Raw genomic sequence first — 72,089 nt, 5'->3', positions numbered from 1 at the left:
AAACATTGTCAAATAATTCCCCCAAATTAATTGAAATATCTATCACCTCACATAGTTATCTTTTTTTTTTTTTGCAGTGAGAATATTTAAGATCTACCCTCTTAGCAAATTTAAAAGTAGGAAATAAATTATTAGCTATAGTGATATTGGTGCACATTAGATCTCCAGGACTTATTCATCTTGCATAAAGGAAACTTTGTATATCTCAACCAACACTGTACACGGATTCCCTTTTCTTCACAAACTCACCAATGCTTATCTATTGTCTTTTTGATACTAGCCTTTAAACAGATGTGAGGTGGTATCTCACTGTGGTTTTCATTTGCATTTCTCTGGCAATCAGTGATGTTGAGCATCTTTTAATATACTTTTTGGCCACTTGTATGTTTTCTTTTTAGAAATGTGTATTCGGGTCCATTGCCCATGTTTTTTTAGCAGACTCTTTTTTGTGTGGTTGCTGTTACTTTTGAGTTTTAGGTGTTCCTTACACATTTTGGATAACTTTTTATCAGATGCATGGTTTACAAACATTTTCTCCCATTCCATAGGTTGTCTTTTCATTTTGCTGATTGCTTCCTTTGCTCTGCAGAAGCTTTTTATTTGATGTAATCCCATTTATCTATCTTTGCTTTGGTTGCCTTTGCTTTTGGTGTCATATCCAAGAAAATCTTCCTTTTATGCAAAATTTTGTATCTGAGTTTTTGTATTTATTCCATTGGTCTTTCTGTTTATCTTTATGCCAAACCCACACTCTCTTGGTTACTATAGCTTTGTAGTAAGTTTTGCAATCAGGAAGTGTGAGTCTTGCTGCTTTACTCTTTTTCAAGAGTGTTTTGGCTATTAGGGCCCTTTGTGTTTCCATATGAATTTTGGATGGGCTTTTCTATTTCTGCAAAAAAGGGCATTGGAATTTGTGTTGAATCTGTAAATCACTTTGGGTAGTATTAATATCTGTTTATTTATTTATTTTTTTAATAGAGAGAAAGTGAGTGAGTCTAAGTGAGGGGAAGAAGGAGAGAGAGAGAAAATCATAGGCAGGCTCCAGTGTGGAGCCTGACTTGGGGCTCAATCCCATGATCCTGGGATCATGACCTGAAATCAAGAGTCAGATGCTCAAACAACTGAGCCACTCAGGCGCACCTTGGTAGTATTTATGTTAACAATATTAAGTTTTTTGGGGCGCCTGGGTGGCTCAGTTGATTAAGCGTCTGACTTCAGCTCAGGTCATGATCTCACAGCCTGTGAGTTCGAGCCCCGCGTCGGGCTCTGTGCTGACAGCTCGGAGCCTGGAGCGTGCTTCAGATTCTGTGTCTCCCTCTCTCTCTGCCCCTCCCCTGCTCATTCTCTGTCTCAAAACAAAACAAAACAAAACAAAACAACAATATTAAGTTTTTCAATCCATGAACGTGGAGTATGTTTCCATTTATTTATGTCTTCTCTATTTTCTTTCATCAATATTTTTTAGTTTTCATTTTACAAGTCTATATCTCCTTGGTTAAGTATTTGATTCTATTTGATGCTGCTTTAAATGGAACTGTTTTCTTAATTGCACTTAAGGATTATTCGTTGCTATTATATATAAAGGCAACTGATTTTTGTATGCTAACTTTGCATCCTGCTACTTTCCTAAGTTCACTTGTGGTTTTATTTATTTATTTATTTATTTATTCATTCATTCATTCATTCATTCATTCATTTATTTTTATGGACTCTTTAGAATGTTTTACATATAAGATCCTAACATTCATGAAGAGAGATAATTTTACTGCTTTTCAATTTGGATACTTTTCATTTCTATTTCTTGCCTAATATCCTGCCTAGAAATTCCAGTGCTGTGTTGCATCGAAACTGTGAGACTTAAGTGCCCTTCCCTTGACCCTGAACTTCAAGGAAAATCTCCCAGATTTCACCATTGAGTATAATGTACCCTGGGTTTTTTAAATACAGCTTTTGTTCTGTTGAGATAGTTTCCTTCTAGTCTTAGTTTGTTTGAAAATTTTTATCATGAAAGAATGCTGATTTGGTCCAATGCTTTTTCTGAATCAATTGGCATGATTGTGTGTGTGTGTGTGTGTGTGTGTGTGTGTGTGTATTTCTTTCATTTTATTAATGTGGTATATTACTTTGATTAGTTTCCATATGATGAACCACCTTCGCATTCCAGGAATAATCCTACTTTGTCATGGTATGTAATCCTTTAAACATGCTGCTGAATTTGATTTGCTAGTATTTTGTTGAGGATATTTGCATTAATGTTCATTAAGGTTATTAGTCCATAGATTTCTTTTCCTGTAGTGTGTATATCTGCCTTTGGCATTGGGGTAATGGTGGCCTCAAAGACTGAGCTGGAAAATGTGCCATTCTCTTCAATTTTTGAAAAAGCTTCAAAAGGACTGGTGGTAGTTCTTCCATAAATGTTTGGTAGAATTGACCAGGAAAGCTATGAAGTCCAGGACTTTTCTTTAGTGGGAGATTTTTATCTACTGATTCAATATTCTTACTAGTTATAGGTTTATTAAGATTTTCTGTTTCTTCATGATTACATCATGGTAGGCTTTGAATTTTCAGGAATTTTTCCATTTCATCTATGTTATTCAATTTGTTGGCATATAATGGCTCATAGTTCTCGCTTATAATGCTTTTTATTTCAATAGAAGTGGTAGAATATCTAGATCATCATTTCTGATCTTTTCTTTGACATTTTTAAAAATTTTAAATTCTATGAAAAATGTCACACATATACAAGAGTTGAGAGCAAATTACAGTTTACTATCCTGAACCCATTAATAAATGAAAAAAACATCAACTCATAGTCAATCCTATTTATCTCTACCATGATTATTGAACCCCCGCCTCAACTGAGCTATTTTGGAGAAAATCCCAGGTATCATATTTTAGTGTGCATTTCCAAAAGATAAATATTTATTAAAAGTATAATAACACTATTTTACACTTAAATTAAAATAAAGATGCCTTATACTATCAAATGTCCAATCAGTATCTGAATTTCCCTGAGTGTGGGTGAGGATTTTAACACAGATCTACACTAAAAGTGTAAGGTGTAACTGGGTGATAAAGTTAGTGGATATAGTTGGTCCATTCTGAAAAACTTGCCCTGTAACATCCTTTCATCATAAATTATTTACATAGTTCCATTGGATATTCTATAAGCAAGCAACTGTGGTAGTTCCATTCTGCATTTAACATGCTTTATAGATATAAAATGTAAAGGAAATGAGGAAAAAGTATAGTGCAACTCCTTATTTCAGTCCCTACAACAAATTATAGGTATCTATTATGGGACAAGGGGAAAGTGATAGAGAGAAGAAAGCTGAGAAGGAGTGGAAAATCTTTTCTCAGCAGAAATAAGGTAGACATTTTATTATTTTTATTTAATTTTATTCATTTTATTTATTGAGCCAGGAAATATTGTTCATGATCATTTTGTTCTTGTCAACAATATATTGTTCTGATATGATTTATTTGACTCTACTATCTTTTTGCTTAGTCTAACTAGCTACAGTTTTGTCAGTTTTCTATTCTGTTTGTGATACCTCCAGATTTGTTTTTCTTTTTCAAGATTGTCTTGGCTTTTTGGGGTCTTTTGAGGTTCCATGCAAATTTTAAGATATTTGCCCCAGTTCTGTGATAAATGCTGTTGGTATTTTGATAGGATTGCATTAAATGTGTAGATTTTTTTTGGTAGAATAGACATTTTAAGAATATTTTTCTTCTAATCCGTGAGTATGGAGTATCTTTCTATTTATTTGTGTCATCTTCAATTTCTTTCATTGATGTTTCATTGATGTTTTATAGTTCTCAGAGTATAGGCCTTTCACCTCCTTTGCTTTTCTATTCTGTTTTATTTATATCTGCTCTAATCTTTATTTCCTTTCTCCTGCTAGATTTGTGTTTAGTTTTCTCTTGTTTTCCTACTTCCTTAAGTTGTAAAGTTAGGTCATTGATTTGAGATCTTTCTTGATTTTTAACGTAAGCTTGCATAGCTACAAATGTCCCCCTAACCACTGCTTTTGTTGCATCCCATAAGTTTGGTATGTTGTGGCTTTGTTTTCACTCATATTTAAAGAGAAGAGAAGGAAAGAAACCACAAGAGACTCTTAATGATAGAAAACAAACTGAAGGTTGATGGAGGGAGGTGGGTAGGGGGATGTGCTAGATGGGTGATGAGTATTAAGGAAGGCACTTGTGATGAGCACTAGGTGTTGTATGTAAGTGATGAATCACTGAATTCTACTCTTCAAACCAATATTGTACAGTATGTTAACTGAAATTTAAATTAAATAAACAAACATTTCAAATTCCATGTGATTTCTTCTCTGATCCATTGGTTTCTTTAAGGGAGTGTTGTTTAATTTCCACAAGTTTGTGCATTTTCCTGTTTTCCTTATGTTATTGATTTCTAACTTTATTCCATGTAGTCAGAGGAGACACCTTCTATGACATTTCTCTTTTATACTGAAATTCAATTCGTAGCTTAACTTATGGCTATTCTGGAAAATATCCCGTGTGCATTTGAGGAATGTGTATTCTGCTGTTGTTGGGTCTATGTTTTATATATGTCTGATAAGTTTACTCAGTTTATTATGTTATTTAAGGCCTCCATTTCCTTCCTTATCTTATGTCTGGTTGTGCTATCTATTATTGAGGATGAGACACTGAACTCTTCAACTATTACTAAAACTGTCTATTTTAGAGGCCAGTTCTGCCAGTGTGTATTGCATATGTTTTCACGGTCCATTATTACGTTTGTAAATGTTTATAACCATTATATCTTCTTGCTCTATTGAATCTTCCATTAAGTATGGTTTCTTTGTCTCTGTAAAGCTTTTTTATTAAGTTTAAAATTTTAATTCTAGTATAGTTAACATACAATGGTACACTAGTTTCAGGTGTACAATACAGCGATTCAACACGTCTGTACATTACTCAGTGCTCATCATGATAAATGTACTCTTTAATCTCCTTCACCTATTTCACCCATCCTCCACCCCATCTCCCTTCTGGCAACCATCAATTTGTTCTCTATAATTAAGAGTCTGTTTCTTGATTTCTCTCTCTCTTTCTTTGTTTCTTAAATTCCACATTTGAATGAAACCATATGGCATTTGTCTTTCTCTGACTGACTTATTTTGCTTAATATCATAATCACTCTCTCCATCCATGTTGCTACAAATGGCAGGATTTCATTTTTTTAGGGCTGAGTAACATTCTATTATATATATACACCACATCTTCTTTAACCATTCATCTGCTGATAGACACTGGGCTGCTTCCATAATTTGGCTATTTTAAATGATGCTGCAATAAGCATAGGGATGTATATATCTTTCAAATTAGTGTTTTTGTATTTTTTGAGTAAATACCCAGTAGTGGAATTGCTGGATCATATGATAGCTCTATTTTTTTTTCTTTTTTAAAAAAAAATTTTTTTTTAATGTTTGTTTATTTTTGAGACAGAGAGAGACAGAGCATGAATGGGGGAGGGGCAGAGAGAGAGGGAGACACAAAATGGGAAGCAGGCTCCAGGCTCTGAGCCATCAGCCCGGAGCCCGATGCGGGGCTCGAACTCACGGACCACGAGATCGTGACCTGAGCTGAAGTCCGACGCTCAACCGACTGAGCCACCCAGGCGCCCCTGATAGCTCTATTTTTAACTTTCTGAGGAACTTCCGTGTTGTTTTTCACAGTGGCGGCACTAGTTTGCATTCCTACCAACAGCAAGAGGGTTCCTTTTCTCCACATCCTTGCCAACACTTGCTCTTTATTATTATCATTATTTTTTAGTTTTAGCTATTCTGACAGGTGTGAGGTGATATCTCATTGTGATTTTGATTTGCATTTCCCTGATGATGAGTGATGGTGAGCATCTTTTCATCTGTCTGTTGGCCATCTGTATTTCTTCTTTGGAGAAATGTCTGTTCATGTCTTCTGACCATTTTTTAACTGGGTTATTTGGTTTTTGAGTGTTTTCCCAACACCATTTGTTGAAGACTATCTTTTTCTCATTGCATATTCTTGCCTTTTTTGTCAAAGATTAATTGGCCATACCATCATTGGTTTGTTTCTGAGTTTTAGATCCTCTTCAGTTGATCTACATGTCTATTTTTGTACCAGTACCATCCTGTTTTGATTACTATAACGTTGTAGTATAATTTGAAATCTGGAATTGTGACCCCTCCAGATTTGTTTTTCTTTTTCAAGATTAGCTGTTTGGGGTCTTTCTTTTGCGGTTCCATGCAAATTTTAAGATTATTTGCCCTAGTCCTGTGAAAAATGCTGTTGGTATTTTGATATGATTGCATTAAATGTGTAGATTTTTTTTGGTAGAATGGACATTTTAAGAATATTTTTCCTCTAATCCATGAGTATGGAATATCTTTCTATTTATTTGTGTTATCTTCAATTTCTTTCATTGATGTTTTATAGTTCTCAGAGTATAGGCCTTTCACCTCCTTTGTTAAGTTGATTCCTAGATACTTTATTATTTTTGATAATTGTAAATGGTATTGCTTTCTTAATTTCCCTTTCTGTTGCTTCACTAGTAGTGTATAGAAATGCAACAGATTTCTGTACATTGATTCTGTATCCTGCAACCTTACTGAATTCATTTATCAGTTCTAGTAGTTTCTCAGTGGAGTCTTTTGGGTTTTCTACATAGAGTATCATGTCATCTGCAAATAGTGAAAGTTTTGCTTCATCCTTACCAATTTGGATGCCTTTATATTCCTTTTTCTTGTCTGATTGCCATTGCTAGGACTTCCAGTACTATGTTGAATAAAAGTGGTATGAAGGGGCATCTTTATCTTGTTCCCAATCTTATCTTGTTCTTCATCTTATGGTGAAAGCTCTTAAGTTTTTCACCATTGAGTATGATTTTAGCTGTGTTGTGTCTAGGTGTGAGCCCAATGCAGGGCTTGATCCCATGAACCATGAGATCATGACCTAAGCCAAAATCAAGAGTCAGACACATCTCTACCTAACTTTTCATTGCAGTTATTGCAATTTTCAGCTTCAGAATTTCTTTTTTGACTTATTTTTAGATTTTCTATTTCTTTACTGATATTTCCATTATGTTTATAAATTGTTTAATTGACTCTCTACACATCTTCCTATAGATATTTCAGCCTCTTTAAAGTTATTTTAAAGTCTTTGTCTAGTAGATCTGCCATGAAATTTTGTTCAGAGACAGTTTCTACTGATTTATTTTGTCCTTTGAAGGGTCCATACTTTCTGTTTCATTGTATATCTTGTGATTTCTTGTTGAAAACTGAACATATGAATCTAATAATATGGTAACTCTAGAAATCAAAGCTTCTCCCTTCACCAGGGTTTACTTGTTTGTTTGTTTGTTTGTTTGCTTGCTTGCTTGTTTTAATTGCTGTAGAGTATATCTGTCCCAAGGATCAGCCTGAGGTGTTAAGGGCTTTTCAGGATTTTCAGACCTTGCACTTCTGCCTGTACATGTGCAGTGACTTTCTAATTTCTCTTGCGTATACAATTGCTTTTGAAAGTCCTAGGTTTTACGGGAATCTACCCCAAAAACCAAGAGCACACTTTACACACTGTATGTTAGCCAATTTGACAATAAATTATATTAAAAAAAAAGAAAGAAAGTTCTAGGGTTTTTTTAAGACCTAGTTTTTAATGCCTGGCTCCCAAAGGGTGAAAAAAGAAAAACAAAAAGGGAAAATAAAGTACTGGCCTTTAAATGTACTGGAAGTCAATTCAGCAAGAGGAGAAGGGGCTTGTCACAGTGGGGCAGTGCAACAATAAATACTGCTCACTTTTTTATCTGCACTTCGGAAATCTGAAGCAGCAATCATCAATCAGAGCATGATTCCCCATTATTTGGAGCACACTGTCTTATTTACCTACTCTGGCTCACCTAAGTTATAAGCAAGCTGATTCTGGAGACATGAATGGCTGCCTGCCACAAGGCTGAAAAGTAAAGGATGTCAGCTTCTACTGTACTAAGTGCTGAAATTGATCAAATTTAACTGGAATTTACCATCCAAGCCTTTCCTGGCTATTGTAAGCCTTCTATAGACTCCAGAGTTCCAAGACAAATCAGACAAATTCTGTAAGTGCAACTTTTGTGCAGGTGAGGAGACAGATTCCTGACATACTACTGTAATGTGCCATTTCCCAAGATTCCTCTTTTCTTTTTCTCAGCACTCCCTTCCATGTACAGCTCTCCTGAACTCATCACTGACATTTGTTCAGCACATCCCCTCCCACTGTTCTCTACCTGCTCATACATTCAAATGCATTCATAAGAGCTATGTCCTGTATTTACAAAGAAATATTTTGTTGACCTATTGCTTTTGCCATTTGAAAATATTTCATTGAGGGGTGCCTGGGTGGCATCCGACTTCGGCGCAGGTCATGATCTCACAGTCTGTGAGTTCAAGCCACGCGTTGGGCTCTGTGCTGACAGCTCAGAGCCTGGAGCCTGCTTCAGATTCTGTGTCTCCCTCTCTTTGACCCTCCCCCATTCATGTTCTGTCTTTCTCTGTCTCAAAAATAAACATTAAAAAATATTTCATTGGAATCACTTTAATGTTGTATGCTGTAGATCTATCAAAACTCATCCACCCACTCCATACTGATGGAAATTCACTATCTTCCAGTTTCTTACAATAAAATCAATGTTATCACTATTATGCAAAAATATTTATATGACAGTAACTGTATTTCAGTGAGATAAGTTCCCAGAATATTGTCTTTCATTTTAATATGTATGTTTATATATTGGATTTCTCAAAGACTATTGCAATTCATATTCCCACAGGTAATTTATGAAACTATATTTATTCTCCTAGCATTCTAAATTGTATTCCACTAAATATTAATGGGGTTGAACGTTCATTCATAAATTTGTAAACCTTTCCAATTTGCTTTCCTGTGATTTGCCTACTTATGTCTTTTCTTCATTTTCTCTATGCCTAAATATTTCCATATCTATATTCCCAAATTCTTTTCATCACGGAGCTATTAAAAACAATGCCTGAAGAACTTCTTTAAAAATAAAAAGACTATATGAAGAAACTAGAAAAGGTTAAGAAAATGAAATCATATAATATGGAATGAGAACTATACCCTCATTACCATTACCCTAAATATAATGACAAATAACTTTCTACAAATCTATACAATGGGTTTGTACATTGATCTTCCTCTTCCCTCAGACACTAGTGAAAATTCTTCAAGTGTGGTAAAGAGATTGTCTCTGCCCTGGACTGGTCTGGATTACTTTGTAAGTGTTATTTGGCCTCTGTTGGTTTCTTCTGTGTGAACCAATCTGTATTGTCAATGAAATGTGAAAGACACTTTCTGGATATTTTCTCCTTTGAGTACTTGGCTGTTATTTGTGTTCTGAAACATTTTAGTTAACTAAAACCACTGTTCATGTTTTCATGGCTTTAAAAGAATGGTAAATTTTACATGATTTTAAAAAAGCTGATAGATTTAGAATCAAAACATCTAGGTCCTCGACTCAGCTTCTACCATTTATAAATTGTGATTCAGAACAAGCCATGAAATCTCTGAGAATCAGTTCCATCATCAATGAGATGGAAACTGGATCCCCTTCCCTACTGACCTCCCAGCACTTCCCTGAGGAGCACATGGACACACAGATGTAACAGCATGGAGAAAACAGTAACACTACTTCCAGAACAATCATAACACCCTGCACATTCTCTATATTAATAAAGTGTGTCTATTCAACTTTATGTCATAGGGAGACTTTAAGCAGCCCACTGGATTCCACCAGCCATCCCCCTCACTGAAGATAGGAGTCTCTGTCTTAGAATGTAAAACTTCCCCACAGTGAAAGTGATTTTAATGTTCAAATATACATTTTTTTTTTTACCACAGAGCCCTGGTGTTTCATTTACTACTTCATCTGGTGCTCAGCTGAATATACACAGAAATATCCCAATGCTAGAGAGAAAAACCAACTGCATCAGACTTCCAGAAAAATACCATGACTGTCCCCAACACAGACACGGATTCACCACAATCAATTTTCAATAATATTTTTGACTATATAAGACTGATTTTAGATTCTATCCATGTGTAGCATGTAACCCTACTGTGCTGTTATATGAAAAATCTATCTATCTTTCTACCTTATTTACAGTTGTGACATATTGCATATTGCACACATTGCCAGACACTTAGCAGGTATAAACGTGTTTGCTGTTGTTGCTTTTACATAATTAAATGAATAATTGAAGCAATAATCATTTCCTTTTGCAGGATTCAATAGTATTTCCTACTCAGCCCTGCCTCACTGGAGCCAGAAACAGGAACCACGTACCTGAATGTTCTTGCAAAGATTCAAAGTGGGTCACATGCCATGCAATAGATGTTAGGCAGAAATCTCATAAACTATAAGGTTTGAATACACTGAGTGCATGTGTGAGTGTGTGTGTGTGTGTGTGTGTAGGGAGGCATTATAAAGAAGAGTGGGTTCAACAAAGCTGGGGTTCAGGAATTAAAGGGATATAGAACTCAAAACCCCTTTTACTTCTGGTTTTCATTAATTCTTAACCACAGCACACCCTAGTCATGCTCATTCCAAACCTAATCCTGAGTAACAACAGTAGGTCACTTACAGAAAATTTACATGAAACAAATTTAGCATGTAATCTGAAAATTTTCCTTATGATTTAACTAAGAGGACCATTTTTATATGTTATAACTCAGAAACTCCAAACTTGCACACAAATTAGGAAAAAAAAATCTCCTTCCTAATACACACGCAGAGGTGAATCCTATGGCTTACTTATTTGACTCTCAGCTGTAACAACTTCAATAGAATTGTTCTGTCTCTCAAAACTTCTTTTATCACATTTCATGTAACACACAGAATAAAAAAACTACAAAGGATAATCCTATGCTGTGCATGTAAAACACCTGACTTGTTTCCTCTGACATATTCCTCTCTTTGAAAGAGGTCCAAATAGTTTCATAGTACTTATAAATGCATTAACTAAAAAACCAATTTGCCTCTTAAAACTTTAGCACCTTAAATTTTACAATGTCTTTTTATCTGATTTTTATTAATAATTTCCAAAATAATCTGAAAGAATGGGATCTAATTTTATTTTATTTTATTTTATTTCTAATGTATGAAATTTATTGTCAAATTGGTTTCCATACAACGCCCAGTGCTCATCCCAAATGGGATCTAATTTTAAATAAAGGATTTTCTTTTCCTGAAATTGGAACAGAAGTCATTTGTATTTGAATCTCATCATATGAAAGATCAATGACTTTTAAATCCACTCTTTGGTCCACCTCAAAAGAGCAATAAAATACATGAAGAGTGAATGCAGTCTACAATGTCTTCAAAGTATCCCAAATACCACAGCCATAAACTTTTCTTCCAGTATGGAAAACAATTTTATCAACACAGTAAAACAAAAGCAAAATGAAAACTCCACTCACGACCCCCTTTTTTATATAAATAGTGAAAATCAAGCATATTAATATTGGGATCAGAACATGGGAAATGAGTGGTCATTTAAAACCACAGGTCATGGATTTAGCAATGCCAAATGCCTCAAAAACAATCAAGCCAACGATCTAGCTATGCTAACTTTCAAAATACCTAAATAGTGAGTAGAGATTGGAAAAAGAGTAAAATAGTGAATGTTTTTAAAGTTATCTTAGAAAATGTTTAAGTTGTCACTCCATGCAACACATTAAGGATTTTTGAGTGTTCATCAATTTGCCGTTTTCTCAAAAGAAAAACAATCCAACATTCCACTACAGAAAAGACACTGTCACCATTTCATTTATTCACCAAATAGCGCATTCAGACAAGATTGGGCGCAGTCAGGGTGTTATGGCCATAGACCAAATAGTTCTTTCAAATTGCCATTGTTCTAGCTGCGGTTTGAGATTTCCATACTTCAAAATCCATACGGGAGTAACATATGAAAGCCACCAAAAAGCAGAGGTGATTTTATTGTTCCCAGGTCTACCAGTCCTGTGAATTTAACTTTTTAAATATCAAATAACTTAAGATTTTATTCTATCAAGAGAAATCCTGTCATCCACATACTATTTCTAGGGCCTTCCCAAAAGAATGGAGTCACAGAAAACTTTCCTTTCTCATCATTTTACACTCTATTCCTTCTTCCTAACTTGATTACAACTCATTATTTTATCTCTACTTACCCTACCTGGTTCCCTACAAATTTGAGCATAGCTATTGGTCTTCATTCCCAAGACCACTATTAATATGGGTATATTATAAGTTTTAATGAAAACTTCATGGAAAGTGAAGGATAATTACAGTATTCTATGGAGCAGGTTATAAATTCAGAATGAAATATGGTTTCTAAAATTTTATTGTCCATTCCCTACTGAGGGACCTCTGATTTATTGGCCATATATCTCTTTGGGCCATAGAATAATGGCATGTTCCTGGAAAATCTTTCTTCCTGTGTCTTGTTTTAATTAGAAGACTCTGAAAACATTTCACATTTTTCTTTTCTTGCAAAAATGTCAGCATTCAAAATAGAAAAGTTTTCTTATATTTCATGTTTACTAAAATAAAAATAAAGTGAATTAGAAAGTATACTAGAAAAAGTAGTTGACTTGAAATCAAGTAGCTAATAGTCTATTCTAGACTTCTCTATGAAGAAGCTGTGTGACTTTAATTAATCATTAACCCCAATAAATATTAACAATCTATTATGTGTGACTTTGAGTGGTAAAAATGAAATCTCTGCTAAAAGAAGTTTAATGTGTAGGGTTTGCAGCTGCAAAGTGGAGTAAAATTGATAGTTGTTATGGAATCTTTTATAATTGTGAAACATTGGCATTTGAAGGAGTCATAATCCTGCCCACAGTACAATGGAAAGAAAGGAATAGAGACAGATCGTCTAGTTCATGGTTCCAACTGCACATTACAAGTGTCAGTTAAGAAACCCCCCAATGCACAAGTTAACACTTGTATTATTTTATTGATCATTTGTTAAATCATTCATCTTTTTCCAGGAAAAAAGTCCATTAATGACATTTTAAAAAACAGATAAATATGTTTCTTTTTTTTTTTTTATGCTCTGATGGTAGTTGCCACATTATTTTATTTGTTGCTTCCAATAGACCTGTGAAAAAGATACTATTATTCTCCTTTTCTACATCAAGTCTTTCACTTTTGGTGAGCAGCATATTAACCCATGAAGTTTTAAAACATGCATATATATCCTGTTTTCCATATCATAAGCTCTGGATTTGAGGCTCAGTATCTCCATCTTTGTTTAAGTTCAACAAGTGATTCTAAAGTATAATTAGGCTTAAAATATCCTTCCATATATAAAAAAGAGAAGCTATTAGAGGTTAAATAATCTAATCTTAGAATATGTTTCTTAATGTTATTCTGAAATAGGAAAAATGAGGAAAAGGAGCAAAAGTTGTAAAAATGGTAATCAAAGGAATCAGATCAAACCTAAAAAAAAAAAAACAGAAACAGATTGAGAGAAGACTCATATTTCCTTCACCACAGTGAGAAACAGGATAGGAAGACTTCCACTAAAAATACTATAAATAAACACACGAAATATCCCTACCCTATGACCACTTGCACAGACACTGTTTCTGATCAAAACACTCTCCTACCGAGGGTTCTTCTCAGAGCAATTTTAACATCTTTGTTCCTCAAACTATAGATTAAGGGGTTCATCATGGGAACCACATTGGTATAAAAGACAGAAGAGATTTTACCCTCATCCATAGACCCAACAGAAGATGGTTTAAGATACATAATTGCACCTGACCCAAAGAACAAGGAAACAGCAATTATGTGGGAACTGCAGGTGCTGAACGCTTTGGACCTGCCCTCAGTGGAGCTGATGCGGAGGATGCTGGAGAGGATGCAACTATAAGACACAAAGATGGTGACACTGGGCACAATGATGTTGATGCCCACCACGATGAAAACCACCAGCTCATTCACGTAGGTGCTTGTGCAGGAAAGCTGGAATACAGGGAGGATGTCACACAAATAATGGTTGATGGTGTTTGCATCACAGAAGGTCAGTCTCAGCATGCATCCTGTGTGGGCCATAGCACCCGAAAATGCCATCAAATATGAACCAAGCATAAGGCTGGAACACACTTTAGGGGACATGACAACATTATACAAAAGTGGGTTACAGATGGCCACATAGCGATCATAGGCCATTGATGTCAGCACATAGCATTCAGAAATTACAAAAAAACAGAAAAAGTAAAGCTGGGTCATGCATCCCATATAAGAGATAATATTTTTCTTTGATAGGAAATTCATCAGCATTTTTGGTGTAAATACTGAAGAATAGCAGAGGTCTATGAAGGACAAATTGAAGAGGAAAAAGTACATGGGGGTGTGTAGGTATGAATTCAGCCCAATTAAAATGATCAAGCCCATATTTCCCAACACAGTGACCACATACATGACTAGAAATAGGCAGAACAGGGGAAGCTGGAGTTCTGATATGTCTGTTAATCCCACCAGAATGAATTCAGTCACAGAAGAGGCATTTCCAGGAGTCATTCTTTTCTAAGGGGATCTGTGGACACACAAGAAAACTCAGAAAAACTCAGCTCTTCCTGCAATATCTCATCCCACAAGAGAGTGTGTACACTGGCAATGTCTAAGACTAGCCCAACCCGGACCCATTGAATCTGCCTTTTCCATCAACATGAGACTAAGTGACAGGGACTTTCCCCTACTAGAGTCTTAATAAGCTAAATGTAGCAAAGTGCATCACAAACTTTGCCTTAAGAGGGAAAGCCAGTGCTGCCACATGCCAACGTGACTGCTGGAAAACCAAGGTGAGTAAGAAGAAGCATGGCCCACGACAGAATCATCCTTCTCCCATCTCACTATTTCTTCATTCACTTGAACCTTCTCATCACCAGAAAAGTTGGAGGCAGAGACCCTAACAAGCTGAAGCTGGCCTCTAACGGGCCAGATTAGACTTAGTGGATTGGGAACCATGAATATTGTTCCTGATCCAACACTAAAGGACCAGAGTCTAGGTGAGGTTGAGTTACTATCCCATGTCACAGAGAAAACGTCATAAATCTAGAACATTGAGGGTTCCACCCATGGAGAGGGAACTGACTGAGATACTACATCCCCTGAACCCTCTGATCTCTGGACATTCTTTTATCCCCTGAAATATATTCTCCTGTCAATTTTACTTGAGTCTTAGGACTACACAAAATGGCGGGGGGGAGGGAAGTGGCTTACCTTACATTTTTGGACTTCCATGTCAAATCAATAAGGACATTGATATAAACAGAATTCAGAAACTCACCCTCCTTAGGCCAGAAAACCTCAGTGCGTCCTTATCTTTGGTATTTACCCCTGTAGTCTTGGAAAGGAAATGTCAGGCTCTTGAGGCCTTGGTTTCTTTAATTCTGAAAGGATTTAGCCCATACTTAATTTCAGATATGCCCTTCAAATATTTCTGGACTATATATCATAATTTCTGATTATAACTTTCAGTCCTCTCAAGCAGCAGAGACCAAAGTCTTTATTATCATCACATTTGCTACTTAAGACACAGAAGACTGAATGTGAGTTTAATGATAAAGTGCACTTGATTATAAACAGGGTAGATGTTTGCTCAGTCTCCATCCCAAGGAATAAAGTCTATGTACAAAAGAGAAATAAAGGGATTGATTGTGTTTACACTCGGGACCACAATCTCTCTTTAGTTCTTTAGGGACTCAATAGCTAATCAAGTTTACATTTCACTCTAAGGATTGTACATTCCCCAAGGCAGAGGCAAAACTAAACTCCCATCTTTCTATCATCTTCATCTCTTAATGAAAATCTATTGCGTAAGTTCTTTCTCCCTTTCTTCCCATATCCTAAATGAAAACTTTCCATAGAGTTTGCCTACAGCCTTATTTCTTTTTCTTAAATATTTCAAATATTGCAGTAATTCAATTCAGTTGTTATCTCTCCTGGGTCACCTCCAAAAAGAAAGGTTAACACCTTTCTCACTTTTAAAGGTGTTTTTTTAATTTTTTAAATTCCAGTATAATTAAGGTACAATTTTATTAGTTTCAGGTATACTGATTCAACAACTCTATATCTTATTCAGTGTTCATCACAATAAGTGTACTTTTTAATGTTTATTTATTTATTATGTGTGTGTGTGAGAGAGAGAGAGGGAGAGAGAGAGGGAGGGAGGGAGAGAGAGAGAGAGAGAGAGAGAGAGAAGGGGAAATGAAGAGAGAGGGAGAGAGAGAGAGAATCCCAAGCAGGATTGGTGCTGTCAGTGAATAGCCCAATGCAGGGCTTGAACCCATGAACTGCAAGATCATGACCTGAGCCAAAACCAAGAGTCAGACACTTAACCGACTGAGCCATCCAGGCACCCATGATAAATGTACTCTTAATCCCCTTAATTTATTTCACTCTTACTCCCACCCACCTCCCCCCTGGTAAGATTATCAATTTGTTCTCTATAGTTAAGAGTCTGTTTTTTTGGTCTCTTTTTTTCTTTATTGTTTCTTAAATTCCACATATGAGTGAAATCTTCTGGTATTCATCTTTCTCTGACTGACATTTAACTTAGCATTATACAATCTATATCCATCAATGTTGTTGTAAATAGCAAGATTTCATTCCTTTTTTATGACTGAGTAAAATTCTATTGTATATACATATCGCCTCTTCTTTCATCTATCAATAGACACTTGGGTTGCTTTCATATTTTACCTATTATAAATAATAGGGGTTCATAGAGCTTTTCAAATTAGTGTTTTTGTATTCTTTGGGTAAATACACCATAGTGGAATTACTGGATCATATAGTAATTCTATTTTTAACTTTTTGAGGAACCTCCATACTGTTTTCCACAGTGGCTGCACCAGTTTGCATTCCCACCAACAATGCATGAGAGTCACCCTTTCTCCACATCCTCACCAACACCTGTTGTTTCTTGTGCTGTTCATTTTAGCCATTCTGATAGGTATGAATGATATTTCATTGTGATTTTGATTTGCATTTCCCTGGTGATGAGTGATGTTGAGCATCCTTTCATTTGTCCATTGACCATCTGTATGTCTTCTTTGGAGAAATGTCTATTCATGTCTTCTCCCATTTTTTAATTGGGTTATTTGTTTTTTTGTGTTGAATTGTATAAGTCCTTTATATTTTGGATACTTACCCCTTATTGGATATATCATTTGTAAATGTCTTCTTGAATTCAATAGGTTGGGCTTTTTATTTTGTTGATTGTTTCCTTTGCTGTGCAGAATCTTTTTATTTTTATGTAGTCCCAATAGTTTATGTTTACTTTTGTTCCCCTTGCCTCAGGAGACATATCTAGAAAGATGCTGTTACAGCCAATGTTAGAGAAATTATTGTCTGTACTCTCTTCTAGTATTTTTATGGTTTCAGGTTTCACATTTAGGTCTTTAATCTATTTTGAGTGTATTTTTGTATATGGTGTAAGAAAGGTTTTTTTTTTTTTTTTTTTTGCTATAACTGTCCAATTTTCCCAACCCCATTTGTTAAAAAGACTGTTTTTCCATTGCATATTATTGCATCCTTTATCATAGATTAATTGATCATATAATCATGGAACTATTTCTGGGATCTTTATTCTACTCTATTGATCTATGTTTCTATTCTTGTGCCAGTACCATACTATTTTGATTACTATAGATATGTAGTATATTTGAGTCTAGGCCATACCACCCTGAACGCACCCGATCTCGTCTGATTACTACAGTAGTATTTGATTTGTAGTATTTGATTACTACAGATTTGTAGTTAGCTGTTACTTTATTGAGGGTGTTTATCATGAATTTATGTTGTACTTTGTGAAATGCTTTTTCTCCATATTGAAATGGTAATATGATTTTTATTCTTTCTCTAATTGATATGATGTATCATGACGGTTGATTTGTGAATTCTGAACCACCTTGCATCCCAGGAATAAGTCCCACTTGATCATAGTGAATGATTTTTTAAATGTATTGTTGGATTCAGTTTGCTAATATCTTGTTGAGGACTTATGCATCTATGCTCACCAGAGATATTAACCTATAGTTCTCTTTTTCTGTACTATCATTATCTGGCTTAGATATCAGTGTTATGCTGGACTTGTAGAATGAATTTGGAAGTGTTTCTTCTTCTATTTCTTGGAGTAGTTTGAGAAGAAAAGGTACTAACTCTTCTTTAAATGTTTAGTAGAATATGCCTGTGAAGCCAGATATCTGGTTCTGGACTTTTGTTTTGGGAAGGTTTTTATTATTATTATTGATTATTTTTCATTGCTGGTAATTGGTCTCTTCAAATCTTCTATTCTTTCCAGCTTCAGTTTCTAGGAATTTTTTCCATTTCTTCTACTTTGTCCAATTTGTTGGCATATAATTTTTCATAATACTTTCTTATAATCTTTTGTATTTCTGTGGTGTTGGTCATTATTTCTCTTCTTTCATTTCTGATTTTGTTTGAGTCCTTTCTCTCCTTTTTAAAAAATGATTCTGGCTACCGTTTATCATTTTTGTTGATCTTTTCAAAGAATCAGCTCATGGTTTCATTGATCTGTTCTATTTTTTTTTTAATTTCTATTTCATTTATCTCTGCTATAATCTTTATTTCAACCTGGTACTGGGTTAGGGTTGTGTTTGTTCTTCTTTTTCTAGCTCCTTTAGTTGTAAGGTTGGGTTTTTTATTTGAGATTTTTCTTGCTTCTTGAGGTAGACCTGTATTACTATAAACTTCACTCTTAGGGGTGCTTGGGTGGCTCAGTTGGTTAAGTGTCCAACTTCGGCTCAAGTCATGATCTCGCAGTTCACAAGTTCAAGCCCTGCGTCGGGCTCTGTGCTGACAGCTCAGAGCCTGGAGTCTGCTTCAGAGTCTGTGTGTGTGTCTCTCTCTCTGCCCCTCCCCTGCTCATGCTCTGTCTCTCTCTCTCTCAAAAATAAACAAAAACACTTAAAAATTTAAAAAATTCACTCTTAGAACAAAGATTTTTGACCATTGTGTTTTCATTTTCATTTGTCTTCATGTATTATTTTATTTCCTCTTGACTCATTCATTCTTTCTTTTTAAATGTTTATTTATTTATTGAGAGAGAGAAAAAAAACGAGTGGGAAAGAGGCAAAGAGAGAGAGAGAGGGAGAATCCCAAGCAGGCATCATGCTGTCAGCATGGAGCCCCACACAGGGCTCGATTTCACGAACTGTGAGATCATGACCTGAGCCGAAATGAAGAGTTGGATGCTTAACCAACTGAGCCACCCAGGTGTCCCAACTTATTCACTCTTTTATAGTATGTTATTTAATCTCCATGTATTTGTGGTATTTCCAGATTTTTTCTTGTGATTGATTTCTAGTTTCATAGTGATGTGATCAGAAAAGATACTTGGTATGACTTCAATCTTTTTGAATCTGTTGGGACTTGTTTTGTGGATTAACATATGATCTATTCTGGAGTGTCCCATGTACACTTGAAAAGAATGTGTATTCCACTCTTTTAGGACAGAATGTTCTGAATATATCTGTTATATCCATCTGGTCCAATACGTCATTCAAAGCCACTGTTTCCTTATTGATTTTGTTTGGATGATCTATCCATTGATGTAGTGGGGTGTTAAAATCCTTTATTATTATTGTATCACTATCAACTACTTCCTTTATGTTTATTAATAGCTGCTTTATGTATTTGGGTGCTCCCACATTGGTTTCATAAATATTTACAATTGTTGTACCTTCTTGTTGGATTGTTCCCTTTATGATTATGTAGTATCCCTCTTTGTCTCTTGTTACAGTCTTTGTATTAATGTCTGTCTTGTCCAATATAAATATTGCTGCCCAGGCTTTTGTTTCACTTCCATTTGCACAATAAATGCCTCTCCCTCCCTTCACTTTCAATCTGTATGCATCTTTAGGTCTGAAATGAGTCTTTTGTAGGCAGTATACAGATGGATCTTTTTTTTTTATCCATTTCATCACCTCTGTCTTTTGATTGAAGAATTTAGTCCATTTACATTCAGAGTAATTATCGACATGTATGTACTTATCATCATTTTATTACTTGTTTTATGGTTGTTTTTGTAGGTCTTCTCTATCCCTTTCTTCTCTTACTCTGTTTTCTCATGGCTTGCTGGCTTTCTGTAGTGATACAGTTGGATTCCTTTCTTTTATTTTTTACATATCTATTACTAGTTTTTGATTTGTGGTTCCAATCAGGTTTGAATATAACATCTTATGCATATAGCAGTCTATATTGAGTCAATGGATGAGTAATTTTGAACCCATTCTAAAAGCATTAAGTTTTTACTTCCTTCTGCCATCATGTTTTAAGTATATGGTGTCATACTTCACATCCTTTTATCATGTGAATACCTTGACTGATTTTTAGATATACATTTACTTTTATTGCTTTTGTGCTTCCCACTTTTCTTACTCCTGCTTATGGTCTTTACACTCAACAAGTCCCCTTTAGTATTTAATATTTCTTGGAGGGCTGGTTTAGTGGTCATGAATTCCTTTAGGTTTTGCTTGTTTGGGAAACTATCTCTCCTTCTATTCTGAATGATAGCCTTGCTGGATACAGTATTCTTGGCTGCAGGTTGTTTTCTTTCAGCACTTTGAATATATCATGCCACGCCCGTCTAGCCTTTAGAATGTTTCTACTGGAAAATTAGCTAATTTCCTTATGGGGAAAAGTAGTATATAACTACTTTTATTTTCTCTTTCTTCTTTTAAAATTCTCTTTAGCACAACTTTTTTGCCATTTTATTTACAATGTATTTTGGTGTGGACCTCCTTGGGTTGATTTGGGTGAGGGGGAGGGTCTCTGTGCCCCCTTGGATCTGTATATCTGTTTCATTCCCCATATTCAGGAACTTTTCAGCTATTATTTATTCAAATAAATTTTCTGTTCCTTATCTTTCTTCACCTTTTGGGATCCCTATAATGCAAATGTTATATGCTTGATGGTGTCGCTGAATTCCCTTAATCTATTCTCATTCTTTATTATCCTTTTTTCTTTCTCCTGTTCAGCTTGATTGCTTTCCATTATTCTGTCATTCAGGTCACTGACCCATTCTTCTGCTTTCTCTGTTTTTAATTTCAGTTATTGGGTTATTCATCTCTGATTGGTTCTTTTTTAGGTTTTCTATTGCTTTGCTGTGGGACTCACTGAGATTCTCCACTCTTCTCAAGTCCAGTGAGTATCTTTATGATCATTACTTGAAATTCTCTATCAGGCTTATTACTTATCTCCATTTTGTTTAGCTCTTCTACTGTGATTTTGTCCTGTTCTTACATTTGGGACATATTCCTTGTCCACTCATTTGTCTAGCTTTCTGTATCTGTTTCTATGTGTTAGGAAAGTCAGCTATGGCTCCTGCTGGAAAGTAGTGGCCTGCAGTGCAGTGTCCCCTGTTCACCAGAACTTGGCACTTTAGGAGTGTCTTCTCCATGTTACATGCACCCTACTGTTGTGGCTGAGTCACATTTGCCTTTAGTCCAGTCATCTGCAATGGCTCTCTTTTCCAGCTGTGGAAAGGATTTTGTCCCTCTGTTGTTCATGGACCATTCTGGGGCCATCTTGGGCATGAATAGGGTCAGACCTTGAGCTCTGGTTACATGGAAATGCAGGGCACTCTCCCAGTGTTGTGCTCTAAGAAGCTTTCATTGGTGGGCAGGGCCACAGCCAGACCAGATATCTGCCCCCAACTCACTTATGGGTCCACCACTAAACTGGTATGTATAGTTATCTTCCCTTCTACCCAAGGCAGGAGTCACTTTAGAGTGGTACTGCCCTCTTTCAGGGATATTTGCACACTTCCATGCTTGTGGCATTGCTGTGGATGGACTCCTACCAAGGGCATGGTGGATAGGGAGGGCCCATAAGAGAATGCAGAGGCAGGGCACATTGTATTAGCAAGGTGTGCACAGGTCTGCTGTGGAAGGAGACCTGATCAGCTTTGGAGAATGGTCAAGCCGGGGGGTGTCAGCAGGGGCACACAAGGATGGCACAGGCTGATAGCGAAGCTGGGTGAGAGTGTTTGCACTGTGCTGATTCTCAAAGGTGTCTGGGTATCTAGGCTGGGACACAGGGGAGAAATGTTGCCCACCAGCTCCTTTGTTCTTGGAGAAGTCTCCCAAAGATACCTGCCCCTCCAGCACATGTTCTAAGATTAGTAAATAAATCTACTTCCCATATATCCTGGACATTTTTCAAACTTCTGCTTCTATGCTGTATCTCAGAGGGGTTATTTGTTATGCTATCTCTTTAAGGGCAGAGACTCAGTATCTTATCACCCTCTGGCTCTGGGAAGCCTGCTGATTTTTAAAGTTCCAGGGGTCAAGCCACACTAATTATAAGAACTCATGAAGTTAGGTCTCTCTGGCTTTCAAAGCCAAATGTGGTGGGCATTCATCTTCCCAGTGTGGGTCCCCCATGCCTGGGATGCCTAGTGTGGCACCTGCCTTTCTCCCTTCTCTGTACCTGTGGTGTCCCTCCAGCCTGGGGACAGTCAGTCAGGTTGCAGCCCAATCTCTCCCCTTCCTACTGTTTTTGATGTAGCTTCTTCTCTACATTTAGCTGTGGAAAACCTGTTCTGCCAGGCTTCACATCATTTTCTGGGTTGTTTACACCAATATGGGTGTTATCCAGGTGTATCTGTGGGATGAGGGAAGCTTAGGATCCTCCTACCTGAGCATCTTCCTCAGAAGTCCCAATTTTAAAGTTTTTATTTCCAAATACCTTCCGTAATTTGTCCCTGAAAGTCCTACTGGGTCCTTAAATGTAAGAGGCCATATATTTAATGATTTAATGAAGAAATGATGCCATATTCTTTTCCTCATAGAAAAGAGTGGGGGCTAAGGAGTTAGTGGGCATGTGTTCGAACCATACACCATGCTTACAAACTTGACAAATTACTTAAAATCTCCATGCCTTGAGTTCACAATTTTTAAAATAGTGATGACAATAACAGCATCTCTTTCATTGGTTTGTTTTGATGACTAAATGAAAAAATGTACGTAAAATATTTAGAACAGTGCCTGGCATGTGGTAAATAGTCAATCAATGTCAGCTGTTGTTATTTACATTCTGAGAACTTCCAGATCTTGTATCATAACACTCATAAGACATTCTTCCCTTTAATTCTCATGTTCTCCCATAAACTGTAAGTTTTACAAGGACAAACATTAGTTCTGTCTTGTTTACTACTTTTCTCACGGTGTTCAGAAGACATTCTTCCCTTTAATCCTCATGTTCTCCCATAAACTGTAAGTTTTATAAGGACAGACATCAGTTCTGTCTTGTTTACTACTTTTCTCACAGTGTTATGTAGAGTACAGAATGCATACGAGGCACTCCATAAATAATTCTGTAAATTATGGTGTTCTTTGGTGAAAACCTTCAGAAAGGCTTCCGCATTTCTCACAGGCTATAAACATCAGAGCCTACGATGATTTCCATCCACTTCCCTCAGGCACTACACAAGTTCAATAAGTTTTTAGCTCTTAATTCAACTATGCTGCTGAACTGTAGTGACTCCTAACTGTTATTCTAGCATTTTCCCACATACTTCCTCACATTTAGCCATATTCACTGCTGCTAGAAAAAGTTCTGAAAGCACAGGTCTGTCCCTCAATTACCCAATGGGCAACTGAAACACTAATAAAAACATGAGTCTCAAAAGCTATGATTAAGTTTTATATAAAATTAAAGAAGAAATCAATTGAGAGTTAAATCTGAAAAAAAAATCATGAAAGTACTATTTTGATTGATTGTAGTGTTTTGAGTACATTAAGTATTGTGCGAACTCTTACCCTTCTCCACAAATATAAAAAAGAGAATGTTTACATTTCAGAGACTACAGGAGTACAATGAATGAAAAGCACTAGCCAAGTGAACTGAAAAATGTACTTAAAATTTAAGTGTAAATATTTACATACTCTCCTTTCTATCATAATACAACTTTTCTCTTCAGTGTTTACTGAAAGTTATAAGACTATCCCCCAAGATATTCATTTGTTATTATAATATACTACTTAGTATCTCAGGAATGTAATCATTAACCCATGTTATCAATTAGGAAGTTTGTACCTTTATTACAGAATGCTCAAATACTCATTTAAAATAGGCAATTATTTTTCTCAAATAATAATAAATTTGGAGGTACAGCATCCTAGGGTTGGTTCGCCAACTAAATACTCTCAAGGACCCAGGTTCTTCTATTCCACTGTCCTCAAACTATTGGCCTCATCCTCAAACTTTTCACCTCCAAGTCACAAAATGACTGCCATAGCTCCAATAATCCAATCTAAAAACAATTACATCCAAAGAAGAAAGCAAGAGAACAAGAGGACAGAACTCCTTTCAAATATCTCTCTTTATATCATGAAGTAAATTTCCAGAAGCCAATGGGCGACTTCCCTAAAGGGAAGACTTCAGTCAGAAAAGACTACACCACATGGTAAGGAATAGAGAAAAGCTGGAAAGAAAATAATACTATTCCCAAGCATTTGCCGTATGAGTCCACCAAAATTTGCAGAAAACTCTTCTGTTCTGGAAACTGGATTATTTTAGGTTTGTATGTTTATCCTTATTTTTCATTATTTCTCCAATGGTTTCCTTTTGAAAATTTCAGCATGAAAAAGCTATTTAGTAGAGAAAAACAATAATAAAAGTAGAGTCCTGGTCAGACAAAAAAAGTTAATAGTATGCTCTGAATGGCCAGATGTAAGAGTGGTAAACCCAAGGAGCATGAGAGAATTGAGAAAGACCCAAGAGCTTTCTTTCCTTATCTAGATATTTTCTTTCCAAAATATTTTCTGTACATTATTTACAGGATTCTGTGTAATAAGTCTAATAGATAGTGTGCAGAAACTTGCAAAAACTCACAAAATTATAATATATATTACCTAACTCTTTTAACACTGAATATGACTGTTTATACAAACATTCCTCCAACTATGAAGACATTCACCAAAAGTTGAACTATGTCATGAATACCCCATTCCACTTGCCCTAATTTAACTATTTACCTATCTCATATTGTTGGGCTAAGTTTGGGGGAACTAAATACCCATATGGGGAAAAATACAGCTATAAATACTTAATAAACTATTTTGGCAATATTTTATGAACTGGGTGGAGATTACATTGATTTATTATTTATTAAATTATGAATAAATATTCTGTGAACTTTTCAATATGTGTGTTATGTTTCATGGTAAAATAAAAGTTTAGTATTTTCAATAAATACCATATTAATGTAAATTATTTGAAACTCAAAATACACTTGAAAAATGTCATTATTTTTTTAGGTTAAATAACTTTATTTTTATTATTTTTTATATGAAATTTATTGTCAAATTGGTTTCCATACAACACCCAGTGCTCCTTCCAACAGGTGCCCTCCTCAATGCCCATCACCCACCCTCCCCTCCCTCCCACTCCCCATCAACCCTCAGTTTATTCTCAGTTTTTAAGAGTCTCTTATGGATGAATGGATAAAGAAATTGTGGTTTATATACACAATGGAATACTACCTGGCAATGAGAAAGAATGAAATATGGCCTTTTGTAGCAACGTGGATGGAACCGGAGAGTGTTATGCTAAGTGAAATAAGTCATACAGAGAAAGAAAGATACCATATGCTTTCACTCTTATGTGGATCCTGAGAAACTTAACAGAAGACCATGGGGGAGGGGAAGGAGACTTGTCATTATTTTATTTATTAGATAATATTTCCAAATAAAATATCTTCATAATCCTTAATTAAAATATGTGCTTGTTTCTGGAATCTATTTTTTCTATCAGGTTTTGTGAATTAAACAGCAATTACTGATCATGAATTCTTAATGCGTATAATCATAAATTTTTTTACAATCCCCATAACAAAAAATATTGAATATAAAAGTAACATAGAGTTTTAAATCACTTTTAAAACCATTCAAAAGTTTACAAATGAAATCATTCAAATAAGGAAAGAGCTTTTCTCTTTCATGTTAAACCAATTTAGAGCCAATTTCATATTTCATTTCAAACACTTCAGAATAACAAAGCCCTAATTTGCAGAACGCTTGTACATTCTTAGAACAATCACACTAGCTTCAATAGTACTAAGAAGGTACATCCCTCTGGTGATGGACCGGAGTATCTGAAATGGGGAAACAGATGTGGGGGCATCTATCTGGAGCAAATTCAAGATTCCTTCCCTGGCATCCCACAACCACAGACTACAGCACCTACAAATGCTCCTGGCACACTTAAAACACAACTCTTCAGCAGCCTAGACAAGAGCCATGGGACTCTTGTTCACAACGGGCACTGTCCTCCTCTGCATGTAGCTGCTATAGCTGGCCACCAGACAGTGGAGTAACAATATGTCTGGGCTTTTTTGTGTTATTTTTTTTAATTTTATTTTTTTTAATATGAAATTGTCAAATTGGTTTCCATACAACACCCAGTGCTCATCCCAACAGGTGCCCTCCTCAATGTACATCACCCACTTTCCCCTCCTTCCCACCCCCCATCAACCCTCAGTTCATTTTTTCAAAATATTTATTTATTTTGAGAGTGAGAGGGTATGTGCTCATGCAAGCGGGGGCGGGGCGGCAGGGGCAGAGAGAGGAAAGAATCACAAGCAGGCTCCCTGCTGTCAACACAGAGCCCAACACAGGGCTCAGACTCACCAAACATGAGATTATGACCTGAGCCGAAATCATGAGTGGGATGCTTAACCAACTGAGCCACCCAGGTGCCCCTGTCTGGGCTTTAAAAATGGAGCAGTGGGTACCATTTTTGTTTCTTGTTCTTGCTGCTTGCCAAAACCGTAGGAGTGCAATCACATCAGACTTCCTTTACTCTTTTTTTTTTTTTAATTTTGTAAAACATTTCTATTTATCTTTGAGAGACAGACAAAACATGAGTGGGGGAGGGGCAGAGAGAGAGGGAGACACAGATCCACAGCAAGGTCCAGGCTCTGAGCAGTCAGCACACAGCCCAGTGTTGGGCTCGAACCCACCAACTGTGGGATCATGACCTGAGCCAAAGTCAGACGCTAAACCGACTAAGCCACCCAGGCACAACGAAACTGGTGTAATTTTAATCCCCAGGGTACATTTGACAATGTCTGGAAACAGTTTTGGTTGTCACCATCTGGGGGTTGGGAGAGGAAGGATGGGGAGAATGCTACTGGCACATGGTGGGTAAAAGCCAGGGATGGATGCTCCCAAGCATTCTACAATACAGAGGACAACCTTCCACAACAAAGAATTATCTGGCCCAAAATGTGAACAGTGGTGATTTTAGAAAACCCTTCTATAAAATGACTTATTAGACCTTGGGTCGACTTTTATCTAAAAAAATTTTTTAATATTTATTTGATTATTTATTTACTTATTTTTAATATGAAATTTATGTCAAATTGGTTTCCATACAACACCCAGTGCTCTTTCCAATGAGGTGTCTTCCTCAATGCCCATCACCCATCCTCCCCCCTCCACCCCCCATCAAACCTCAGTTTGTTCTCAGTTTTTTTTTTGAAGGTAAAAATAGATAGTTTTATTACACTATATGTTAACTAACTTGGGTTTAAATAAAATTAAAAATAAATTTAAGGTGTACAACATCAGGATTTGATGTACATATACATTGTGTAAGAATTCCCCCCTTTGAATTAACACATCTATTACCTCTCACATATTTGTCTTGAGTTTTTGTCTGTTTGTTTGATGAGATTTTTTTATTTATTTTTATTTTTTTTCAATATATGAAGTTTATTGTCAAATTGGTTTCCATACAACACCCAGTGCTCATCCCAACAGGTGCCCTCCTCAATACCCATCACCCACCCTCCCCTCCCTCCCACCCCCCATCAACCCTCAGTTTGTTCTCAGTTTTTAAGAGTCTCTTATGCTTTGGCCTTCTTCCACTCTAACCTCTTTTTTTTTTTTTTTCCTTCCCCTCCCCCATGGGTTTCTGTTAAGTTTCTCAGGATCCACATAACAGTGAAACCATATGGTATCTGTCTTTCTCTGTATGGCTTATTTCACTTAGCATCACACTCTCCAGTTCCATCCACGTTGCTACAAAGGGCCATATTTCATTCTTTCTCATTGCCACGTAGTACTCCATTGTGTATACAAACCAAAATTTCTTTATCCATTCATCAGTTGATGGACATTTGGGCTCTTTCCATAATTTGGCTATTGTTGAGAGTGCTGCTATAAACATTGGGGTACAAGAGCCCCTATGCATCAGTACTCCTGTATCCCTTGGATAAATTCCTAGCAGTGCTATTGCTGGGTCATAGGGTAGGTCTATTTTTAATTTTTTGAGGAACCTCCACACTGTTTTCCAGAGCGGCTGCACCAGTTGCCAACAGTACAAGAGGGTTCCCGTTTCTCCACATCCTCGCCAGCATCTATAGTCTCTGATTTGTTCATTTTGGCCATTCTGACTGGCGTGAGACGATATCTGAGTGTGGTTTTGATTTCTATTTCCCTGATGAGGAGCGATGTTGAGCATCTTTTCCTGTGCCTGTTGGCCATCCAGAAGTCTTCTTTAGAGCAGTGTCTATTCATGTTTTCTGCCCATTTCTTCACTGGGTTGTTTTTTGGGTGTGGAGTTTGGTGAGCTCTTTACAGATTTTGGATACTAGCCCTTTGTCCGATATGTCATTTGCAAATATCTTTTCCCATTCCGTTGGTTGCCTTTCAGTTTTGTTGGTTGTTTCCTTTGCTGTGCAGAAGCTTTTTATCTTCATAAAGTCCCAGTAGTTTATTTTTGCTTTTAATTCCCTTGCCTTTGGGGATGTGTCAAGTAAGAAATTGCTATGGCTGAGGTCAGAGAGGTCTTTTCCTGCTTTCTCCTCTAGCATTTTGATGGTTTCCTGTCTCACATTGAGGTCCTTCATCCATTTTGAGTTTATTTTTGTGAATGTTGTAAGAAAGTGGTCTAGTTTCAATAATCTGCATGTTGCTGTCCAGTTCTCCCAGCACCATTTGTTAAAGAGACTGTCTTTTTTCCATTGCATATTCTTTCCCACTTTGTCAAAGATTAGTTGGCCATACTTTTGTGGGTCTAGTTCTGGGGTTTCTATTCTATTCCATTGGTCCATGTGTCTGTTTTTGTGCCAATACCATGCTGTCTTGATGATTACAGCTTTGTAGTAGAGGCTAAAGTCTGGGATGGTGATGCCTCCCGCTTTGGTCTTCTTCTTCAAAATTACTTTGGCTATTCGGGGCCTTTTGTGGTTCCATATGAATTTTAGGATTGCTTGTTCTAGTTTCGAGAAGAATGCTGGTGCAATTTTGATTGGGATTGCATTGAATGTGTAGGTGGCTGTGGGTAGTATTGACATTTTAACAATATTTATTCTTCCAACCCATGAGCACGGAATGTTTTTCCATTTCTTTATATCTTCTTCAATTTCCTTCAAAAGCTTTCTATAGTTTTCAGCATACAGATCTTTTACATCTGTGGTTACGTTTTACTCCTAGGTATTTTATGCTTCTTGGTGCAATTGTGAATGGGATAAGTTTCTTTATTTGTCTTTCTGTTGCTTCATTATTAGTGTATAAGAATGCAACTGATTTCTGTACATTGATGTTGTATCCTGCGACTTTGCTGAATTCATGTATCAGTTCTAGCAGACTTCTGGTGGAGTCTATCGGATTTTCCATGTATAGTATCATGTCATCTGCAAAAAATGAAAGCTTAACTTCATCTTTGCCAATTTTGATGCCTTTGATTTCCTTTTGTTGTCTGGTTGCTGATGCTAGAACTTCCAACACTATGTTAAACAACAGTGGTGAGAGTGGACATCTCTGTCGTGTTCCTAATCTCAGGGAAAAAGCTCTCAGTTTTTCCCCATTGAGGATGATGTTAGCTGTGGGCTTCTCATAAATGGCTTTGATGATGTTTAAGTATGTTCTTTCTATCCCGACTTTCTTGAGGGTTTTTATTAAGAAAGGTGCTGAATTTTGTCAAATGCTTTTTCTGCATCGATTGACAGGATCATATGGTTCTTATCTTTTCTTTTAGTAATGTGATGTATCACGTTGATTGATTTGTGAATGTTGAACCAGCCCTGCATCCCAGGAATGAATTCCACTTGATCATGATGAGTAATTTTTTTATATGCTGTTGAATTCGATTTGAGAGTCTCTTGTTGGGAATTTTTGCACCTATATTCATCAGGGATACTGGCCTGTAGTTCTCTTGTTTTGCTGAGTCTCTGTCTGATTTAGGAATCAAAGTAATGCCAGCTTCATAGAATGAGTCTGGAAGTTTTCCTTCCCTTTCCATTTTTTGGAATAGCTTGAGAAGGATAGGTATTAGCTCTGTTTTAAATGTCTGGTAGATTTCCCCAGGGAAGCCATCTGGTCCTGGACTCTTATTTGTTGGAAGGTATTTGACAACTGATTCAATTTCTTTGCTGGTTATGGGTCTGTTCAAGTTTTCTATTTCTTCCTGTTTGAGTTTTGGAAGTGTGTGGGTGTTTAGGAATTTGTCCATTTCTTCCCAGTTGTCCAGTTTGTTGGCAAATAATTTTATGTAGTTTTCCCTGATAGTTGTTTGTATTTCTGAGGGATTGGTTGTAATAATTCCATTTTCCTTCATGCTTTTATCCATTTGGGTCATCTCCCTTTTCTTTTTGAGAAGCCTGGCTAGAGGTTTATCAATTTTGTTTATTTTTTCAAAAAAACAACTCTTGGTTTCATTGATCAGCTCTACAGTTTTTTTTTAGATTCTATATTGTTTATTTCTGCTCTGATCTTTATTATTTCTCTTCTTCTGCTGGGTTTGGGGTGACTTTGTTGTTCAGCTTCTATTTCCTTTAGGTGTGCTGTTAGATTTCGTATTTGAGATTTTTCTTGTTTCTTGAAATAGGCCTGGATTGAAATGTATTTTCCTCTCAGGACTGCCTTTGCTGCATCCCAAAGCGTTTGGAGTGTTGTATTTTCATTTTCATTTGTTTCCATATATTTTTTAATTTCTTCTCTAATTGGCAGGTTGACCCATTCATTCTTTAGTAGGGTGTTCTTTAACTTCTATGCTTTTGGAGGCTTTCCAGATTTCTTCCTGTGGTTGATTTCAAGTTTCATAGCATTGTGGTCTGAAAGTGTGCATGGTATGATCTCAATTCTTGTATACTTATGAAGGGCAGTTTTGTGACCCGGTATGTCATCTAATTTGGAGAATGTTCCATGTGCACTTGAGAAGAAAGTGTATTCTGTTGCTTTGGGATGCAGAGTTCTAAATATATCTGTCAAGTCCATCTGATCCAATGTATCATTCAGGGCCCTTGTTTCTTTATTGATCCTTGTCTAGATGATCTATCCATTGCTATAAGTGTAAGTCCCCTGCAATTTCTACATTTTTATCAATAAGGTTGCTTATGTTTGTGATTAATTGTTTTATATATTTGGGGGCTCCTGTATTCGGCGCATAGACATTTATAATTGTTAGCTCTTCCTGATGGATAGACCCTATAATTCTTATATAATGCGATTCTTCATCTCTTGTTACAGCCTTTGATTTAAAGTCTAGTTTGTCTGATATAAGTATGGCTACTCCAGCTTTCTTTTGACTTCCATTAGCATGATAGCTAGTTCTCCATCCCCTCACTTTCAATCTGAAGGTGTCCTAGGTCTAAAATGAGTCTCTTGTAGACAGCAAAAAGATGGGTCTTGGTTTTTTACCCATTTGATACCCTATGTCTTTTGGTTGGAGCATTTAGTCCATTTACATTCAGTGTTATTATAGAAAGGTATGGGTTTAGAGTCATTGTGATGTCTGTAGGTTTCATGCTTGTAGTGATGTCTCTGGTACTTTGTGGTCCTTGCAACATTTCACTCACAGAATCCCCCTTAGGAGCTCTTGTAGGGCTGGTTTAGTGGTGATGAATTCCTTCAGTTTTTGTTTGTTTGTGAAGACCTTTATGCCCCCTTCTATTCTGAATGACGGACTTGCTGGATAAAGGATTCTCAGCTGCATATTTTTTTCTGTTCATTACGTTGAAGATTTCCTGCCATTCCTTTCTGGCTTGCCAAGTTTCAATAGATAGGTCTGCCGCTAGTCTTATGGGTCTCCCTTTACAGGTTAGAGCCTGTTTATGCCCAGCTGCTTTCAGAATTTTCTCTTTATCCTTGTATTTTGCTAGTTTCACTATGATATGTTGTGCAGAAGATCGATTCAAGTTACATCTTAAGGGAGTTCTCTGTGCCTCTTGGATTTCAATGCCTTTTTCCTTCCCCAGATCAGGGAAGTTCTCAGCTATGATTTGTTCAACTACACCTTCAGCCCTTTTCTCTCTCTCTTCCTCTTCTGGAATTCCTACAATACATACATTGTTCTGTTTGAATGCATCACGTAGTTCTCTAATTCTCCCCTCATACTCCTGGATTTTTTTATCTCTCTTTTTCTCAGCTTCCTCTTTTTCCATAATTTTTTCTTCTAATTTTCCTATTCTTTCCTCTGCCTCTTCAATCCGAGCTGTGATCACCTCCATTTTATTTTGCACCTCATTTATAATATTTTTTAGCTCCTCATGACTATTTCTTAGTCCCTTGATCTTTGTAGCAATACAGTCTCTGCTGTCCTCTATACTTTTTTCAAGCTCAGCAATTAATTTTATGACTGTTATTCTAAATTCTTTTTCCATTATATTGCTTAAATCGTTTTTGACCAATTCGTTAGCTGTTGTACTTCCTGGAGTTTCTTTTGCAGAGAGTTCTTCCAGTTTGTCATTTTGGGTAGTCCCTGGGGTGGCGTGGAACTGCAGAGTACTCCCCCTGTGCTGGAGTAACTTGTGTTGGTGGGCGGGGCCGTAGTGAGACCTGATGTCTGTCTCCAGCCCACTGCTGGGGCCACAGTCAGACTGATGTTTACATTATCTTTCCCTCTCCCAGGACAGAACTCACTCTGGAGTGGTGTGGCCCCTGTCTGGGCTACTTGCACACTTCTAGGCTTGTGGTGCTGCCTCAATGGGATCTGGCCAAGGGCGTACTAGCCGGGTGGATCCTCTTCTGTGGGCCTCTTGTCTACACGTGGCTCCGGACAGTCCATTTTGTTAGTCTTCTGGAGGTTTTCTAGGTTAGTTAGGTAGGGTGGGTGGAATCTAAGTGATCAGCAGGATGAGGTGAGCCCAGCGTCCTCCTATGCTGCCATCTTCCTACCTCTTGTTTTTTTCTCAAATTTGTTTCCATACAACACCCAGTGGTCATCCCAACAGGTGCCCTTCTTAATGCCCATCACTCACCCTGCCCCCCCTTCCACCCCCCATCAACCCTAAGTTTATTCTCAGTTTTTAAGAGTCTCTTATGTTTGGCTCTCTCCCTCTCTCTTTTTTTCCTTCCCCTCCCCCATGGTCTTCTGTTAAGTTTCTCAGGATCCACATAAGAGTGAAAACATATGGTATCTATCTTTCTCTGTATATCACTTAGCATAACACTCTCCAATTCTATCCACATTGCTATAAGAGGCCATATTTCATTCTTTCTCATTTCCAGGTAGTATTCCATTGTGTATATAAACCACAATTTCTTTATCCATTCATCCATTGATGGACATTTAGGCTCTTTCCAATGGAAAAAAAAGTCTCTTTAACAAATGGTGCTGGGAGAACTGGACAGCAACATGCAGAAGGATGAAACTAGACCACTTTCTTACACCAGTCACAAAAATAAACTCAAAATGGATAAAGGACATGAATGTGAGACAGGAAACCATCAAAATGCTAGAGGAGAAAGCAGGAAAAAACCTCTCTGATCTCAGCTGCAGCAATTTCGTACTTGACACATCTCCAAAGGCAAGGGAATTAAAAGCATGCTGTCTTGATGATTACAGCTTTGTAGTAGAGACTTCCTTTCCTCTTTATCTCTGTTTCTAGGCTACCTACCACATGCTTGGCAATCAGATTTAAACTCCAGCTGTTCACAGTCAAATCTGATTGCCCTAAATCCAACACCTTAACCTTAACCCATTTGCCATACTGTCTGCTATGCAGAGAAAACTGTCCCAATTTTTATTCATGAAGGAGAAAGAATGAGAACTTTGGATTTAAAAAAAATCTAAAAAGTTTTTCATTAGTAAGTCAGCCTTAGTGCTGAAGCAAATCAAGGACCTGAAAACATTTCAATTCCTTGAAATAATGGAATGAACTTGGTTGATGAACAGGTACCATTCACCATTCATAACTGCTAAAACAATAAGTTTCTAAGATTTCTTATTTCATGTTTTCTTGGAAAGTTTAAATAAAGGACCCTTTTAAGTTAACATAATCTACTTAAGCAGATTATAATTAATGTAATTTTCTATATATAAAAAAGATTTGATATGTCTTTAACTTATGTTAATATGGGTTGAATGTAAGTGAAACAAAGGATTTTCCAATTTAAATTGTTTAGGAAACAACTATGATATAACAGGAGAAAAAGAAATAAGTATATAACAATATCCACATCTTTTAAAAAGTCACCAAAATACATATACAAAATTTCCAAACATTCAATAGTCGTAAAATAAGCTTATATATTCTGAAATTATTTCACATTGAATTTTCTTATTACATAAATATTTAAAACACTAGGCTTAAATTTTAACAATTTTATTTATAAATATTAAAATGTGGTTTAAATTAAAAAGTTAAATCAATTAGATTTGCTAGGTCAACACAAGAATTTTGACCTGTGAAGTTAAGACTGTTGACTTCACAGAACTGAGCCAGGCTATGGAGTGCTGATGCCTACATACAGTATTCAGACCACAAGTTATCTGCTATGCCTGTGATAAACATTTTATTTTTTGTTAAGTACCAAGGATTTATAGACACGGATGTTGTATGTCTTATTCTAGGTCTTTATTAAAGCATGTGAACTTCTAAAAACATGTGCTTTAGAGCCAAATTCAAACCAAACAGTTTTAAGCTATTTAACTAGGCATTTAAGTGGATGTAGAAAAAGAAGGACAGATGTGGGTATGAGGCATTCATATTTACTTGAGGAATAAAAGTTTTGTTTTGTTTTTTGTTTTTTAATTATGACAGTGGGGCACCTGGGTGGCTCAGTTGTTTGATCATTGATCTTCGGCTTAGGTCATGATCTCAAGGTGTGTGAGTTCCAGCCCCACATCAGGCTCTGTGCTGATGCCGTGGACCCTGCTTCAGATCCTCTGTCCCCCTCTCTCTGCCTTCCCCCATTCATGCTCTCTCTCTCAAAAAACAAACCATAAAAATTATGACAGTGTGCTAGGTAGTATACTAAATATAATTACCTGATTATCTGTTCTTGTAGTTTTTTAATGTTTGTTTATTTTGGGAGAGAGAGAAAGTTAGAGTGCAAGCAGGGGAGGGACAGAGAGAGAGAGGGAGAGAGAGAATCCCAAGCAGGCTTCATGCTGTCAGCACAGAGCCAGAGGCAGGGTTTGATCTCACAAACTGCAAGATCATGACCTGAGCCAAAATCAAGAGTTGGGCCCTTAACTGACTGAGCCAAATCTTGTAAAAATAATCTTAATCTGGTTTAAGCAAAGTTCTTAAAAGCATTAGTTATTTCATAAGGCTATTCTTACAAACTAATGTTTTATAACTTCTCAAAACTCATGATATCTTTGTATAAACATAAAAATGACAGAGATAATCTAATATATCCCCTGCCTAGGATATATCCCTTGAGAGATATCTGACCCTAAAATCATTGAAAGTAGTTATGGATGGTACACACACACAAAGTTACACACAAAATAGGAAAATTTTGTAGAGTCCTATTTTCCATTGTATTTATTATAAAGAACTCTTTCTTGTTGCTTGTTTCCAGCAGATAGCATAATATCTAACAGGCTTGTTAAACTATACATAATACTCTGAAAATTGTAGCATGCCTCACCAGGGAGGCTTACCCCCAAACTCTTCAGCCTCAGTATCCCAAGAAATGATCACAGACATAAAAAGATTGTGACAAAATATATCTTTGTAACTCACCCTGTAACCTCACTTTAAAATCAAACTTCTCCAGAGACAGATGCATTTTTCTAGCTGGGCATCAAAGCTCTGTAGACAATTGCTTTTGGACAGGCATCATGGCTGAGGACATTATTTCCATGAAAATTCCCACTTTCAAACTCATTCTGGAACAACATTCCAGAAGTTCTCTTATTCCTTCACAATTCTCCTTTCTTCCCTTCCATTTCTTTGTGAGATGCACAGTGGACTAAAACACTGGGCTCTGCACCATTAAGTGTACCTGCAAGTCACATAACTATTTCCTCATCCAAGAACAGGATAGATAGGCTTATCTTTTAATATAACTTATAAAGAATGTGGCACACATATGGACCATAGATTTAATTTTTCTTGTAAGAGACCAAAGGGAGGAGTCAAATTTACATATTGAAAAAATAAATCCCAATAGGGCAAGGTTTCCGCCATATATTTTTGTCTTTTGAAAGCAGGAAACAAATCTTCCTTTGCAAAAGGGAATCCCTGTTACAGAGCTAGGCAAAGAATCTTGACATTGCACATGACACCCTATTCTGTAGCCAAGAATATTATTCTGTGATTTTTAATCACAATCACAATCCATGCATACACAGACAAGTTGATGGTAATTTCAATTCTATTTATGACAAAATATCAGTTGACCACTGCACAAACAGAGGCATTCATTATTAGTGGGGATTGGAAAATGTGAGCAGAGTAGTGTAGCTCATTCATTTCCAAGCATCTTCAAGAATAAAAGAAAGAAGCTAGATTCAACAAGGTATTCAATTCCATTACATACATGATAATAAAAATCCAGAACAAGAACCATTACTAAAAGAATCCTAAAAATTTCTGGAAATTTTTACAAATGTATTGTGTCCACAATTTTTCTCATGCCTTCTCTGTTTTAATGCAATTATAGGTAATAAAACCCTTGAAACAGGGAAGTTCTCTGTGTAACTGTTTCAGAGAAAGCAAAAAAAAAAAAAAAAGAAGAAATGAACTCGTAAGATAGCATACTACCTGATGGCTTACCCTGGATGGGAAAGACAAGAGAAAAACTAATAGGTAGAATTATCCTTAAATAGGAAAGGTTAGCCTTGTGTCTCCAACTGATACGGTGAATAAAGATCAGTTTGGGGTCACCTTAGAACTGAGGATGACCCTCAAGTCCAGGAATAGGCCCAAATAGTTACATTAAGTGACAAGAGGGGGAAAAAAGGAAACTAAGGTAGAAATCCTGCCCAGAAGACTTTATAAAGGGTAAGAGGAAGGAAAAAAATAAGAAGAGGATGAAGAAGACCAGAGAGCAGACAAAAAGACATAGTAAAGGAGACATAGATGGTTCTACTCAGTTTGTAATTCTCTTCAGGGTTTTCTTCAGAGCAAGTTTGGTATCTTTATTCCTGAGGCTATAAATGAAAGGGTTGAGCATGGGTACCACATTGGTGTAAAACACTGAGAAAAATTTCCCTTGGCTCACAGACCCAGAAGATGATGGCTTGACATGAGTGAGCAACCCAAATCCATAGAACAGGCCAACAGTTACTATGTGGGAGCCACAGGTGCTGAAGGCTTTGGGCCAACCCTGAGCTGATGAGATGTGAAGGATATTGAAAAGAATCAAAAAATAAGAAATAAAGATAATGAGGCTAGATGCAATGACAACTGAGCCCACAATAACAGAGATAACCAGCTCACTGGCATAGGTACTGCTGCAGGAGAGCTGGAGGAGGGGAAAAATGTCACACATGTAATGGTCAATGGCACTGGAGTCACAAAAGATCAGCCTGATCATGCACCCTGTGTGGACCATGGCACCAGCAAAACCCATCACATATGAACCAGACATCAGCAGAGAACAGACTTGAGGGGACATGGTAATGGTGTACAGCAGAGGTTTACAGATGGCCACATAGCGATCATAGGCCATGGCTGTCAACACATAGCACTCAGAGTTGACAAAAAAGCAGAAGAAAAATAACTGAGTCATGCATCCCATTAAGGAGATGATGTTCTTGTCCGAAATAAAGCTCATCAGCATTTTTGGGGTAGAGACAAATGAATAACAGAGATCAATCAGGGACAGATTGAAGAGGAAAAAGTACATGGGGGTGTGAAGGTGTGAATTCAGGCAAATTAAATTAATTAAGCTCAAATTGCCCACCACAGTGACCACATAGTTCACCAAAAACAGAAAAAACAGAGGTAGTTGGAGTTCAGGTTGGTCTGTTAATCCCATAAGGATAAAGTCAGTCACAGAGGAGTCATTTTCCACAGCCATTCACTTCACAGGTATGATCTGCAAGAACAGAGGTAGAAGCTGACATTAACAATGGACCCTCACTCTTTGTCTCCAGAGGTAGAGATGCATCTGCTGGTTTACAAGCTCAAGGTTATCTAAAGACACATGCAAGGAATCCAAGGAGAACGACTTACTATGATTATTCTGAATGACTCCTCATTTTCTCCTCTAATTCTACACATGCTATTTGTGCAGAAAGAATGCTGGTAGACCCCCAATGTCTCTGCACATCATTTCCTCCCTTCTCCCCAGTTTCCATTCAGGATTAAGGCTGACAAGAGCAATAAATTAATAAATTGGTGTTGTTCCCCACAACCCTTGACTTGTGCAGTCTGGAGTCTGAAAGAAAATTATCCAGACAAATGTAATTCAACCCTCACCTTCGCTTTCCTAGAGGCCTCACTGCTGCTGGACCTTATGGCCACTTCTACTCTACAGTCCTGAGGGGTCAAAGTTTCTGACAAGGAAAAAGGCAATATCCATCAGTACACCCTAGGTCTTTGACAGGCTAAAAGAGGCATTCTGGAGAACAGGCCATGCTCTCTATTTGAAAATTTGTCCAGAAGTCCTCTTCACTTGCAAGGAGGACAACAACCTTATTGGAGCTCCAAAACAATTGACTCAAATGGGAATCTATTCCATGACCTGTAGTTCTGGGGAAATTGATTAGAATCACAGAAGATTTATTCTCTCCCTCATTATTTCCTTCCAAGTTAAATGAGTCCACTGAGGATAGACATTATTGAGCCTATGTTTATATCCTGTGTCATAGACCTAATGTTGGATCCCTTAGGACTCCATGTTCTGCTCAGTTTATAATTTCACAATAGACATTCTTAACCCCCAATTCAGAGGAAGGAAGTGCCTCATTTCCTTCATCATCCCCTGGAGTCTTTGCACAGTTCTAAGAGGAAAATCTGGGCATGGTCACTTGCCATTTCTAGCATTTTCCTAAAGCCTCTGGGATCGCATAAGCAAAACATTAAATCATAGCTTTAGCCCTGTCCATGTTTGTGGATCTCACTCCTGTAAAGGGATATTCTAGCAAAGTGGTTGAGAGAGTGGGAGTGGGCCCTCAAGTGAGACTGAGTTTAAGTCTGGGCTTTAAAGTCCTTAATTATGAGACTGAAGGCAGTGATAACTTCTCCGGCCCTTGTATGTATACTTTTATATTTACTTATACCTATGTATATCTATAAATGAGTTTAGTAAAGAGCAATCTCATAGGGATTGCTGTGAGGATTAAATGGGTTAAATCATATAAAGTATCAGAAACATGCCTGACACATAAAAGGGGCCTGATAAGTGTTGGTACCCCTCCCCTATTCCCAATCCACATTAATCATATCAAGGTTTTTCAACCTTGGCACCATTAACATTTTGAACAAGATAATTCTTTATCATGAGACCATCCTGCATATCATAAGTTGAAAGCATCCCTGGCCTCTACCCATTAGATGCCAGTAGTATCCCTAGCACCAGTTGTGACCAGCAAAATGTTCTCCAGACATTGGCACAGGTCCCTGGGGGGGAGTGGGGGGGGGCAAAATCACACATTTTGAGAAATGTGGATCCATATGTAGATCTATATGTACATATATATGCACTTCTTCCTTAAGTACCTCTCAGAAAGCTCTATCTTATGTCCATTATGTGCCACAAGCACAAAGTTCCCAAAACTGAAGTTAGCATTTTCTTACGATTTCCATTGCTCCTCCTCCAGATCATCATTTTCACCATCATCCAAGGCAACTAGTCTACAAACTAAACTGAAGCAATTTCCTCTCTCTTGCCATCTTCATCCAGTCTCCAAGTCCCAGAGAATCCAACTCCTTGAGAGGTTTGGTCTTCCCTCTTACACAGCTTCTGCATTCTCTCGTTATCTCAAATTCAGATTACTCTAACAGTTTTCCAACCTGGACTCGTACATCATTTCATCACTGCACCTTTCATCACTGCACCCCTTTCATCACTGCACACTCGTGCACATTCTCTTCTTGCTCTCTATTCCTAATTCCTACGGACATATGGCTATAATCATAAATTATCTGAGTTAATGCCATTTTAATCCATTCTGTCACATCAGTGAATTTCAAGAAGAAGTAGAGACAAGTTGCTTACGTTGTCTTCTGTCTTTAACCCGAGTCCTCCACTGCACTTCTAGGATCACACTAAGTCCACAGGAACCTGGAGCCTGGAGTTTAATGTTCCAGGTCTTGATCAGTTATATTCCACCCAAAGTAGATGCTACATGAGGGCTAAAACTCCATAAATAGACTTTCTCTTTATTTTAGAGATTTTACTGGCTCATTTCATTTAATGAACAATTTTTTGAGCATTTAGACTACAAGACAGAGTGAACACGAACAGAATGAGGTATAGGCCTTGACCCTATGATTTCTCAGTATATTAGAGAGACAACCAAGGAAACTGAGATTTGTAGCACTATTAGTTATTGTTAGCCAGTCACAGTGCTAGATTCTTTATCCACCTTCCCTCATGTCACCTTACACCCACCCTCTAAATCAGGCAGGAGGGATTAATTGCTGTTGCAAGGTCAAAGCAGCAACTGCCAGAGAAAGATTCATATTTAAATGGCTATGAATCCAAAATTGATTTATTTTACCACTACCTAATTGTGTGGTAGAGGTGATATACACAATTTTCTAAAGCATACATAAAGACTCCTTCAAATTAAGTGACAGAAATTCAAGTCAAATTTATCTCGATAAGCCAGCCTGTAACACAGAAGTGTGTGAAATTGGTGAATTGAGAACGCACATGGCTTCTTGTGTGGCTGTACAGGACAAAGTCCTTCATGGGTATGTCTCTCCTCCCACTTTTTGTTCTATTTAATTCTACTCAGTTTTAATCTCAGATGGGTTCTCCCCATGTAGTGAAAAGAGAACAATCAAAATCCTTAGATTTAATCTTACCAACTCAGTAACTCTAGGGAGAAAAGAAAAATGTTTTTTTAATAGTTATGGCAGAAAAGACAAGTCAAATGCCTATTTCTGACTAATCACTGCCATTGAGATTCGGCATGTGCTGATTGGACAAGACAATGTCTCCTAACGTGAGTAAATCAATCCATCAAAATCACATAAAATGAGTTACCCGTATCAGACAAGGTCCAGTCAGAAAAACAAATGGCATAATATGTGCTTCCTATAGAGTATATTTAAAACAAAGAATTGGTTTATACAGATATTGCAAGGGGGAAAGAGAAAAAAATTGAAAACTATAAAGACTGTTAAACTACAGAAAATATTAAACTACAAAAAAGTATAAAGACTAGTAAACTATAGAAAATAACCATTTTCACAACTGGTGGAACACATAGAAAAGGAAGAATAACCAGATTCTGGAATCTCAGAGGAGCAGCTCTATGGGATCGGTGCTTGGATGAATGGAAACCCGACAAGTGCTTAAGCTGCTCAGGATACACACAGCCCATGCACTGAAGCTTGGGCAATACAGTTGCCAAGGGAGTGTTGTCCAGCTACTGACTGTGCATCTAAGGAGGTATGGAAAGTTAAGCACATTTCCATGTGCTTATTGGCCATTTGCATGCCTTTCTTTGGGATGTATCTTTCAAATCATTTGCCCATTTATGAAATGGCCTTTTTATTATTGAGGTATCTCTTAATTTTTAACTTGTTACATATTATGGTTACAATACCTTTGTCAGGTATATGTATTGCAAACATTTGCCAAGTCTGTGGCTTGCCTACGAATAGTTTTCTGATAAACAGATGTTCTAATTTTTTTTTTAATTTTTTTAATGTTTATTTCTGAGACAGAGAGAGACAGAGCATGAGTGGTGGAGGGACAGAGAGAGGGAGGGGGACACAGAATCCGAAGCAGGCTCCAGGCTCCGAGCTGTCAGCACAAAGCCCAACGCAGGGCTCGAACTCACAGACCGCAAGATCACGACCTGAGCCGAAGTCGGACACTCAACCGACTGAGCCACCCAGGTGTCCCCAGATGTTCTAATTTTAATGAAGTTTACTTTGTCTTTGTTTTTTTTTTTTCTTTTGAATGTAGTACTTTCTAGAGTATGTCTAAGAAATCTGTGCCTACACCAGCATACTTTTCTATATTTTCTTCCAGAAGATTTATTTTTAAGCTTTATATGTGTGGTTTGATATATTTAAAATTAAGTGTTGTATATGGTGTGAGGTAGAGGTCATTTAATTGTTTTCTCATGAATAGTATTTCCAGCTGCAATTTGCTTAAAAGATTTTCCTATCCCTATGGATTTACTTTGCTGCTTGGTCAAAAATCAATTGACTGTATAAGTAAGGATTTCTCTCTGAACCTTCTATGCTGTACCATGACTTATTTATCCATCTTTATAACAAAACCAATCTGTCCTCATTACCAGAGCCTAAATCTAAGTGGTAAAATCAGTTAGTGTCAATCTTCTGTGTCATCTAAAGTTCCCCAAGAAGCAGATGCCAAGGAATAGTTAGACCTGCAAGATATTTATTGTGGTAAATGCCTGAGAAGGATAAAATGGGAAGGAGAAGGAATCAATGATAAAGGCTTTCAGACTGGGTTGAAACCTCAACACCTAAGAAAGAAGGAAGAGAAGGAAGGACAGGGTAGGAAAATGTCAGCCTATAGTGCAGTTCTAAGAATTCTCTGTTAGGACGACAGGAGGTCCCTAAGCAAAGACTGCCTATCAGAAGACGCCATGTTACGCAGATATTGGCCAGCTCCTGTCTGACCCATCATGCTCAGCCATCGGCTGGGGACATCTCAGAGTGAGCGTGGACTCTGCCTGAACATGATGGTGAATCCAAAGAAGTATCAGCTATAGACTATTAGTCAACAATTCTCCACACAGCTGGTTCTCTTGAAGAGGAGCTCTCTATGACTGCCACAGTCCACTCCCCAAAACAAAATATGTCCCAGTGTTCTTTCTTATTTATCTATTATTGTTATTTTATTATGTTTTATTAATTATTGTTTTAGCAATAAATTTATTATTGTTGTTATTCAAACAAGACAATCCAATTCAACAAGCATTTCTTGCCCTCCCAATGTATCTGAAATTCTAAATATACTAATGAGAAAACATGGAGAGATAGGAAAATTGAAAGAAACAGCATCTACTGTAAATATTTATTTTCTTATTGGTGAGACAAAGTGCTGTGGTCAAATGTTGAAATCCTAACCCCCAAACATGATATTAGAACATGGGGCCTTTGGGAGGTGCTTAGTTCATGACAATGGAATTCTCATAAGTATGATTTATACCTTTTAAAGAAGCTCCATAGAGGGGCGCCTGGGTGGCTCAGCTGGTGAAGCATCCAACTCCTAATTTCAGCTCAGGTCATGATCTCATGGTTCATGAGTTGAACCCCGAACTGGGCTCTGTGCTGACAGTGCAGAGCTTCCCTGGGATTCTCTCTCTCCCTCTCTCTGTCCCTCTCCCACTCTTTTCTCTCTCTCTCAAAATAAATAAATAAACTTTAAATCAATCAATCAGTCAATCAATCAATCTCCATAAAAATCACTAGTTCCTGCCACCATGTAAGGATGTAATGAGAGGTGTGTGACCTCAAAAACTGCTCTCACCCATTTGTGCTGGCACCCTGATCTTGGACTTACAGCCTCCAGAGCTGTTAGAAATAAATTTCTGTTGTTTGTAAGCCACTAAGTCTGTGGTATTTTATTATAATAGCCCAAATAGACTATGAGACAGGTTTAAGGAAGGTCACAAAATGTTGCTAGAAATAAAGTTTATTATCATTAATACATACCCTTTCTTCATGATGAACTTCATTAAATAAGTAAAAGTGTTTAACATGTTTCTCCCAATATGCACTATTTTCCTTTAAGTGATAAGTAACAGACTAGTCATACACCAACCATCCCCCATATTTGGATCCTGAGATACATATGTATTATTCCTTTAGTCATATATATTAATGCTATATTTGGCAATATATGTATTCACTTCAATTTAAATGAACTAGACTGTTTGAGGCTCAAAAGCTGGTGGTGTACAGAATGCATTTTGCCATTTTCAATGGGAACAAGAAAGAACAGAATGGTAAAGGGAAAAGTTGGTAAGAAAATAGAACAAAATGAAAATATCAGAGGACTTGATTATACTTTAGGCCATATACACAGTTTGTAATGAACACATTTCATTGAATCCTCCTGCCTATTCCAGCAATAATATGGAGAAGAATAAGAATGTTTCTTTAGTTTTTGGCACTTCTGTGTTTAAGAGAGATAACTGTAAATTCAACTTTCTGTGACTTATGAAGCTTATCATATTTGTTCACATTAAGAATAGCTTAGAGACAGAAACAGTATGAAGAGAAAATAGCCAGTTTATTTTTTCTTTTTATAAACATGTTATTAGTTATTTAGTAAACTGGTTTCAGGTACAGAAATACAAAAGCAAACAATGAAACAAAGTAGCTATAAGGGAAATGCTAAGACAGGTCTATTAAAACACAGATAACACAATCTGCAGAAACAACATTTATAATGATCAAAACCTCTAGAAAAACATAATAAAATTTTTAAAATTGAATTTCTTGGGGTACCTGGGTGGCTCAGTCGGTTAAGCGTCCAACTGGTTCGTGAGTTTGAGCCCCACCTCATGGTAAGCTCATGGTTCATGAGTTTGAGCCCCACCTCTGGCTCTGTGCTGACAGCTCAGAGCCTGGAGTCTGCTTTGGAGTCTATGTCTGCCTCTCTCTTGGCCCCTCCCCTGCTCACACTCTGTCTGTCTCTCTCTCAAAAATAATTATACATACAAAAATTTTTTTAATAAAAATTGAATTTCTTTATGTTATAATTTCTAATCAGAACATGTTTCTCCTTTGGATTTTAAACAATGCTTTCCACAATGTAACTTTGATATCCTTGTTTCTCAAACTGTAGATTAAGGGATTAAGCATGGGCACCACATTAGTGTAGAAAACTGAAGAAATTTTTCCCACGTCCATAGACCCCGGAGAAGAATATTTAAGATACATGAATGCTGCTGAGCCAAAGAAAAGAGAAATAGCAATGATGTGAGAACTACAGGTACTGAAGGCTTTTGATCGTCCTTGAGCAGATTTGATATGAAGAATGCTAGTGAGGATAAAGACGTAAGAAATTAGGATGGTAAAACTGGGTACTGTGATATTAATTCCCACGACTATCAGAACTACTACCTCGTTGACATAGGTGCTGCTGCAAGACAGTTGGAGGAGAGGAAGAATATCACACAGGTAATGGTTGATGACATTAACACTGCAGAAGGTTAGTCTGAGCATGCACCCTGTGTGGGCAGAGGCTCCAGCAAACCCCATCATATATGCAGCAACAGTCAGCAAGGCACAGACCTGATGGGACATGGTTACCTTATACAGCAACGGATTACAGATGGCCACGTAGCGATCGTAGGCCATTGAGGTCAACATATAGCATTCCGAGATGACAAAAAAGAGAAAGAAAAACAGCTGAGTCATGCAGCCAACATAGGAGATGATATTCTCCCTTGATACAAAGTTCATCAGCATCTTGGGGGTGAAAGCAGAAGAGTAACAGACATCAATGAAGGATAGGTTGAAGAGGAAGTAGTACATGGGGGTATGGAGGTGAGAATTTAGACTAATAAGAGTGACCAAGCCAACGTTGCCCACCATGGTGACAATGTAGATCACCAGAAACAGGAAGAAGAGGGGTTGCTGGAGCTCTGGACGGTCTGTTAGGCCAGCAAGAAGAAATTCAGTCACTAAGGACTCATTTCTAACCAGTATTCTTCTCTTCAGAAATCTGTGAGAACAGAAGAAACTTCCATTAATAGAGACCCCAGCTCTCTCCTTCCTTACATGCTCTTATGTATGAGAAGACTCAGACCAGCAGAAATCGAATAAGTCCCTTTGCTTCACAGGGTCCAAATGGACTGCACACATAGCCATTGGCATTAAAATCACTCTGTCTTTTGTTGCATGAGTTGTATGTGACAAACAGCTATTCCTGTCTTTACTAGAAGATACAAGAATGGAGTAGCTGAGGACTAAACCCACCTAAATCTCAGAAGGGAGGTATCCCCCTTCTCTCCCTCCCACTCATCTGATCCTTCACTTCCTAGTTCCTACTCACATTTCCATTACCTTACCAGATACTTCAGTTCCCCAGTGATGACTAACAAAAAAATAGAAACTTCTGCTAGAATAGAGATCATTCAGATATTTTGCTTCCTAGAAGGAAGTCTGTCAGAGTCTACAGGGTTTCCAGATCTTTCCCACAAGAATCTACAAAGTCAACTGATAACACTTATTGAGGAGACCCTTGGTAGCCTAAGACTTATATTTAACCATACATCAGGTGTTTCTACACATTCTCCTCCTTTGTTCCATCCTAGCTGGACAGAGAATGTAAAAGGAAGGTGGATGTGCTTCCTTCTCTTTGTAGGAGGGCACAAAAGAGAAACATAATTTGGATGTTGATTAAATTAGTTAGGGTGTGGAAATGTAGCAAGCTATATACTTAGGACATTTAAACTTTATTGTATGTGTATTTCAGCTGAAATAGCATATTTCAGCTAAAAAATATTTTTAGGAAAAAAACAAATCTTTTCCTCTGATGTTTCTATTTTCTGGACATGTCACTTGGAACTGCTATAGCTCTCCTGCTACTAGACTGAGGATGAAGCCAACACAGGAAGGGTGTGCTAAGAATAATGCAGGCGGTGGATTAAGGGCCGCATACTTCTGAATTTCTTGCTATTCAAAATAAGTACTTTCCCCCATTTTTCAGCAACAGAGTGAGAGAAAAATGGAAACTTGCATAACTCACTCTCCTTCCATTGAGATAACTCAGTGCTGATTCTTCGTGAGTTTCACCTCCACTTCCCTGTAAGAACTGGCTTTTATGATGTCACAACGGAGCAGATATAGATAGTCACAGGATCTTCTTCCTTTACTGGCAAAAGAGCAATAGCATAGATCTCCCAGACTGAATGTTCCAGGAGCCAGCCTGAGAAGTAGATCAAACTTCTAGTTATAAATTTACTAAGAGAGTTTGAAGGGAAACCACACAGGTGACACCTGACCCATCATGACATAGAGCACAAGGCTTTTGCTTAAGGCTTATAATTCTTTTAGACCTCATTAGAAATATGGTGTAGGTCTTCCCTAAGATCTCCCCATCGTGATAAACTCTGCAGGGAAGAATCTGATGTCTGAGTTTACATACTAATTGTAACCGTAAATGTTAATTTCCCAACAGGGATTACATATTCCCTAGGTTTTAGGAGAAAGGGTCCTCTGCTGTCCCTTAGAAGGATGCATATAAATAGCATCACTGAAAATGTCACTAATTATCATTCTATGTAACCCAGTTCTAGTCAGAATTTATACACATCTCCTAAAGTTTATTTATTATGCTTTTTTAATATTTTGAGAATTTTAAAATAATCATTAAGTATATTTTATAGACACAGCAAAAGGATACTTTTGTTTTCAGAGATTATTGTTTAAATAGAAAATTATTTGATAGAATAACAACCCATTATTCTATGAAATGTTACTTTGCGTTGTTCTGACTCAATATGGCTTTGTTTTCCACATATTAAAATTAAATCTATAAGAAAAATCACTGGTAATAGGTTTCCATCTTAAGAAAACACAATTTTAAAATTCCAGAGTATATATTAATTTCTCCTTATGCTTGTGAGAAGATATCTAAAGTTTACTTTCAAATGAATATAGATTCACAGAGAATTATAAAAATAACGTAGAGATTTCCTGGAACTCCAGATTCCTACCTACATCTCCAACAACTGTAGTATAATAGCAAAACCAGTAAACTGACTTTGGAACAATCATGTTAAGTAGAATTTAGGACTATAGATGTTATTCAGCTTTCAGCAGTTTTACATGCACTGAGAGTTTGTGTTGTGTGTGCCTGTGTGTGTGTGTGTGTGTGTGTGTGTGCGCGCGCGCGCGCGCGCGCGCACGTGGAGATCAATGCAATCTGATCCCTTGTACAGATTCGCCACCACAATTAGGACACAGGACTGCTCCACCAGCTATTCTACCCCTTTACAGCCAAACCCAACCCCTTCCACCTGCATCTGTCTTCTGGCAACCACTGACCTGTTCTCCACCTCTTCAGTTGATTCCTTTAGAGAACAATAAATGAAATCATATAACATGTAACCTCCGAGATTAGTGTTTTTCACTAAGTACCATGTCCTGAAGTCCATCCCAGCTGTTGTATGTATCAGCGGTCTGTCCCTTTCATTGCTGAGTAGTATTCTGTATTTTACAATTCAAGTTTATTCAACCTTCTGTAGTAACTTAAGATTTGGGTATTGGGAGGCACCTGGGTGGCTTAGTCCGTTGAGCTTTCGACTCTTGACTTCAGCTCAGGTCACGATCTCATAATCGTAGGATTGAGCCCTGCATCAGGTTCTGTGTTAGGTGTGGAGCCTGCTTAAGATTCTTTCTCTCTCCCTCTTTCTCTCTCCCTCTGCCCCTTCCCCACTCACACTCTCTCTCAAAAAAAAAAAAAATCTGGGTATTCATACAAAACTAAATCTGTTTTATTCATGGAAAATGTTTCAGGGACAGGAGCCAGATAACAGCTGAGACTGGTTCAACTAGGAATTCTCTTTAAGCTAACCTGAGTCAAGGCTTTCATTCTCCCTCCTCTAAGAATAGTGGCTGAAACACCCAGAATTTAAATAGGTCTTATAATCAGTCAAAGACAAGGGGGAACACAGTGTATGTACCAACATTACTCTTTCTGAAAGTGTACCTTAGTAGTCACAGTCAAATAGTCAGGAAAAGGCATTTGAACATAATGCAAATTCTATTCGCTACAATTTCTTATTCATTCAATCTCAGTACATGTGTATTTGAGTTTCAGAGTTGCAAACCCATACGCCTTTGGGAAACCAATTTATCAACCAGGGTACAGTGTTTATGTACAGGTTTTTTTGTTTTTACCCTTGCAACGTATAGTCAAGTGTTTCTGTCACAGAAAGAAGTTATAAGTGTACAAAAGGGGGAGTCTAGAATGAACTATGTGGTGCTAGATTAGCACCACATAATATACATCTTAGTACACATATGAAGATACATAGATTCAAAAAGATAGGTAGATAGATAGATAGATAGATAGATAAATAGATAATAGACAGATAGATACACAAGCATTTGAATACATACACGTATTTCCTATCTCTCTCCACTAAGAGGGCCTAGAAGCAGTGATACCCTAGTAAATATGAACACATCCGGGGCGCCTGGGTAGCTCAGTCAGTTAAATGTCAGACTTCGGCTCAGGTCATGATCTCACAGTTTGTGAGTTTGAGCCCCGCGTTGGGCTCTGTGCTGACAGCTCAGAGCCTGGAGCTGGCTTCATATTCTGTATTTCCCTCTCTCTCTCTGCCCTTCCCCTGCTTGTGCTGTCTCCCTCTCTCAAAAATAAATAAACATTAAAAGAAAATGTATTTTAAAGAAATGAACACATCCAACACCCAGACCTTCGTTTCTTAATAACATTCTCTGATAATAACTGGGCACCTTGGAGAAATGATTCATTTTGGGGATGAACCAGGGAAATCACAAAATGATCCTGAAGCATCTTTTAAAAAAGAAGACAGAGTCATGGCAAAAGTTTACATTATCCAACCTGGGAGCTCTGAAGGAGCAAAACTGGACCTATTTGAACAACAAAATAATTACAGTTGACCCTTGAATCGCATGGGCTTAAATATATTAGAAAAAATTTTTGGAGTCTTTGACAATTTGAGAAAACATTTATTTTATTATAAGAATACAACATATAATACATATAACTTACAAAATATGTATTTATCAACTGCTTATGTTACCAAGAAGGATTGCAGGGGCGCCTGGGTGACTCAGTCAGTTAAGCATCCAACTTCGGCTCAGGTCGTGATCTCACAGTTCGTGACTTCCAGCCCCACGTCAGGCTCTGTGCTGACACCTCAGAGCCTGGAGCCTGCCTCAGATTCTGTGTCTCCCCCTCTCTCCGTCCCTCCCCCGCTCACACTCTGTCTCTCTCTCTCTCTCTCAAAAATAAAAGTAAACGTGAAAAAGAATCTTAAAATAAAAGACAACTCTTCAAGAGAAATTGAGCTGTATGAAAGATTCATTACGGTGTCTTTATTGAACTCGTTTTATCTTAATCAATAAAAACCTTGAGCTTAGAACTCACTTCTCTACTTATTACAGATACTTCAGCAGCAATCGGAAGCATCACTGACTTGATATGTGTGAGCTCAATTTCTGCTCAATGATTCTCTGAGTACTTGAATATGTTGATGCGGAATGATCTCTCAGATTTCAGACTTAAGAAACTGAATAATTTTTTTTTTAAATCTCAGTTGACTGACATCTGATTCCAGCCAAGATAGAATACACCATTGCTCCCTACTATACCCTCTTAAACTAAAAAACCCTGGGCATAACACAACAAACATAAGAAGACATTGAAAGGTAAAAACAAGACAGACTTCCATGGAGCATGGGGAATTGAGGAATATGGCTGGTGAGTTCCTTGGGTTATTTTTTGCCCTGACGGTACACTGGACAAGCCTGCAACCCCAAACTACCAAAGACAGACCCAAAAAGCTTTCCTCTAACCAAAGAAATAGGGGGGGGGGGAAAGGTAGTCTAGTAGAACAGAAAACATTTTTTATAATATCCACCCAACAACAGGCAAAAATTAAATGACAACCTGCCTAGCAACCCATGTCAGAAGGGCCAAGCAGAGAGCTACATCTCTACCCTCTGCTTGAGGGTAACAGGAAGTACTCTGATTCCTTCACAGGGGTGATGTCAGCAGGGCCATGTGGAGACTGAACTGCTTATCCTCTGGCTGGAAATAGGAAGCGGCAACCTGATGCCCCCACCAGCACAGTGTTAAAGACTGGGCAATAATCTGAACTCCCTTCCTACTCAGCAGCAATTAAGTTGAACAAAATGATACTAATTGGCACTCTATATTCCCTGCTGGTATAGAGCCAGTGGGGCCAAGTGGGGAACTAGTTTCCATCCCACCCAACAGCAGTGATGTGAAACAAGACTATACAAGATAGTGCTAGTCGTCATACTCAGTCCCAATTCCCCCTGCTGTCAGTGGGTTCATCAGGGAACTAAACTTCTACTCCTCACCCAGCAGCAATGAAGCGCTGTCAGTAACTGTTCCATTCTAGCTAAGGTGCTGCCAAAGAACTGAAGTGGGAGTTGAATTTCTTTTAGGTTTATTTATTTATTTATTTTAGGGAGAGGGAAAGAGTGAAAGAGAGAGAGAAAATGAGCAGGGCAAGGGCAGAGAGAGATGGAGAGAGAGAACCTCAAGCAGGTTCCACCCTGTCAGTGCAGAGCCCAACATGGGGCTTGAACTCACAAACCGTGAAATCGTGACCCGAGACAAAATCAAGATTCAGATGCTTAATCCACTGAGGCACCCAGGTGCCCCAGTGGGAGCTGGATTTTTATCCCACATGTCAGTAATGAGGGGGATACAAGTCAGCAACCCAATGACACTGGAGGGACATTCAGGGCTCGGCAGAGATCTGAATATCCAGAAGTATCTGAATCTGCACACTATACCTAAGCAAGGTGACGACGAAAAAAGAAAACCACATGAGATCCATAGTCTCACAAACTAATATACAAAATGTCCAGGGCACAACTGAAAACCATTCATCATATCAATGACAAGAACCACCACCACCACTTGAAGATGAAAAGAGAACCAACAGATGCCAATATGGAGATGACTCAGATGTTACAACTATTTGAAAAGAATTTTAATACAGTAAACAAAATTGTTTCCACAAGCAATCACAAATACTTTTTTTTTATTGTTTTTATTTTGTTTTTGAGAGAGTATGCAAGCAGGGAAGAGGGACAGAGAGAGAGAGAATCCCAAGCAGGCAACAGATCAGCACAGAGCCTGATGTTGGGTTTGATCCGGCAACCCTGGGATCATGACCAGAGCTGAAACCAAGAGTCAGACGGTCAACTGACTGAGCCACCCAGGCACCCAAATTACAAATAGGCAGATTATATCTTTTAAAACACATTATAAAATAAAATATGTTAGCAGAGAGATAGAAAATACTAAAAAGAGCCAAATGGGACTCTTGCTTCTGAGAAGAAGGAAATGGTATATTTTTTCCTTATTCCTCCTACAATTACAACTAAAAACCCTACACATTATATAAAAAACATCCATAAGAAGATTCTTAAGGGTAGAGAGGAGGAGACAGGCTGGTAAGGGGACTGAAGACTCACGGTCAGTTCCCTGGATTACTTTTGTCTCTTATGTCCCAAATTTGAAGGAGTTGGCAATAAAAATTTTCAATAAGCACAGATATTTTTAAAAATTAAAGCCGACAGGCCTGCCTCCCTCCCGGTGCTTCAGGGCCCCTCCTGCAGGGGACCACTGACAGCAAAGTGAGCTAAGCCTGCCCCTCCTGCCCCTGTGCACCTGCAGATCCACCCCAGCTAATAGGTCCTTGGCCAGATCCCATCAAAGCAGCATCACAACCCTGGCACTGTGCAAGCAGCCCAGACAGGGGTCACACCACTCCACTGCCCTGCCCCCGGGAGAGGGGAAGATAAGGTACACACCAGTCTGACCGTGGTCCCAGCAGTGGGCTGGAGGCAGACATCAGGTCGGACTACGGCCCCGCCCACCAACACAAGTTACTCCAGACAGCACAGGGGAAGTACTCTGCAGTTCCACGCCACCCCAGGGACTACCCAAAATGACAAACTGGAAGAACTCTCCGCAAAAGAAACTCCAGGAACTAGCGACAGCTAACGAATTGGTCAAAAACGATTTAAGCAATATAATGGAACAAAAATTTAGGATAATAGTCATAAAATTAATCGTTGGGCTTGAAAAAAAGTATAGAGGACAGCAGAGAACCTATTGCTACAGAGATCAAGGGACTAAGAAATAGTCATGAGGAGCTAAAAATGCTATAAATGAGGTGCAAATAAAATGGAGGCGATCACAACTCAGATTGAAGAGGCAGAGGAGAATATAGGTGAATTAGAAGATAGAATTATGGGGGTCACTGAGTGGCTGGGTCGGTTGAGCATCCAACTTCAGCTCAGGTCATGATCTCACAGTCCGTGAGTTCAAGCCCTGCGTTGGGCTCTGTGCTGGCAGCTCAGAGCCTGGAGCCTACTTTGGATTCTGTGTCTCCCCCTCCCTCAGCCCCTCTCCTGCTCGCACTCTGTCTGTCTCTCTGTCTCTACCTCTCTCTCTCTCTCAAAAATAAACAAACATTTAAAAAAATAAAAATAAAATAAAATAAAATAATGGAAAAAGGGGAAGTTGAGAAAAAGAGAGATAAAAAAAATCCAGGAGTATGAGGGGAGAATTACAGAACTAAGTGATGCAATCAAACGGAACAATATCCATATCATAGGAATTCCAGAAGAGGAAGAGAGAGAGAAAGGGGCTGAAGGTGTACTTGAGCAAATCACAGCTGAGAACTTCCTTGATCTGCAGAAGGAAAAAGGCATTGAAATCTAAGAGGCACAGAGAACTAACTCCCTTAAGACATAACTTGAATTGATCTGCACAACATATCATAGTGAAACTGGCAAAATACAAGGATAAAGAGAAACTTCTGAAAGCAGCTAGGGATAAACACGCTCTAACTTACAAAGGGAGACCCATAAGACTACTGGCAGACCTATCTACTGAAACTTGGCAAGCCAGAAAGGAATGGCAGGAAATCTTCAACGTAATGAACAGAAAAAATATGCAGCCGAGAATCCTTTATCCAGCAAGTCCGTCATTCAGAATAGAAGGGGGCATAAAGGTCTTCACAAACAAACAAAAACTGAAGGAATTCATCACCACTAAACCAGCCCTACAAGAGCTCCTAAGGGGGATTCTGTGAGTGAAATGTTGCAAGGACCACAAAGTACCAGAGACATCACTACAAGCATGAAACCTACAGACATCACAATGACTCTAAACCCATACCTTTCTATAATAACACTGAATGTAAATGGACTAAATGCTCCAATCAAAAGACATAGGGTATCAGAATGGGTAAAAAAAAAACAAGACCCATCTATTTGCTGTCTACAAGACACTCATTTTAGACCTGAGGACACCTTCAGATTGAAAGTGAGGGGATGGAGAACTAGCTATCATGATACTGGAAGTTAAAAGAAAGCTGGAGTTGCCCTACTTATATCAGACAAACTGGACTTTAAATCAAAGGCTGTAACAAGAGATGAAGAATGGCATTATATAATAATTACAGGGTCTATCCATCAGTAAAAGCTAACAATTAAAAATGTCTATGCACTGAATACGGGAGTCCCCAAATATATAAAACAGTCACAAACATAAGCAACGTTATTGATAAGAATGTGGTAATTGCAGGGGACTTTAATACTCCACTTACAACAATGGATAGATCATCTAGACACAGGATCAATAAAGAAACAAGGGCCCTGAATGATACATTGGATCGGATAGACTTGACAGAGATATTTAGGACTCTGCATCCCAATGCAACAGAATATACTTTCTTCTTGAATGCACATGGTACATTCTCCAAGATAGATCACATACTGGGTCACAAAACAGCCCTTCATAAGTACACAAGAATTGAGATCATACCATGCACACTTTCAGACCACAAAGCAATGAAGCTTGAAATCAACCACAGGAAAAAGTCTGGAAAACCTCCAAAAGCATGGAGGTTAAAGAACACCCTACTAAAGAATGAATGGGTCAACCCGCCAATTAGAGAAGAAAATTAAAAATATATGGAAACAAATGAAAATGAAAATACAACACTCCAAACGCTTTGGGATGCAGCGAAGGCAGTCCTGAGAGGAAAATACATTTCAATCCAGGCCTATCTCAAGAAACAAGAAAAATCTCAAATACGAAATCTAACAGCACACCTAAAGGAAATAGAAGCAGAACAGCAAAGACACCCCAAACCCAGCAGACAAAGATAAATAATAAAGATCAGAGCAGAAATAAATAATATAGGATCTAAAAAAACTGTAGAGCTGATCAATGAAACCAAGAGTTGTTTTTTTGAAAAAATAAACAAAATTGATAAACCTCTAGCCAGGCTTCTCAAAAAGAAAAGGGAGATGACCCAAATGGATAAAATCATGAAGGAAAATGGAATTATTACAACCAGTCCCTCAGAAACACAAACAATTATTAGGGAATACTATGAATAATTATATGCCAACAAACTGGACAACCGGGAAGAAATGGACAAATTCCTAAACACCCACACACTTCCAAAACTCAAACAGGAAGAAATAGAAAGCTTGAACAGACCCACACCAGCAAAGAAATTGAATCAGTTATCAAAAATCTCCCAACAAATAAGAGTCCAGGACCAGATGGCTTCCCTGAGGAATTCTACCAGACATTTAAAGCAGAGATAATACCTATCCTTCTCAAGCTATTCCAAAAAATAGAAAGGGAAGGAAAACTTCCAGACTCATTCTATGAAGCCAGCATTACTTTGATTCCTATACCAGACAAAGACCCAGTAAAAAAGAGAACTACAGGCCAATATCCCTGATGAATATGGATGCAAAAATTCTCAACAAGATACTAGCAAATCGAATACAACAGCATATAAAAAGAATTATTCACCATGATCAAGTGGGATTCATTCCTGGGTTGCAGGGCTGGTTCAACATTTGCAAATCAATCAACGTGATACATCACATTAATAAAAGAAAAGATAAGAACCATAGGATCCTGTCAATCGATGCAGAAAAAGCATTTGACAAAATTCAGCACCCTTTCTTAATAAAAACCCTCGAGAAAGTTGGGATAGAAGGAACACACTTAAACATCATAAAAACCATCTATGAAAAGCCCACAGCTAATATCATCCTCAATGGGGAAAAACTGAGAGCTTTTTCCCTGAGATCAGGAACACGACAGGGATGCCCACTCTCACTGCTGTTGTGTAACATAGTGTTGGAAGTGCTAGCTTCAGCAACCAGACAACAAAAGGAAATCAAAGGCATCAAAATTGGCAAAGATGAGGTCAAGCTTTCACCTTTTGCAGATGACATGATATTATACATGGAAAGCCCAATAGACTCCACCAAAAGTCTGCTAGAACTGATACATGAATTCAGCAAAGTTGCAGGATCCAACATCAATGCACAGAAATCAGTTGCGTTCTTATACACTAATAATGAAGCAACAGAAAGACAAATAAAGAAACTCATCCCATTCATAATTGCACCAAGAAGCATAAAATACCTAGGAGTAAAACCTAACCACAGATGTAAAAGATCTGTATGCTGAAAACTATAGAAAGCTTTTGAAGGAAATTGAAGATATAAAGAAATGGAAAAACATTCCGTGCTCATGGGTTGGAAGAATAAATATTGTTAAAATGTCAATACTACCCAAAGCTATCTACACATCCAATGCAATTCCAATCAAAATTGCACCAGCATTCTTCTTGAAGCTAGAACAAGCAATCCTAAAATTTGTATGGAACCACAAAAGGTCCCAAATAGCCAAAGTAATTTTGAAGAAGACCAAAGCGGGAGGCATCACAATCCCAGACTTTAGCCTCTACTACAAAGCTGTAATCATCAAGACAGCATGGTATTGGCACAAAACAGACACATAGACCAATGGAATAGAATAGAAACCCCAGAACTAGACCCACAAACGTATGGCCAACTCATCTTTGACAAAGCAGGAAAGAACATCCAATGGAAAAAAGACAGTCTCTTTAACAAATGGTGCTGGGAGAACTGGACAGCAACATGCAGAAGGATGAAACTAGACCACTTTCTTACAACATTCACAAAAATAAACTCAAAATGGATGAAGGACCTCAATGTGAGACAGGAAACCATCAAAACCCTAGAGGAGAAGTCAGGGAAAAACCTCTCTGACCTCAGCCGCAGCAATTTCTTACTTGACACATCCCCAAAGGCAAGGGAATTACAAGCAAAAATGAACTATTGCGACCTCATGAAGATAAAAAGCTTCTGCACAGCAAAGGAAACAACCAACAAAACTGAAAGGCAACCAACGGAATGGGAAAAGATATTTGCAAATGACATATCAGACAAAGGGCTAGTATCTAAAATCTATGAAGAGCTCACCAAACTCCACACCCGAAAAACAAATAATCCAGTGAGGAAATGGGCAGAAAACATGAATAGACACTTCTCTAAAGAAGACATCCAGATGGCCAACAGGCACATGAAAAGATGCTCAATGTCACTACTCATCAGGGAACTACAAATCAAAACCACACTCAGATATCACCTCACGCCAGTCAGAGTGGCCAAAATGAACAAATCAGGAGACTATAGACGCTAGAGAGGATGTGGAGAAACAGGAACCCTCTTGCACTGTTGGTGGGAATGTAAACTGGTGCAGCAGCTCTGGAAAACAGTGTGGAGGTTCCTCAAAAAATTAAAAATAGACCTACCCTATGACCCAGCAATGGCACTGCTAGGAATTTGCCCAAGGGATACAGGAGTGATGATGCATAGGGGCACTTGTACCCCAATGTTTATAGCAGCACTCTCAACAATAGCTAAATTATGGAAAGAGCCTAAAGAATGGATACTCTTTATCTTTTCTTGGATAAAGAAATTGTGGTTTATATACACAATGGAATACTACGTGGCAATGAGAAAGAATGAGATATGGCCTTTTGTAGCAACATGGATGGAAGTGGAGAGTGTTATGTTACATGAAATAAGTCATACAGAGAAGGACAGATTCCGTATGTTTCACTCCTATGTGGATCCTGAGAAACTTAACAGAAGACCATGGGGGAGGGGAAGAAAAAAAATGGTTAGAGAAGGAGAGAGCAAAAACTCCAAAAAACAGAACAAACTGAGTGTTGATGGGGGGTGGAAGGGAGGGGTCAGTGGGTGATGGGTATTGAGGAGGGCACCTGTTGGGATGAGCACTGGATGTTGTATGGAAACCAATTTGACAATAAATTTCATAAAAAAAAATACCAAAGATTCTCACACTAATGGTCATTTACCTAAGTTGTTAGTGCCTGATACAGCATGTCTGTCTTTCAGCAAAAAAATCACAAAGCCTGACAAAACACAAGACAAAAAAGCACAGTGTGAAGAGACAATGCAAACCACAGAAAAAGAATCAAATAAGAATCAGATATAGAAATTTTGAAACAGGAATTGTAAATAACTATAATGAGAATGTTAAGGGCTTCAAGGGAAGAATAGATAAAATACAAGAATACTTGGGTAATATAAGCAGAGAGATAGAAAAATATCAAAAGAAAATACTGGAAATAAAAGGCACAGTAACATAAATGAAGCATTCCTTCTATTTGCTCATCAGAACTCAATGCAGTTTAGAAAGTGAGCTAAAGACAGGTCAATAAAAAAGAGTAAAAAATAAAACAAAACAAAACACAGAACATAACAATAATTTTGGAAAAGTAATTTGGAAACATCATTTCAAAAGTGAAAAATAGGGGCTCCTGCGTGGCTCATTTGGTTAAGTGTACAACTTCGGCTCAGGTCATGATCTCACATTTCATGAGTTTGAGCCCCCCATTGGGCTCTGTGCTGACAGCTCAGAGCCTACAGCCTGCTTCGGTTTCTGTGTCTCCCCCCCTCTGCCCCTCCCCTGCTCATGCTCTCTCTCTCTCTCTCTCTCTCTCTCTCTCTCTCAAAAATAAATAAACATTTTTAAAAAGTGAAAAATATACATAATTAAAATATCAGAAGGATAAGAAAGAGTGGAGCAGAAGAAATTCTTGAAATAATAATGGTCAAGAATTTTCCAAAATAAATAACAGACTTTAAACCACAAATCCAGGAACTCAAAGAATGCCAAGCAAAATAAATTCCACACTCACACATGTAGGTCTATCACATTCAAATTGCAGAAAATCAAATACAAAGAGAAAATCTTGAAAGAAACCAACAGAAAAAAAAAAAAACATTTGACCTACAGTGAACAAGGATAGGAATTACACAGTGGAACTCTCACCAGAAACCATGCAATCAAGAAAAGAGTGGAATGAAATGTTTAAAATGTTAAGATAGGGGCTCCTGGGTGGCTCAGTCGGTTGAGCGTCCGACTTCGGCTCAGGTCATGATCTCACAGTTCGTGCGTTCGAGCCCCACATCAGGCTGTGTGCTGACAGCCCAGGGCTTGAAGCCTGTTTGAGATTCTGTGTCTCCCTCTCTCTCTGCCCCTCCCCCGCTCATGCTCTGTCTCCCTCTGTCTCAAAAATAAATAAACATTAAAAAAAAGATTTAAAAAAATTACATTTAAAATGTTAAGATAAAATCCCCAACCTAGAATTCTATATCCAATGAAATTATGCTTCCAAAGTCAAAGTGAAATGATGACTTTCTCTAACAAAATATGAGAAAGGTATTTCCAGCAGACCTGCCTTGCAAGAAATAGTAAAGTTTTTTAAGCAAAAGGAAAATAATGTACGTCAGAAGCTTGAATTGACTTAAAGGATAAAAGAGCATTAGAGAAGGAATAAATGGAGGAAAAATAAAATATTCAATTTTTCTTACTCTTTTTTTAACATTAATTTTTTTAATGCTTATTTTTGAGAGAGAGAGACAGAGACAACCCAAGCGGAGGAACCAGGGAGGGACAGAGATAGAGAGGGAGACACAGAATCTGAAGCAGGCTCCAGGCTCCGAGCTGTTAGCACAGAGCCCAACGTAGGGCTCACACTCACAAACTGCAAGATCATGACCTGAGACAAAGTCAGATGCTTAACGACCGAGCCACCCAGGCGCCCCTAATTTTTCTTATTCTTAATTTATCTAAAAGATAACTGTCTATCTTATTTTACTTTTTTTTAATGTTTATTTATTTTTGAAGGAGAGAGAGAGCGTGTGTGCACCAGTGTCAGTAGGGGAGGGGCAAAGAGAGAGGGAGATAGAGGATCTGAAGCAGGCTCTGCACAGACAGCAGAGAGCCCGATGCAGGGCTTGAACTCACGAACCGTGAGATCATGACCTGAGTCCAATTCCGATGCTTAACCAACTAAGCCACCCAGGCACCCCAATAACTGTGTATTTTAAATAATAATAGTTAACAACACAATGGTGATGATAATGTGGATCAGTGAAATGAATAACAGCAATGTTATAATGGGCAGGTGGGAAGAAGCAGAAATACTCTGAGGTAACTGCATTACACATGAAGTGGTAGAGGGTTTGAAGGTGAACTTAGGTTATCTTAAAATGTGTATTGTAAACTATAGGGAAACAAGCATAAATATATATATAATGTATATATAAATAAATAACTTTATATAAATAAATATATATAAATATATTTAACTGAACATTATATACACATATATTTGTATATACATATACACACATATATGTATATGTATATACATACATATAAATAAAGAATGTGTGCACAGGCAGAAAGCAGTTATAAACAGATAGCTACTAATGCAACCACATTAATAATCACCTTAAATGTGAATGGTTTAGATATATCAATACAAAGATGGAGATTTTCAAAGTCAGTAATAAAAGAAACCCCAACTACATGCTGTGTCTAAGACATTCATTTTAAACATAAATACTGACGTTAAAAGTAAAAGAATCAAGAAACATATACCATGCTAACACTCAAAAGAAAGCTGGAGTAGCTATATTAATTTCAGTAAAAAGACATAAGAACAAGGAAGCTTATTAGGGACACTCAATCTTTATTTAATTTAATTAAAGACAGATATTACCATAGAGATTAAGCAGGCAGAAGTCACTAAGGATAATATTACCTGACCAGCAAATCAACTTGACTAATTTAAATTTACAGAATTGGGAGATTAAATGGCATCCAACAGAGAACGATACACATTTTTCTCAAACTCACATAGAACAGGGAAAGGGTTTCTCTCTTCACCCAGAGTGCTGATGAAACCAGTGTAGCTTGGATGCCTGGGGTCAGCTTAAAACGAAGGAAAGGAGCCAGCAGCTTGGTTCAGTGCAGATCACTGAGACTGGCTTCTCCCCCAGAAGGAAGAGGGGTGGAGCATGCCTCCGGGGTCCCAGGCTTTCTAACACTTGTCCTATCACCTGGGTTCCAGTCAAATGTGCTCAGAAAGCCCTAACCCTGGACACACATAAAAATACTCACTACCTGCCATCTTGATGAACATCCTTTTTGATGGAGTCTTGGAATTCAAAGTGAATTAAAGAGAAGATTCAAATAGAGATGAGTGAGTCTTTTTAGTAAAAGTAAGTTTGATAGGTATGCCTTTTTGACTATCAAATTTGATACAGCTGTATTTAGTATTAAACAAAACATTTATACCATGAATCCAACTCTTTTAAAAAATATTTCATAGTGTTAAAAAGAAAACCACAGGCCTCAAATAGTGCCACTTATACGGAGTTCCCAAACCAGGGTCTAATACCTAATCTAATTGCAGTTTCAACCTCCCCCAGAAAGGTAGTCTTAACCAACCAGTCAGGAATTTTTCAATCGGTGCCAATGCATCTTCCACATGGGCCTTCTCTATTCCCCAAAGAAAGATGAGTGCACTATAAGATCCCCTAGTTTAACCCCTAAGGGAAAACCACCTTTCCTGGAATGAACAACCTTTTTTTTTTTTTAATAATACCTTTCTTGCCCCACACCCCTTCCATAAAAATCTTCCATTTTTTAATCACTCCTGGGTACCTGGGTACACTCCTCTATTTGCTCTATTTCATACTGCCCAATTCATGAATCATTTAATGAAGCCAATTAGCCAGTTAGATCTTTAAAATTTATTCAGTTGAATTTTTTTATTTATAGCATATGGTGTATTTTTGTTACCTAGAATATTTAATAAATACTTTCATGTATTAGTAAATTTCATATATTTAGTAACTATTGTATATATTAGTTTGTTGGGGCTTCTGTAACAAAATGCCACAGACCAGGAGGCTTACAGAACAGAAATGTATTTTCTCATAAATTCTGAAGTCCAAGATCAAGGTATCAGTAGGTTTTTTTTTTCTGAGGCAACACCCCTCGACTGACAGATGTCTATCCTTTCCCTATATCCTCACATGGTCTTTCCTTGGTGTGCACACATTCATGCCTCTGATGTCTCTCTGTGTTCAAATCATCTCTTATAAGGACACCAATCAGGTTGGATTAGGGCCCATCCTAATGGCCTCATTTTAACTTAATCGCCTCTTTCAATACCATATCTCCAAATACAGTCACATTCTGAGGTACTGGGGGTTAAGGTATCAGCACATGAATCTGAGTGACACAATTCAGCCCATAACAACCATTACTAACCAAACAGGGTAAAGATAGTATGGGATCTTATTGAAACTTCAATGTCACCATTTTAAGACATGTTCTGTATACTAAGAAACAGGCGGCCAACTATATAGTGGCATGATGATCATGTCCCACTTAGAACTTCTATTTTATACTTAATGAAAGTATTCTTCTAGAAGTGTCTAGACATTGACATTATGAAGAACTCATACTGCCTTCAGTTACATTGTTTTGCATGTTATGCTGTTCTTTTGTGTGTATCTCAGTAATGAAATATGATCCAGCTTCATTGACTTGTATCTTATTTTCTTAGGGCCTGTAAAACTCTTTTGTTGTTGTTCTGTAATAAATAGATAGGATAGACAGACAGATGGATGGATAAATGAAATTGTAACCACTCCACCAATGAAGTATATCTGCTTAACTATTTTTGAATTTACACCCACTGTTGTTTCCATATCTTTCTGATCTTTGTGTGTACATGAAAACTTTATACTTCAGTGCTATATAATAATAATAACGGAATTGAAGTTACAGTTATAAACACTGTAGAATTAAATTTTTACATAATACGCATACTTAAAACTAGAGAATTTTAAATGGCAATTAAGCCCATACATGTGTTACCAACAATTCCAATACCATCGCAATGACAACAGCATGAACAGTTATGATCAAATTTGCACAAGCATGAGCAATGACAATTGCATCCCAATTGCCACAAGCCAACAACAAAGGTAAGACAGCACTGATTATAAAATGGATACTAATTTCAGGGATGTGTACATCTTAAGAGTCGCTGGAGTGTGATTTTTACAACACGAAAACTATGTAGCATCTTTCTTTTTTTTAACGTTTATTTTTGAGACAGAGAGAGACAGCATGAACTGGGAAGGGTCAGAGAGAGAGGGGGACACAGAATCTGAAACAGGCTCCAGGCTCTGAGCTGTCAGCACAGAGCCCGACGCGGGGCTCGAACTCACGGAGTGTGAGATCATGACCTGAACCGAAGTCGGATGCTCAACTGACTGAGCCACCCAGGTGCCCCAGTAGCATCTTTTAAACATGGATTGCTTCATTTCATCTGCACCAGAGCACTTTGAAATATTAGAAACCAAGGCTGAGAGGACCCAGAATACAAAAATCACAAAATCTGGAACCAAACCTGATTGCCTGGTTCCAAATTCCACAGTCTGCATTTCAAGACACTTGTATCTGGTAGGTGAAAAGACAAGAAAAAGGGTACTTCCACATAAGTCATGTTCCTTTGAGTTGACATCCTGCAGACTTTGACTCACCTTCTTTAAACATACAAGATTAGCAACAGAAAAATCCCCCATGCAGGAGATAGCAATTTGATGTTATTTAAAGTATTATTGCTTCATAGGTTTCACTATAAATCAGTCATGGAACCCTGAACTTTTCTCCAGGATTAATTAAAAATAATAATAGGGCCTCCCAACAAGAGAGGGGAAAGCAGACCTAAGGTCTTTGTGTGATTAATATCACGTGGATGTTTACTGCACTTAAGATAAAATTCATTCTCTTCAAGGCTTGCACAACCCTGGATCTCCATCCTCATTTCCAAATTCTTTTCCTACATATTACATACACTTCCTAATACTTACACATCTACCACTATGTCACAGTCACATTGGCCTGCTTTTTGTCCCTCATACTCATCAGTATGATTACTTGCCAATAGTCCCGTGGCCTAGAATGCTCTACATGTGGCTCTTCCTCTTGTGAGATCTCAGCTGAAATGCCACCTCTTCAGAAAAGCCCCTCCACCCAACCTAAAGCAACCACACAGTTACTCTCTGTACCACTCACCTTCAGACTCTGCATTTTTCTGCTCTATTCACATGTGTTCATCACCTGTCTCCTCTTCCTGCCCATTTGCACCCCACCTCCATCTCGCTGTAGACAATGAACCCAATGAGAGTGTACATATTGTCTGTTTTGTTCACCACTGTATCTTCTGATGTTTTAAAAACAGAGCCTGGTAGAGGATAGGTGCTTTTATTTGTTAATTAAATAAATGATATCATTTGTAGCATCAAAATCTGAGACAAAAGGGAAAATGAAAATAATAAAGGCAAAATGCTGACTGCTAATGAATTACAGATTTGAAAGCCCATTTGAGGAAAGGAAAAAAATTCCTCTGCTAATAATTGGTGAATATTTCTAGTAAAATTTTTCCCAATGAAGACATAGCATGTCTTATTTCCTGCCCTAAAGTCCCAAGAGGTAAAACCCAGTGTAGGATGCTTTTATTCCTAATGGCTCTAAAAGGTGATATCAGGGGGTGCCTGGGTGGCTCAGTCCATTAAGCATCCAACTTCGGCTCAGGTCATGATCTAAACAGTCTGTGGGTTTGAGCCCCATGTCAGGCTCTGTGCTGACAGCTCAGAGCCTGGCACCTGCTTCGGATTCTGTGCCTCCCTCTCTCTCTGCCCCTCCCCTGCTCACCACACACACTCTCTCTCTCAAAAATAAACAAACATTAAAAAAATAAAAATAAAATAAAATACAATAAAAGGTTATCTTGTCCTTAGGAGCAGAGACCAGAAGGAAATCTTGCTCTACCACATTCCCTTGAGACTTAAGTGAGAAGAGCATCTCCATATTCTCAGCTCTTTCAGGAAATGAAGGAATCTCCTAAAACAAAAGCCCCTACAGCACTCAAAAAGACCACACTCAGTTCCTCAAACTCAGTAGCCTTTCAGTTAAGGTTTATTAAGTGAATGAATAAATAGCTGAAACTCAAGTCTGACAAAGTCTATATATCCATGACAAAGTTTTGTAGGAATTCCAGACATACCTCAGTCAAAAATCTCACAAGTTATCCTTTCTGGATTTACCTCAATTCAACCATTTAAACTTAAATCTATAACTTCTGAAAATAAGTTGGAGAACAACAAATGAACTACTTTTACCTTCCATGAAAAGATAAAGGACAGATCCTCCTCTTCCTTATATTGTCTTTGTGAAATGACTTATAAATAATTCGCTTAATTTACCCTATATTTGAATCATTTGCATTTCTACTTTGATTTCTTACTGTTCTCTCCATAGCTTCATACACTGTGTGCCTTTACTAGGAGTTGGCATCTGTAACTAACACCGTTTCTACTCAAGAGAACACCCTTTTCTTAAAAGTCTTACTCAGTGCAATTTTGACATCTTTGTTCCTCAGACTATAGATAAAAGGATTCATCATTGGCCCCACAATGGTATAAAAAACTGTGGATACCTTATCTTGATCCAGGGACCCAGCAGGAGAAGGTTTTAGATACATGAATGCTGATGCTCCAAAGAAGAGAGAAACAGTAACTATGTGGGAGCTGCAGGTACTGAAGGCTTTGGACCTGCCCTCTGTAGAACGGATACGGAGGATGTTGGAGACGATCAAGATGTAAGAAATGGTGATGGTGAGACTGGGCATTATTACATTGATTCCCACCACAATGAAAACCACCAGCTCGTTGACGTAGGTGCTTGTGCAGGAGAGCTGAAGGAGAGGAGGTATGTCACACATGTAATGATTAATGATGTTGCCATCACAGAACGTGAGCCTCAGCATGCACCCGGTGTGCGCCATGGCACCCACAAACCCCATTGCATATGTTCCTGCCATCAGCATGAGGCAGACCTGGTGGGACATGATGGCCTTGTAAAGCAGGGGCTTACAGATGGCCACATACCGGTCATAGGCCATCGATGTCAAAATACAGCACTCATCAATGACAAAGAAGGAGAAGAAACAGAGCTGAGCCATGCACTCCTCGTAAGAGATGGTGTTTTGCTTTACAAAACCTATCAGCATTCTAGGCATTATGACAGACGAGTAGCAGAGATCAATGAAGGAAAGGTTGAAGAGAAAGTAGTACATGGGAGTGTGCAGGTGAGGCTTCAGACCAATCAGAATAATCAAGCCCATGTTCCCCATCACGGTGACCATGTAGATTCCTAAGAAAATGAAGAAGAGAGGCAGCTGGAGTTCTGGCTGTTTTGTTAAACCCAGCAGGATAAACTGGGTCACTGAAGAGTCATTGCCTGCTGCCATTGTTCCCTAGGGCGTATCTGTGAGAACAGGACAGAGGGTGACATTGAAATGAGCACCCAGCTCTCTTCCCCCAATCCCTCCGTAATGAGACAGAGTCCCAGAATGAGAATGAACTCACACCCACCCTCCTGTGTGCCACTGCTGTCTCAGCCTTTGCTGAGATTGTTTAAAGATGTCTATCAAAAAGTCATAAAGGGCAATATCCATAGGGATAAAATGCAGGAACCCTGTGATCATCTCTTCTATACGCCTTCTTTGACAGTCCACCAGTCCCACCTCAGGGACATCTGCCATCTCAGCAAGAGATATATCATTTCAAGGGGTCTGTGGCTCTCATAAAAAAGATTTGGAAAAAGAACAGTAGGAACGATAAAATGCAATCCTCACTCTTCTGCATTAGAACTTTAATATTGGACCTTGGCTCTGATGAATTTCAGGGATGAACAACCCAAAACAGAGATCTTCTTGTCATTTTTGTTTTGAGTGAGTTTTGAACTGATGGAGCCAGAGCGCAAACCTCAGAACCACAGACTCTGAGGAGCCAGGAGTTACAGATCATGATTTCTGATGGTGGTTTTGCCCAGTGTCCTCTCAGACTAGGGGGAAGTAAATATCATCTGCTAGTGCCAGAAGATCCATCTGCTAACATGACCCAAAGGAGTTTTCATGGGTGGGAAATCCTAGGGAACTGATTAAAAATTGGAAGACCTGTGTTTTCCCCAAAGATCAGACTTTGCAGCGGAAAACAATTTTTACCTAGTCTACATTTACAACTTAGTTCATGATAATAGCATTGACCATTGGGAGTATGCCATTTTGCATACAATTTCATTTCCTCCCAAATGGGGTACATCCCCAGATAGAAGAACATGATGATCTTTCCTGCATCCACAATGGTTTCTCCCTAGCACCTATCACTCTATGAAATACTACACATTTATTCATTTATTCATTTGTTGTATGTTCCCACCACACACTCATGTACCCACTTACATTTGAATTTAAGCTCCAAATGGATTGTGTCTGTTTTCTCCAGTGCTATCCCTGTAGCACCTAAGTGTTCAATAAATATTTGTATAATAGAAGAATAGATTAATTCCATATTTCCTGGAATTTATAGTGGATACTACAACAGAATTTCCTGGAATTTATAGTGAATACTACAACAGAATTCTTGGCACACAGGCAAAGGCTTGTGTGGTGTCAATGGTTTTCTCTGTAGACCTGAATGTGGGAAGAAAAAGACATCAGTAAGACTAGTAAAGGCCACTACTGAACTCTTAGATAGCATACAGATCAGAGTTACTGAGCTTTCTCCCTGAATGTCACATAGAGGACTTACTTTCACAGGCTCTCAGAGAAGTTCCAATGTCTCCCCCTCTGGACTGCAGCATGGAGTGAGATCAAAAGTCAGATTTAGGTCAGTATAGTGGCATTTGGCTTTCAAATGCCAAAATCAAGGTCAGCTTATTATGAGAGGCCATTAAGCCACTCAAGATTTTAATTCCTATTTTGGCACAGGATAGAAAAGATCAAAGCGTAGATTTGGAAGGACTAATATGGTGGAGGCCAGCAGTGGGGACTGGTACAAGAGAAACTGAAGGAAGGAGGAGGTATGAGAGGCAATTATAATATTAAAATAAATAAATATATAATAACCACATAAATAATATATAATAAATATAATGCAAGAGATGTTGTAAGGAAAGACTCATCAGGACTTCACACAAAGGGAACAGATATAGGCAAGAAATTCCCAAAGGTACTAGCATAGGGATTTGGATAAATTATGGTGTTGCTATAAACAAAGAGAACTCAGAATGAGTAGAAATATTCATATACATATACATTTAATTTTGAACATGGTGGACTTCAGTTGCCAACTGGACATCCAGGTAGAAGTATACAGCCTACTTAAGGCTAAATGAAGTTTAAGACACAGACCAGAATATGAAAAAAAATTGGAGATTAATTCTATAAAGGTTAAAGCCATGACATTATGTGAACTTAATGAGAGAAAGAGTAAAGGGAAAAAGAACAGAGGTCAAGAAAAATATTTAGGAACTCCCTCATATGGGTCTATACTTAGGATAATTTAAAACCAACCATTACTAAAATGGGTCTCAATTATTATTCTCAGACTCCTCAAAATTACAAGGGGACTAAACATTCCTCAGGGTAAATTTGAAATATGTCCCAAAAGAAAACATTCCTTGGGCGGCAGTAGTGATGAGGACCTTGGAGATTTATTAAAACATGTGTTTTCTATAGAAATGTTAAGAACTCTTATTTAGGTGATCTAAGAACCAGAAACACTCCCTCTAAGTTCATATTATATCAAATCACATTGCAAGAAGAGTTTTATGCCAAGGTTCTAAGCCAGAGCTAAAGGTCATTTTTTCACCTTTAATACAACCAGTATTAATATGTGCAATACAGAATGAGTGTAGAGGGACTCTGAGCTTATCCATACATTGCAAAACTATTTCATTCATGTCCTTTGTTCCACCTACATAACAGTCACCTTAGCCTAATTCAATTGTAACAAAGTATGTCAAATGGTGACCCTTTTCACGAGACCTACCAGAACATCCCTTGACTCCGTTTTAGTAACTCAAGCCCAGTATGTTCTAACTTGTCAAAGTGAGTGGTAATTTAAGCCTTATAGTATATTCTCATAAAGATGCAGAAAAGAAAAACTTATTTTTGACTAAATCAATTTTTAATTTGCAGGACAATGTCTCACTGAGCTAACCTGCTATAAACACCCAGAAATGTTAGTTAACATATTTTTTAATTTTTTAAAAGTTTTTTTAAAATTTATTTTGAGAGTGAGAAAGAGAGGAGCAGGGGCAGAGAGAGGGAAAGAGAGAGAATCCTGCACTAACAGCACAGAGCCCTCTGCGGGGCTGGATCCTACAAACCGAACTGTGAGATCGTGACCTGAGCCAGAACCAAGAGTCCAGCACTTAACCGACTGAGCCAACCAGGCACCCCGGCCAATATATTTTTAAATGCAAATATATAACTGAGGTAACAAAAAGAAAATTAAGTCTTCAAGTGCCAGGAAGGAAAAGGAAAACAGAATCTAATTCAGTAAATCTGGAGTGGGCACTAGATTTTGTACTTCTAATGACTTCCCAGCTAACACAGAAGCTGCTGTTCAGATGAGCATATTTTGAGGAGAAAACCCATAGGTCATCCGGCGTTTAGACCTTGGCAGGTGTTTGCAGTTTATCACACTTTTTCCACAGGTAAATGCCTGCTTCAGTATAGACAGAACTACACATTCAGGGTCTCAATAAAGGTGCATGGGTTTAGAAAAGGTGAAAAAGCAAAAAGGCAGGCCAACTTTAACAAATGAAAGGGCAGGGCGCCTGGGTGGCTCAGTTGGTTGAGCACCCAACTTCAGCTCAGATCATGATCTCAGGAGCCCCACATCGGGCTCTGTGCTTACAGCTGGGAGCCTGGAGCTTGCTTCGGATTCTGTGTCTCCATGTGTCTCTGCCCCTCCCCTGCACTCTCTCTCTCTCTCTCTCTCTCTCTCAAAAATAAATAAGCATTTAAAAATTAAAAAAAAAATGAAAGGGCCACAGAGATGGTGTGAGAGATTCGGGGTCAGAGTAAGCTAAACTCCAGGTGATCTGAGCAGAGAGCATCTACATAGACCCTGGCAAGCAGACTGAAAATAAATGGGTAACTATTCCATATATGAACAAGAATAAATACCAAATATGAAATTTGAGTTAAAAAATTCAAAAGAGGCACCGTATGAAAACACAAATTTTAAAACATACAAAACTATTCTAATTGTAAGTTATTGGTACATATGTAAGTATGTAAAATTATAAAAACTGTATTCTGGAGAGGAGGAAAAATTCTGCTAGGGTCTCCAGCTGGGCCTAAGAATTAAATTGACATGAGACAGATTAGTAGGGAAAAAACATCCACCTTTTAATTATTTTTTTTCAAAATTTATTTAAATTCTAGTTAGTTAACATATACTGCAATATTGGTTTCAGGAGTAGAATTTAGTGACTCATCACTTACTGTGCATGGGATTTGTCACAAAAGTGAAAACCAAAAGAAATCACTTAGAGCCAAATGCTTACAATTGCAAGCTGGACAAAGGGTAGCAAATTGTGGAAACGTGACATGGCAAAGGGGCTTTAGCAAGGGTAGCTAATTGTGGAGAAGCAACTAGAAAGGTTTAACAAGGTTTGTTTGTACAGACTTCCCAGTCTCGGGTCTCCCATCACTGGTGATAATGATTTTTGCCTCCCAATGTAGGGAGAACCTCTTTCAGATAATATTTGTAGCTTTAATCTTTTTCAGAAGACTGGCTTTGCTGTATGCCCTAAGTTCTTGTGTCATGTTTTTAATATTTTTAGACCTGATTTTTTTTATTGCAATATTTTTATTGTGGTAGTCTAGAACTGAACACTCAATATCTCCAAAGTATGCTTTAGACCTTACTTAAAAAAATTTTTTTTAATGTTCATTTATGTTTTGAGAGAGAGAGAGAGACAAACAGACATAGCACGAGCAGGGGAGGGGCAGAGAAAGAGGGAGACACAGAATCCGAAGCAGGCTCCAGGCTCCAAGCTGTCAGCACAGAGCCTGACATGGGACTTGAACTCATGGACCGCGAGATCATGACCTGAGTGGAAGTTGGAAGCTTAACCGACTAAGCCACCCAGGCACCCATAGACCTTACTTTTACTTTTTTTATTTTTTTAAAGTAATTAAATTTTTTTAATGTAAGAAAAAAAGAAAAATAAATTTTTTCTTTCTGCCAAGTTCTGTGGCTAGACCTTACTTTTAAAAAGAGTTCTCTATATACAGAAAAACTGACAAGATAATACAGAGTTCTCATACATCCCTCTGGCACACAGTTGGCCCTAATACTAACATTTTACAATCATATGGTTACATTCATTACAAAAGATGAACCAATATTGAGGCATTATTTTTAATTAAAGTCCATAATTTATTTAGTTTGGCTTTTACCTAATGTCTTTTTTTCTTAACAGGGTCCCATATTACACTTAATCTGCCATGTCTCTTTAGGCTCCTGTTGGCTGCGACAGTTTCTCACAGGTTCTTTGTTCTTAATGACCTCACAGTTTTGAAGAGTACTTGTCAGGTATTTTATAGGGTGTCCCTCTACTGGAATTTGATGATTTTGTAATGATTACACTGAGATTATGGGCTTGGGAGATGCAGATCACAGAGGTAATGCCATCTGAATCACGTTGTGTCAAGAGTATATACTACCCTTACGATTTATGAATGTTCATTGTGACTTTGATCACTTGGCTGATGCAGTTTGTCAGGTTTCTCCACTGTAAAGTCATGCTCTCTGCACTCCAACTTCCACTCTGTACTT

The 72,089-nt window shown here is 37.9% G+C and overlaps 4 protein-coding genes across 4 annotated transcripts; all 4 read right to left on the bottom strand.

Moving 5' to 3' along the window:
• Window positions 1-13,601: 13,601 nt before the first annotated feature.
• Window positions 13,602-14,625, bottom strand: LOC106976618 (olfactory receptor 8B3-like). The gene has a single exon (XM_015074042.3). It carries the CDS (start codon window positions 14,573-14,575, stop codon window positions 13,643-13,645), a length of 933 nt encoding a protein of 310 aa, XP_014929528.2. The 5' UTR covers window positions 14,576-14,625; the 3' UTR covers window positions 13,602-13,642.
• A 22,396-nt stretch (window positions 14,626-37,021) lies between these two features.
• LOC106976617 (olfactory receptor 143-like) lies at window positions 37,022-38,874 on the bottom strand. Its single transcript, XM_015074041.3, has one exon. It carries the CDS (start codon window positions 38,290-38,292, stop codon window positions 37,360-37,362), a length of 933 nt encoding a protein of 310 aa, XP_014929527.1. The 5' UTR covers window positions 38,293-38,874; the 3' UTR covers window positions 37,022-37,359.
• Window positions 38,875-45,143: 6,269 nt separating this feature from the next.
• On the bottom strand, window positions 45,144-48,650 carry LOC106976587 (olfactory receptor 8B3-like). Its single transcript, XM_053203944.1, has 3 exons — window positions 48,432-48,650; window positions 47,131-47,256; window positions 45,144-46,104 (listed from the first exon to the last, which is right to left on the bottom strand). Exons 2-3 carry the CDS (start codon window positions 47,139-47,141, stop codon window positions 45,144-45,146), a joined length of 972 nt encoding a protein of 323 aa, XP_053059919.1. The 5' UTR covers window positions 47,142-47,256; window positions 48,432-48,650.
• Window positions 48,651-65,661: 17,011 nt separating this feature from the next.
• Window positions 65,662-66,959, bottom strand: LOC106976616 (olfactory receptor 147-like). The gene has a single exon (XM_015074040.3). The coding sequence runs from the start codon at window positions 66,698-66,700 to the stop codon at window positions 65,768-65,770; it is 933 nt and encodes a 310-aa protein (XP_014929526.3). The 5' UTR covers window positions 66,701-66,959; the 3' UTR covers window positions 65,662-65,767.
• Window positions 66,960-72,089: the final 5,130 nt, after the last annotated feature.

The sequence above is a fragment of the Acinonyx jubatus genome, chromosome D1 (genome assembly GCF_027475565.1).
Source record: "Acinonyx jubatus isolate Ajub_Pintada_27869175 chromosome D1, VMU_Ajub_asm_v1.0, whole genome shotgun sequence".
In the NCBI taxonomy this organism is placed as follows: domain Eukaryota; kingdom Metazoa; phylum Chordata; class Mammalia; order Carnivora; family Felidae; genus Acinonyx; species Acinonyx jubatus.
Note: the sequence above shows the minus strand (reverse complement) of the source record. Positions and strands in the feature narration are given on the sequence as shown.

Bases quoted from the DNA above. Each gene is read 5' to 3' on its own strand.
- LOC106976618 (XM_015074042.3), bottom strand. From the start codon at position 14,575: ATGACTCCTGGAAATGCCTCTTCTGTGACTGAATTCATTCTGGTGGGA.
- LOC106976617 (XM_015074041.3), bottom strand. From the start codon at position 38,292: ATGGCTGTGGAAAATGACTCCTCTGTGACTGACTTTATCCTTATGGGA.
- LOC106976616 (XM_015074040.3), bottom strand. From the start codon at position 66,700: ATGGCAGCAGGCAATGACTCTTCAGTGACCCAGTTTATCCTGCTGGGT.